The sequence below is a fragment of the Centroberyx gerrardi genome, chromosome 19, assembly GCF_048128805.1.
Source record: "Centroberyx gerrardi isolate f3 chromosome 19, fCenGer3.hap1.cur.20231027, whole genome shotgun sequence".
NCBI classification, from domain to species: domain Eukaryota; kingdom Metazoa; phylum Chordata; class Actinopteri; order Beryciformes; family Berycidae; genus Centroberyx; species Centroberyx gerrardi.
In genome coordinates, this window is record NC_136015.1 from 22,326,602 (window position 1) to 22,396,794 (window position 70,193).

Here is a 70,193-nt window from a genome sequence, read left to right on the forward strand (position 1 = left end):
CCCTCACATTTTATTTTTTTACGGCCATTTGCTCTGAGAAAATCACACATATTAAAAGCAGGTGGCATGTATGACCTACATGTGACACCGAAAATTTACCCTTCTGCATAATGAAACCAAATTTAACCAAGAAGGGTATTGAAAATAGTCTTAAGTTTTTTTTTTCCCATGATGCCCAGCCCTAATCGCCTCACTATTAGTCTGTCTTAGACTGTGTATCTGCACTGCTGATTATGGTACAGCCAAATGTATTGAAATGTTCCTCTGAAGCTAGATTTTATTTATTTTAAGATGAGCACTATATTGTATTATGCATGTACTGAAATCTGTCATAATTTAAGTGTATTTTAATTTTGCAAATTCAGATGTTATCTATCTATCTATTACTAAACTTGGGAGTGATCCAGAAATTACACATATGAAGGAGTTAGCCATAGAAAAGGAAATGTAGTCTTTGTACTTCATGTAACGGATGTGTCTCTAAGTGAAATCATACTGACAAGTGGCACCACTCTATATGGATATATAATGGATATTCAGTATGTAACACTATTTGCTTCACAAGTCGCTGTTGACAACTCTGCTAACTCGTACTAACAACAAACTCAGTAACACCATGTTTAGGTTAGAGTCTGTGGTCGGGTTAGTTTATGTGTCACCTGATGCTGTAGTTTGCGTTGTTAATTGAGGACTTTGCCAAAATGGAAGGTGCCTCTTTGTCGCTTTCTTAATTGATGTTTGTGCACTTCAAGAGATTTGTGTTTTTAACAATTCTACAATTCTGTGTAAAGCATTCTTGTCATTAAATTGCAAAAGTGAAACATCTCTGTCCTTTGCTATTCCTGAAACCTGAATATCGTCATCCTATATGTTCCCTTGTATTCGTACAACTGTCTCACTTTACTCATCTATTCGTTTTTGTTTACATTACATTTCTCTGTGTCTTGCATGGGTTTTGGGTATTATATTTTTGTTTGTTTCACATGTTATCTTTATTTTTTTTTATCAAGGGGGCTCATGTGTTGCTTTTAAATTGTAATTACATTGTCTTTTTATGCAGAGCTCAGAAGAATAGCTGTCCCCATGGTGCCAGCTAATGGAGATCCGGATAAACCTAAACTTAAAGCTTTTTTAAAGGGAGGATGTTTCATTTTTAGAAGTCTATATTCCACAAGGAAATGTCTGAGGTGCTTTTTCTTAACCTCAATCTGTCCAGGGATGTTGCTGTTTTTAGGCAACTCTCTGATTCACAGTTACACATATTCACACCTGGGAGCTGCCCAGCTGTTGGGCTCTGAGCAGCTGCACCAGAGTAGTTGAGGGTTAAGTGCCTTGCCCAAGAGTACCTTGACAGCAGCTGTGGATGCAGAGGAGGGCATCGGTCATTTCCCTAATGTTCCCAGCTGGTCCTGGGATTCGAACCGGCGACCTTCTAGTCACAAGCCCGCTGTCCCACCTCAGGCTACAGCCAAAGTAGAGCTTAAGATAGAGCTGTGTGGATCTACTTCACTGCTGCAAAGTTGTCACAAGAGTGGTGGATCTATTTCTGTGATGGACTGAAGTAATAACCTATTAGCTACTGTGGACAACCCATAGGTTTGTGTGAATGTGAGCTTCTGTGGCCCCCCAAAAATAATGGCTGCATTACATTTGTGCATAAATTGAAATTTGCTTGATAGCATAACAACATTTATTTGAATGATCGATGGTGAATTGGATTACGGTGGATGAAAGCACACTGCAGCAATGATTAATTGAGAAGGGATGCATGGCTGCCATGTAATCCGAGAACCGTAATATGCTAGTGTAGATATCGCGTCCCATTTAAAACCAAAAATGAAATTAAAATTAATAATCTCTCTAATCATTCGCGATATCAACACAGAAACAGAACCCCACACAGACCGGATATTAATAAACCGGAAGGCTACATTTTAGGATCAAGGAGGTTGGACTTGGGCAGCTGCGTCAAGCCAGCTAGAATTAGCCAAGCTAGTAGCGGAAGTTAGGTGATTTTGCCTTCAAAATAAAAGTTGAGTCACTTTAAGAAAAAAAACGGTATTGAGGTGTACAGAACAACACACAAATTAAAATACTCCATTAAATATGAAGTGAAAAATAAATATTACACGAATTATATTATGTTACATGATATTTCCTGATTAAAGAGTGAAAAAATGACAGTTGTGTTTTCGTTTACTATATTTCCCCCCTTTTCCTTAAATAAATTCTTCATTTTGACTTTGGTGGCCTACTTAGGAACCAGTTGGTTACTATAGTAACCCAGTCTTACCTCCCAGAACCAGGACTGGACATGACACAACTGTCTACTCCTCCGAAGAGGTGCGTTCGGTGTCATGGTTTCTATTGTTTCTAATGGACATGCTAACTGTAACCTGCATTTTTTTCTATTGGATTCTATTGACAGATAGAGTTGTATATGAATCCGAGCCACGAGTCTGTCGGTAGCCGAGGAAGAGAAAGATAAATGGCGATGATGATAATTAGCATAAGGGCTAATTAACAGGCTAATTATTTCTGAAAGAAAATTAAAAAAAACTTTGTAACAAAATAAAGCGTTGCAACACATAGGGTTTTGTTTTGAATGTTGTGAGCGGATATGCTGCCGTTTATTGTGGCTGGCTTGACTCTGGTCTAGAGAGCTGGAGGAAAAAAAGGAAAAAAAATCGAAGAAAAAAAGGCATATCTGAGGGGTTTGAGGGGCGGATTTGGACAAAGTTTCTCAACTGTCCCGACCCGAGGAAGCTCCGGGGGGTTGACGGGGAGTCGCATTCACCGGTAATTAACGTAGGAGTTATTACTCGGTTGTTAATTAACTGTTATTTTCAGTGTGTCTGGGAGCACCGCCGTCCCAACCGCCGGAAGTCTGCATGAAGCTGCGTCTCTACAGAGGCAGCGGCGTCGACGTTTTTTTCTCTCTTCGTTTTTTTTATTCGAGACTTTTTTTTTCTCTTTTTTTTATTTTCTCAGCGAGATGAGCAGGGAGAGAGGGACGGAGGCGTAGGGAGCAAGGATGTTTGTGTTTACAAAGCGGAAATCTACTTAACGATATGAATATACAGGCCTCCTTGTATAGCAAGCCAGCGAACAAAAGCTGAAAATAAATGGAGGCAAGTTAGCTAGCTGCCCTTGTCTTGTTGAGTTAACCAGCTAACGCTATGTTTGTTTACAACCGAGAGAGCTCGTCAAGCTTTTGGCAGCTGGTTAGGTGAAAAGTAAACACATATAGGTGGTGTGCTGTGCAGGGGGTTCTCCTGGATCCCAACTACCTCTGACAAATTCGGCCCAATATTTTAAAGATTTCATCAATCACTGCTAGCTCGCTATTAGCAAGCTATGAGCCAGCTTGTGCCCCTCATCAAAAATGGCTATCACTGAATTGAAACATTGACTTTGTGTCACAGTAACAACAACCTCCACATATTTGACGCAGAGCTGTCAGCTTGTCGCCCGTGAGAAATTAATTAGCCATTGTAGCCTGTCTGTCCCATCATTTATTTACAGGTGGTGCAGCTGCAGAGGGGGAGAGAAGGCTCATTAAAAAAAATGTAAAATATGTCATATGCATTGCTAAATATTTTGCATGCACTTGAGTTGTTTCAAAGTTAAGTTTGTTTTTCATAGGCCTATGCTGACACGTTTAGTGACCCTGTGGACTTTTCAATTATGTCAAGTGTTAGTTTCAGCTTCATAGTACTAATGTATAATTACATGCATGCTTTTGTTGGTATGTGAGCAATGTGACTATGCCTGGCATTCACAATCTTCACATGCATTCAGGAAGCAAAGCCTCTATACCTGTTATTGTTGGCCTATAACAGCAACAAAATATGCAGCAAGTAAAATGTAAATGCAGCCAACATAGAACAATGAAACTATGAAACTTCCCTCTTTGTGCTCCAGAAAACATGCTGTCTGTGTCTCAGTGGGAGATGACCAGCAAACACATGATCAGAGGTTTGATGATGAAAACTCAGGAAGTAGTTTTTTGAACAGCGAGTGTTGTCTCCAACAAAACGTGTGCTTTCTTAAGAAGGATGTGCCATTTTCAGCGCACACTTGCATCTGGTTTGGGAGAACACACGTCTGTGTTACATTTCAACACAATAAATGGTAATAACACACAACTTTGGTTTCCATTAACACATTGTTCTGCTGGAAATGAAAACAAATGTTTGTTGTCCAAAGCTAAACACATGGACATGTTGCAAATGAAACAGCCGCTCTAAAATTGTGTAATTTGTTAAAAGCAACACGTACTGTGTAAGATACTAGAAAGTGCATGGGCTATTACAAAACATCATTAAAAGAAGACATAAAGACTGATTATCAGTAGTGTTTTCTCAACTCTTGCCTCTTCTATCCTCTCCTATAGTGTTCTTTGATATCCTTCCCTTCGGGGATTGAACATCTTTGTCTGATTCCTTTCACATCCTCTTCTCTGTAAATCTTGTTATCAAATGTTGAAAAAAAATGTAAGGTGAAGAACCCTTTATTTGTCCTGATCAGGGCAGGAAACTGGCATAGAAAAATAATATTTCCTTTCTACTGGTCAGACTATTTACCAACCAGCCATTTTTACAACACAGTAGGACCTCCAAATGATGGTTGGTTACCTGCCAAAGTGTCTGGTAGAGTAGACAAGATTACCAGCCACAGTTAAAATGTACTAGCATAGGCTGCTGGCTAGTGTTAATACCACACCCTGATCCTGACACAGTTTAACACTTGACCTGTCCAAAGCTATTAGTGCTCATGGAGGAGAGGATGCAAGGAAAGGAAACAAACTGAGATGATTGAAACGCAGCCGCGCATGGTCTCGTTTCAAATGAAAATAATATCATAAAAGAAGAGCAAAGCGAGGAGGAGGAGGAGGAGGGCGAGTGTATTCTAAGTGTGTTGCTTTTTAATTACAGAAATAATGGAAGATTCCCATTTCAACTCATCATACTTTTGGTCTCCCGTCCCCACTGTACAAGGACAGGTAGAGACAACCTCATTGTTGGAATTGACTTGAAATACACACATGGTATGGTGGTATGTGCTATGTCAAGAGATACCCGGAGGTGAATGTCACTTTAGTCGACTCTTAATGGAAAACCTTGAACATTACATGACACCGCAGACTGACTTGACCCCACATGTTGCTTATAACGCCGCCGAATAACGCTGGCTTAGTCGGTGCAGTTGGCTAAACCTCACATAGAAGTTGTTTGAATCTGGGCTCTTGAACGGGCGAGGGTTCCCCGATCAAGTGATCACTCCTGTCCCTCTCCTCTCCCATCTCTTCAACCCCTCTCTCATCCCCCTTTTGTTTTCTTTTTGCATCTCACCATGCCTACGTTCTCTCCCATTGCCTCCTCCCCTATCTTTTCCCTACATTGATCTAACCCATCCTTGACTCCTAACCCATCCCTTTGCTCCCATTACCCTCCCTCCTCTTCCCACTTTCTTCTCCTTTCCTCCCTCACATCTTCTCACCTTTCACCTCCCCATCATCTTCCCTCCTCTTCTCCTTCCTCCTCATCCTGCTCTTTTTATCCCATCCTCGAAACATCTTCCCCATCGTCTTCCCTCCTTATTTCTCCTCTCCACATAAACTTAACCCGTCCTTGACTCCTCCTCTCCGCCTCTGCCCTCCTGCCTTCCTCTCTGACACCTGCTCCTTCTCCATCACCTCCACCACCATCTTTTCTCCTCCTCTATCCTCTCCCAACCTCATCCACTCCACTCTTCATCCTCTTCAACCTCTCTCCCGTCTGCCCTCCCTCCCTCCTTCACCCACCCCCCTCTCTCGTCTTCCTCATGCACCTATGTCTGACGTCTCTCCTTCATCGTCATACCTCCTTTCCTCCCCCAAATGTTCTCCTCTCTCCCTTTTCCCTTACCCCTCCTGACACCCTCCTTTCCTCGCACATCCCACCCTCCATATTCCTGCCCCACCCGCCTTTCCCTCCTTCCTCCATCACTCCTTGACCCTACCTCGCCCAATCCCCCACCTGTCTCATGCAATCCTAACTCTTACCTCCTCCCCCATCCTCACCCCTTTTCATCTTCATTCCCTCATCCTTCCTCCCTTCCTCCTTTTCGCCACCCGCCCCTCTCTCTACTCACCCCCTCCCCCCCCCCCCGTCTAGATCGAGAACGCCATGTTCCTGAACAAGATGAAGGAGCAGCTGGGTCCCGAGAAGGCCAATCCTCCCTCCTTCGCCCACTCCTCCGCCTCCTCCGGCCACTACCCCACGGCTGTGCTCGCCGTCCCCGGCTCTATGGACGCGGGGGGCGGGCTGCGGGTGATCCCCAAACAGGAAGGAGGTAACGTGGGAGGAGGCGGTGGCAGCGGCCCCCCCTTGAATATCGGGGGACACCTCCACCAGCCCCACACCTCCCAGAACATCACCGTGGTGCCCGTTCCCTCCACGGGTATCATGACTGCAGGTGAGTGGGCTACTGTGTGTTTTTGTGTGTGTGTGTGTGTCACAGTGTCCATTTTCCTGCCTAAATCATGACATCCTCCACTCCATTTGTCATTTTTGTATTGTCATATTATCTAGTTTGCCAATATCATTCTGAGACGGGCATCATTTTGTTAATTTTGCCATGCAAATGAGTACAGTTCATGTTTGGACAGTGCATTAGAGTCAGGACGACTGAAAATTCAACTACAGCTGCTACTAATGTTCATCTAAATGGCATCGTTGTCAAGGTGACACATCAGCTTCCTCTGTCTCCCTCTAAGTCTCTGCTTATTTCTGTGAAAGTTCTAAGGCAGCCATCTTAAGTGCGCAATCTGTTCAAGAATATTGATCTGAATCATTGACGAGTCTAGTTTCCTCTCACTCCTGACGGTGGTTTATAAGATCTGTGGGTTATGGATCTTACTTCTTTACCTAGCACTTCCTTATTATACATGAACATTGCAGGAAGTCACAGGAATATTTGCTTCATTTATTGTCTAGGTGCTGTGGCTTTGACCCTTTTCACTGCTTATTATTGGTTAATGTGTAGGAATTTAAGCTTATTCTACTGCTGCGCCCATTGTAAGTCGCTCTGAATAAGAACGTCAGCTTAAAATGCATAGAGAGTAAATGTAAAATGTGTGTGTTGACCAATCAGGCAGTCAGATCACAGTCTCTCTCTCCTTCTTAGCGGGGTTAGTGATCACCACCCCTCAAGGCACGCTGGTCCCCACCGCCTCCACGCAATCATTTGTAGCCGGACACCCCACTGCCACCACCATGATAGTGTCCGCAGTGCACCCCTCAAACACAGGTAAAACCAGCCAGGGTCGGGCGCAGTTCACCGCCGCCTCAGTCAATTCGAAATGTCAATAGAAACTGCAGTTTGTTTGCTAATGATATGAGTTTTCATTCTCAGGTATTGTGCTGATTATTTTTTAACCTTTATTTATCCAGGGAAAGGATTTGGACTAGGACTTTTTCAACAGTGCCTTGCATCACATTCATACAGTTCGACTCATTGCTCAAGGGCACCTTGACACTAATTGAGGCAGGGGAGATTGTTACCAGGTTAATAAGTTGGATATGAATCCCTTGTCTTGCTGAAAGCTTTTAAGTATTTTGAATTCTTAAGAAAATTCACCTCCTGAATTGAATTAAAAGTGAATTGAAGCCAGACACAAGACTTTCGAATGAGAGATTCCTGTTTTCCACCCACCCTCCATTATTTCCTGCATTTTCTTGTGTTGTCCTGGGTCACATCCATGCACACGCCAGCACACACACACACACACCTGTGCCTATTCATATTCTTTTGTAAGATTTGATATCATTCCTGGCCATGGTGGAAGCGCCCTGCACAAAGGTTCATCTAGGAGATCCATAGGCCCATTGCTTCTGATTTTTACTGTTTCTAATGTATGTTACCCCCCACCCCCCCACAACCTATCCTCTACCATCCCTCCCCCTATTATTACAATTCCCTTCCTCAATATACGCAACCCTCCTCTCTTTCCTCCCTCCCTGCCTCCAATTTCCCTCTTGTTGTCCCCCTCATGTTCCAGATAAGAAGGAGGACATCGCTGTCCCTCCTGCGGTCGTCATGCCGATGCCAGGGAAGCGAGGCAGGAAGAGGAAACAGATGATGGGCAGAGTGGCTGGAGTGGGTGGAGTCCTCCCACCAGGAAGTGATGCGTTAATACTGGCACACCTCGCCGCCGGGGGACAGGTAGGGGAGACTTCTCTTTTTATCTTTTATCTACCTACTCCTCTCTGCTCTTCTCTTCTCTTCTGGTGGTATTTCATTAAAAGTATTTACTATAGCTGTTTGATACTGATATTGCACAGACAGCGTAAAATACCATGGCTTGTGCCTCTTCTGCCCTCATTCCTAATATCTTTTCATTGTGTTGCAGCACCACACTGCCGACCCGTATGACCTGTCGAATGATGAGGAAGATCACACCAACAAAGATGGCCCTAAATCCTACAGGTAGAAGAGAGATGTTTAGATGGGAGGAAAAGTTATATTGTTTGTGGCATTTCAAATTTACAGTTAATATTTAGAGCACTTAATCTGCCACTATAAACACTCTGGACAAAAAGATTATACTTGTAGCCCTACTTATAAACACTCAACGTTCTGTAGCTATGTTGTGTTCAAGCAGCGTGGCACACAGTATGTTTGCAGCTGTAGAGGGATGTGTAGTGTGTGACATAAGTGCCATGAAGAAGTTACTCAGTCTCAACTGCAAGGTATTTGAGTGCTAACAGAATATATTAACTAGTGTGACTAGGGGGGTTTATTTTCAACTCTAATGTTGGCTCGTACAGTTCTGGAAGCTCAGACACACTGGTGAGGAGTTTCTCCTCAATCTTTGTACATGTAATCTGATTGGAAGCGCTTCAAGAGGTCAGCAATAAACTCGGTCAAAGTTCAAATAATTTGAACTTTGCCATCGCTCTCTCCATAGGAAAACAGTGGCTCTGCCAATACAAAGCCATTTTGCTGGTGATCACGTGTACAGGCCTTTATTCATCCAGTTATAAATGTCATAAAAGCGCGTGAAGTAATGTAAAATGGAGATAAACAAGTGAACACAATGTGAAAATAAATAAATAAATGAATTCATGCCATCAGTTCTTCAGTCAAGCAGTCAATCTCACCCTCCCTCCCTCAGTTCCAAAATCTCCCTTGATTGCTTTGTGCACCATGAAAGTTTTCCTCTCTCTCCCTCCTGACTTGCCAAGGTGCCGGATGTGCGCGGTGACATTCTTCAGCAAGTCGGACATGCAGATCCACGCCAAGTCCCACACTGAGGCCAAGCCCCACAAGTGCCCCCACTGCTCCAAGTCGTTTGCCAACTCCAGCTACCTGTCCCAGCACATCCGCATCCACAGCGGGGCCAAGCCCTACACCTGCTCCTACTGCCAGAAAACATTCAGGCAGCTCAGTCACCTACAGCAGCACACACGGTACTGGTCTGGGCCGGGTGGGTGTGTGTGGGTGTGTGTGTGTGTGTGTGTGTATGCGTGTGTGTGAGTGGGTGAGCATGCGTCTATGTATATGGAGGTGGGAGGGGGGTTTGGGGCTTTGTTGGATGTTTTTTTGTGAGCGATTTGACAGTGTACAGCTCTTTCTGCACAGTCAAACCATAACCTTTAGAGGTGCCACACTTTTACCAAATATTTATCAAACCATGGTACTAAGATTTTTATTATTATGTTATTCATTCAACACTGATGATCAGGACAGGAAGCCAGCTTTTTCATTTACAAATTCAACGCTCGCTTTGACTATGCTCTGAGAATAGAAAAGAGCCTGGGACGATTTGTGCTGCAGTGCTTGGTAGAGGAGGCCACGGCCAAAATTGAACATCATTACGCAGGTGGTTGGTGTTACTTTCTCACCCTGCTGATGATATTTCACTGTCACAACCTTGGTTGGATGCATGTTGCCTTACCATAGTTGTTGTGTAGCGTTTTACTTCTCATCCACACCCTGCCTCCACCTCTCCTGCCTTCACACGACTCCGTCAAACATCCCCTCTTTGGTTTGAAACCTGCAGCGCAACTCATCATCATCATTTTTCACCCACATATTTGTAAGCACATTTTGGAGACCTCGTACCGTCACTGGAGACATGCATAACGTTCCGTCATGCGAACTGTTGAATCATCCCATTTCCAACAGAATTTCATGTTGAACAGAGAAAATATAATTTGGGGTAGTTTTGATCACATTGGAAAGATAACTGCAGTGGATGTGAGCTGCATGTTTCTACAAGTAACAAAGTTGTTTATCAAATAGTGAAAATATTGCCCTTTGGCAATCAGTCTCCAATTTCCCCCTTATTGAAACACCCTAGTGATCATGTTTCTACAAAGGATGAAGTTGATAATCAGATGTTGAGAATGTCTTTAGCTGTACTGTGTATAGATACAGTATGTATGATGATGTAAGAGATGAAAGCAATACCCCCCCTCCTCTTTTCACACCCTCACCACTGTTAAATGTTTTAATTTGACCTTTTACCTTTAAATTTATCTTTTACATCTTTTCATTCTCCTTCATTGCCATGCACTGGGTTTTCTTTGTTGTTTTCAGGCCATTAATTTTTAACAGAATGATGCGCTCCACTGGCCTGCCACTCCTGAATTTACATTTCAATTTGACTGCAGCAGAGCCAGACACACACACACACACACACACACACATAGCGAATCTGAGAATCACACTCCACTCAAATCAGGGCACACTAGTCGGAGAGAGAGACTGCGAGAGAGAGAGAGCGAGAGAGAGAGAAAAGGGTGACTGTGCTTGCTGTATGTTTTTGTTCTGTGTTTTCACAACTCAGACACAGCACAAAGAGCACACTGTCAAATGTATTGATCTGTGATCAACATGATCGCAGATCCTTTTATTTAAGTAACGTTAACCCATGATTTGGTCTTCGGATCATCGTTAAGTTTGATCGTACTGTAGCCTAAAAATCTCTCTCTCTTTTTCTCCCTCTCTCTCTTTCTCTCTCTCTCTCCACCTCCCCCCCAACCCCCCCCAATCCCTGTATCCCGCGTTAGAAACCACACTGAGGCCAAGCCCCACAAGTGCCCCCACTGCTCCAAGTCGTTTGCCAACTCCAGCTACCTGTCCCAGCACATCCGCATCCACAGCGGGGCCAAGCCCTACACCTGCTCCTACTGCCAGAAAACATTCAGGCAGCTCAGTCACCTACAGCAGCACACACGGTACTGGTCTGGGCCGGGTGCATGTGTGTGAGTGAGTGTGGGTGTGTCTGTATGCGTATGTATCATGTGTGGTTTTTTGCCCGTTTGCGAACTGTGTGTGAATTGTGTGTGTGAGTGTGCGTGTGTGTGTGTGTAACTGACTTGGCCCGAGCTAGGATGGATGAAGGGATGTATTGATGGACGGTTAGATTAGGAAAAAGCCTAGTGGTTATTTGATGCAGATATTCAGTCTGCGTATTCAGTTAGAGCTGCACCACGGGCAAAGCGACAGCTAGTGAGACAAACAGAAGGATGGAGGGATGCATGGGTTGTTAATGGGAAGGAAACAGTCTTTTCTGTTTACACGCCACAGTGGGTGGTTGGTCTCAAAATTCACCAGCCACTCGGCACTCATATTTTTAGAATAAAAAAGGACTTTCAACTGGTGATTGGTTACCATTTGAAAGATTTAACAGCATTTGGCTTGTGGTAATTTCCCACCTTGGATGGCTGGATAGATCAGTAATGGTCTAGTTTATGCAGTACTGTTGAGTTTATTGATGCCACATTCCTCATTCCAGAGGCATCTTCCAAAGCTTCCCACCTCATCGTAAAAAGGCCTATGCAGCCAGGGGTGAAGTGTACCCAGAATCTTTGAGGGGGTACAAATAAACACAAACATTTCCACGATGCAAACCACTAGAGAACATAGACAATAAAACCATTTATGAAAGGGACTTGCAAGTTGACAGCTGCATTTTCAATTACAACTACCTGGTAGAAGAAACTTAAAAACATGTCTGAGCGGGCACATGTGAGTTTGAACTGGCATGGTGCTGCTGTATTTATATGTCGCTCTCTGGATAAGAGAAAACATACTAAGTGCTTTCGGGAACACACAACACTGCCATCTCCATTTTCTGTACACCAAGTCCAACTGATAGTGTGTGTGTCTGTGTGATTTTCTAGGATTCACACTGGTGACCGACCGTACAAGTGTGTCCATCCTGGCTGTGAGAAGGCCTTCACTCAGCTGTCCAACCTACAGGTAACTTCTATCACAGGTTTGATCCTTGCAACTGCCATTGTGTCCATCAACAGCCACATGTCCTATTGACATTTCCTTGAGCAAGACATTGAACCCCCTACCTGCTTGCTCATTGCATATTGGCTTAATGCCTAAAATTTTAATTTAAAATGTATATCTAAGTCCCATTTAAAGGAAGACAGTCTGCGAATGGAGTGGGAAAATTTAGCTTTTTTCATTGCAGTGTTGTAAGATTTTTCAAACAAGTTTAACAGCGCTAGAAGCAGTTGAAATTTTCTCACTGGCCCATTGGTGGACTTTTTTTTTAGTTTGAAAAAAAAAAAAAGATTTTAAGAATGAATATGAAATTAAAGGGCTTGTCAAGATTGTCAAACCTTGAAGCTGTATATTGGGAAATCATCCCATAATGATCAAACTAATACTTTAATCTTTTAAAAGTGAATATAAAAATAAATAACCAAACTTTGAAGTCTCAGCCTTGACAAATGTTCATCTAATGACCTAATCCTTAATTTGAGTCTTAAAAAAACATTCAGCTGCCGGAAACGGTATTTATTGTGTATTTATTGTGTATTTATTGTGTATTTATTGTCATTTCTCTCCCCCTCCTCCCCCCAGTCTCACCGTCGGCAGCACAACAAAGACAAGCCGTACAAGTGCCACAACTGTAACCGTGGTTACACGGACGCTGCCAGCCTGGAGGTTCACCTATCCACACACACCGTCAAACACGCCAAGCTCTACTCCTGTGGCCTCTGTAACCGATCCTATACCTCGGTAGGCCCTCACACCTGTCAGTCAAACCAGTCAGTTACCACTAAAGCCATGCCTGCAGATATACTATTCATAGAATGGACAGACTAAGGCAACATCCCATATTACCATGACAGACAGGGTACATAAAGGAGAGAGTTGACAGCAATTATAAGCCTGGAGAAAGTCCGTAGTTCTGTTTGTAGTTTGAAAATGCATGACTGTAAGTGTCAGGGTCCATGATATATAAACTCATCAATGAATAGAATAGTCTCCATCTGCTTTATGTATATTTGTGATTAGTGTGTTTTGGTTTGAAGACTGTCTTGACAGTAGAACTGAGCGCTGCTGACATTGACCTGTATGTCTGCACCCAGAGATTCATTATTGTATCATGCAGACCTATCTTGCTTCAAGTTGGAAATCTTGCCATTTGCCATTTTTGATCTTGATTTTGACTGTAATTTACCAGAATTTAGGTGGCAGGCTGGCAGCTAATGCTAATTTATCTATATTGTCTTACTTCCCTTTTTATTCCATGAACATTGAATCCCTTTCTCTCCCTACTTTCCTCCATATCTCTTTCTTGTCTCTCTCTGCCCTCCTCCAGGAGACCTACCTGATGAAACACATGAGGAAGCACAACCCCGACCCGCTGACAGTGGCAGCAGCAGTAGCCGCCCAGCAAGCCCAGGGCCTCACCCCAGGAGGCCCAGGAGGAGGGGGCAGAGGCCGGGGCCGGGGCCGAGGGAGAGGAGGCGGCGGCGGAGGAGGTGCAGGCGGAGCGGGCCAGGTCCAGAACCAGCCCAACCCAAACAACCCCAACCAGAACCCCAACGCTGGACCCCCTGGCAGCTACCAGCAGCAGCAGCAGCCCACGGAAGCTGTGGTTCAGTGTCCGTTCGACCTGCACCAGTACAAAACAGTGGCGGCGAATGAGATCCAGTACAAACCAGTCAGCGTGGCGGACCTGTCAGTGGCCCATAAAGACCTCTGTCTCACTGTCTCCACATCAGCCATACAGGTGGAGCACATGAACTCGTAGGCTGCGTCTTCCCGCCCTGTCAGAGGAATCTCAAATTGTGTCTGCACTGCAAAAAGATCCATATCAACAAGTAATTTAATTGTATTCAGTGCCGTAGTTTTACTTTTCTTACAACAAGTGGAAAGGTTGGCTAATAGGGTGGGAAAATTTCACTTATTTCTAATGCAAATCAGCTTGTTTTGAGAAGTTTCTTAAACTCCTGGGAAAGTGGATTTGAATATCTTTTATTTTCCCCTGATGTCAAAGTTGAGTATCTTTTTACCCATTCACCATAGTTTGAAAGACCAGAAAGGCCATTTTACTGGATATAAACTGTTTATATCCCTCAAGGATACTCTTACTGGTGGGAAAAAAAACTTTCAGTAGTGATTTGATGTTGCTGACACAGCGGCTCATCGAGGAACAGGCAGAATATGGCAAATACAGTCCTACATGTACAGCTGAATGAAACATATGCAGTGAGAGTGCACGATGTGAGAGGGATTTATGAACAGTTAGTTGATATGATGAAGGGATGATGAGGAGTGGCTCTGAATGCGTGGAGGGTGACGCTGTAGAAATACCAACAGGAAGTGAAATTTAATCCACCCATTGGCAGGTATTTCCTTTGTTTTAAGAAGCTAAAATTATAAAGCTGAATACAAGGTTAGATGACTTGTTAGCACCCGGACATTTTTGCAGTATGCTCCTTGATTCCTGAGCCCACATTTGCCAAGTATCTCTCAGTGGAAACGCTGGTCTAGGACACTGATGTACATACGTTGTTCATTCGTAAAGATCAGCCTGAAGCCAATTTTCATCACTGTGAGTGGTATTCTCACCATTCTACCGTAGCGTGATCTTGTCTTATTTTTGGCAGGTTGGGTATGCGAGTGAAGAGCTTGTAGTCTGTCAGACGTAATGTTATTAACATGAGAGCCAATCCCAGCTCAGCTTGCTTGGTCCAGGACTGCACACAGCAGTGAATTATGGTCTCCTGCCTGATTTTTAACCATAAGATTATTTAATGCGCAAATTTAATACGCGAAACCCCAAATCTAATGCCGACCAATTAACCAAATCACCTATTTACGCTTTACCAGTATTAGATTTGCATTAGTGTGTGTTGGGTCTGGCCAGTACTGCCACATTCCCCCGGTCCGTAAAGACTTGGTTTCAAAAACAGGAAGACCGGTCCCCTTCCTGAACCCCTGGTCCAGGCTGAGTTTTGGCTTTCAGATTAATGTGAATGAAGCGGTGATAAAAAATCCTGGGCTGGGTTTCCCGAAAGCATCTTGAGTAGTAAAGTAAGTGATGAAATTCTCAACACAATCAATCGTCATGAGGGCAAAAACTAGCAAAATCAGGCCCACGTTGAAAATAACCGGAATTATCCTTTAATCCATTGCGTGTGAATGGAGCAATGATCAATTTAGTGTAGTCTAAAGATGCTTTGTGAAACACACCCTGTGCACTGATCCTAGACCAGCAGTCCTGCTCTGAGAATCTCGATAAATGAGGCCCACTGGTGTCCCATCTCCCTCTTCTCGTCGCCTCCTTTGCATCACCAGAGGAGTTGTTTAAAGAGAGAGCAACACGTTCACATTCATAATTTTTGACCACTTCAATAGTTACTAACCACAACGTACATCATGTTTTCAGCCAGGTTTATTATTTACCAAAGTAACCTCAGTGCACAATTTCTATTTTTCTGTTTTTTTCAATAAGCACTTAATCTTTATAAAATCTACAAGGTTTGGGGGGGTTGGCTCTGTTGCTTTCTCTTTAAATTTCCTCTTTGCCTTGTAACTTGTCTCTGACCTCTTGAGAAAAAGTGTCTTGAGGGAGGTCAAAGAATAAAGCTGCTTGGGAGAGGAAAAAAAAACTCACATTCAAATCACATTAACGTGGACGTTCTCCACCATTTAGTTTTGGGCAAAACGAGAGGAGAGAGAGAGAGAGAGAGGACACAAGGAATCAATGAAGAAAGACTGTAGAGATTCACAATAGCAAAGTGTTGAGACGGGAGGGCGGTGGAGGGCATTGATCGGAAAGTGGGGGGAAAAAACACGGAGGACTAATGTCTAAATACATTTATACTGCCTTGGAGTGGCGCTGTCGAGGTGCAGTGGACAACAGAGGTTGGTTGAAAAAGACCCACTCAGAGCCTGAGAAGACACCAGAGAAAGAAGAGGAGGGGAAAGAAGAAGAAAAGGACCTGGTCGGATTGTGGGATATGGCTAAAGCCTGGGGCAGAATCTCAAAGAAGTGTTTCCTCATTTCCTCAAATCATCCTGTCCTTACTTGCCCCCAAAAAAGTATTCTTGAGGAATTGAGGAACCATTCTGTGACGGAGCCCAAAGTATTGAACGAAAGAGACGGAACGGTTCAAGAATGCACTAAACAGGAGGAGGCCGCAGTAGATCGAGATGGAGAAATGGGAGAGAAAAAGGAGGGGTTGGGGGGTTGGGGGTGGGAGGGGTCATAAAGAAAGCACTTGATGAAGCTTGTACTTCACCGCCTAAGTTTGTCATCATTGTACTTTTTTTTGTTATATATCATATGTATGTATTTTTCTACCAACAGAGGAACGTGTGAACGAACTCAGAGGGAAAGCAAAGTGAGTGCATGAATGTGAAGGGAACGGCGGGAGAAAGAAATCCCCAACAGAGCAGTTTTTTTATTATTGTTGTTATTATTCAAAGAGAGACCATTTTCTATATTCCAACTAGTGAAGCTAACTCAGCGTTGACAGGGTGGGTAAAGAGGAAATAATGATTGTGTGATGAAAATGGCTGACAGGTACTGTTATCAATCTTTTTTTTTCCTAAAAGAACCTTTCATACATACTATTACTATTTTCATTATTATAACTGTATGCAAATGTTATCCACATTATTATCAATCTGAGGCATTATTGTATTGCGGTATGCTGTACATAAACTAGATAGAAAAGACTTTTTCATTCATAAAAGGGAAGTATGTCCTCTGTAAAGCATATGGAAACTAGAGGAAAACAAATTGAGAAGTACCAAATCATTGGCTGGGTTCCAGGTCGCCTTCAGTATTGCCTGACGACTCCATTTCTTAAAATATCAGAGCGTGTAATGCAACATTTCCATCGTGTGTGGGAATGGACACAGGCTTCCTACACAGCTCAGCAAAGTCTGGGAAAATATGAGAAGTTAATTTGATTATTTGCTGGTCTTAAAAAGTTTGGGTCATACCCTAAACGTCTGTAACAGTATGGAAAAATATTTATATACATATGTATATCTATATACACATATAACTACAAATTTCATGCAGTTTTAGACCTCACTGTCATTACACATTTTGTGAAATTTGATGTCAAGAATAATCTTCTGATATAAAGTATTATGGCCAAGTTGACAGTCATATTTTCCAAAATGTTGCACAAAACCAAAAGCTTCAAATCCAGTCAAGGAATGGTCTGGAGAAAAGTATGAAATGTTTTTAGATGGTAAATATGTTGGAATCGTCAATACAGATTTTGCCTCTATTTCCCAAAGGTCTATTGGACAGAAAGAGTTTTTTTTTTGGTGCTGAAAAAAAGTGAACTAAGGCTTGACTTGAACTGAAGCTGGTAAATCCAATTTTTAACCTTTCATGGCCCAGATCTGACGGTTTTCCCATGTGGTGCCTGCATTGGAAAGATGATATTTGGGTTGTAAAATTGAGAAAAAACCTTGTATCTCAGTTCTGTGACCTTCCATTATGAACTCTACTCTCTCCTCATAACACTTAAGCCTTTTACAAATGATCATAAAATGTCTCAATGATTGAATAACATGAAAAGAGGTTGCGATGCAGGTGACCTGGGACGCTGCCGCCATGTTTTTGTGCACAAGCTATCTCTACCCAATCAGAAACTCTCAAGCAGCCAGTGCGATTGGCTGGCTCTCTTAATGTATACTCCTCCTTGTATTTCATTATGTGTCTTTTTATGAAAAATAACACGTTCTCAATATTCTTGTTAATGTTGTTATTACTGATGCTCCTGATAATAATACAGTTATTAACTACCCTCTTATGCTACACTCTTGCATACTGTATGCACAGTTACACTTCTTGCTCATCTGAAGAGGCTGTTTCTTCCCTTAAGGACAATAAAGTTGGGGAACAGTTTAAGATGAAAAACTTCACTGTGTGATTTTTTGTAATTTTTTTTATTGCATTCATTTTCTGCATAGCATACTTTTCAAGGCTGATAATGTTCAACCAGCAGACTGTGTGCGGTGGAGAAAATGAGACGCTAATGCTCAGAATTTGCTCAGTTTAAAAAAATGAAAGATTTCCTCTGACATGTAATTTGATTTGTGCAGCACACAAACATCTTGTTTAGGCGGCTCTGTGGGAAACTTTCCTCTGGGCAAAAACTACAGCCTCGTGATTTGGAAATTGCAAGAGTCAGATATTTTTTTGTTTAATAGACATTTGTGACAGAATGTTTGTAGAGCGGTTACCAAGGAGGTTCTATGGTTACCAGTGGTTAAAAGGGACGTGCCACCATGTTGGAAGACTGTCAACAAAGATCAAATATTCTAACTTTATCAATTCTCCCCTGATAAAACAGACAGTGCCTATTTTGGCAAATCCAATTGTGCTGTAAAAAGGGAAAGAAAGATATTTTTAAAGGATACCAAGCATAGTGAACCACCATGCTGGTTTTCCACACGACATCCCAGACTGACTCTCCCTGCACTGTGGATCATCTGCTGTGACTTTACTCATCCAGACCATGGAAGTAACCTATTATATTATAAAGACAGTTTAGGTTCTGGTCTCTGGGTGTTTTTGTCAAAGTGAAACATCTAAACATCATCAACCATCCCAACTGAACCACAAACGCTGGGAAGTTTGATAATGCAGCGGATGCAGTGATGAAGGTCTTCAGGGTTTGTGTCTGTCGAATATCCAACATCAAACTGTCTTTACCGCGGTAGACTTAAGACCAAAACAAAAAATATTTGTGTCTTGGGGAATGAATGCACAATCTGCAGTGATTTTATAAAGAGATAGTAGCCCACAAGAAATGTAGGTATTGTATTTCAGCTGACGCTCTCATCCACAGCGACGTACAAAACAAAATATGAATGAGCATCGTAAATCCCGCCCCAGCGGCACACTCTGCACGACATACCAAGCACGCATAAACACGGAGGTGGGATTTATGCTGGCTCAACCAATCACAGCAGCGCGTGTGAAGCGCCCACCAAAACAGTTCAATTTCAAATTCAAACGGCCGGAGACGGTGGACGAGAGAGCTAGCGACACAACATCAACCAAGGTAAATCTTTAAATACATTAACTATTTTGTTGATCTTAATGTTAAAACGGAAATTACGAAACTCCTCCAATACGCCAATTTCTCTTCTCGTGTCGCGAAACCCTAGCTAACTATGTTATTTTTCTACAATACAACGTTAACTACCCAGCGCTAACGTTAGATAATATTTGCGAAAAATGATTATCCTTTACTCGGCTAACAGTTAGCCAGCTTGTCCCTAATGGAAACTAACATTTTCCTAACCAAACTGTTTTCTGTCATTGGTCTTATTTCAGGAAAAAGCCCAATGAGTAAAGAGGTGAGTCCTGACCTGCACACAACTTACTGACCACACAAGCAGACACTGACCAGCCGATCATGTTTGATCACGATTACTAACGATCACGTTACTGTCGCTAGAAGCAACATAGTTAGCTAACGTTAGCTAATTCATTCAAGAGCTAGCTAAGTCATATGATGCCACTAAACCACACCAACAGGAGTTTCTTCATTCTATTAATCGGAGACATAGATTGTGGATTTGTTTCAGGTCTGAGATTTTAACAGTACGCATTCATAGATAAAGAACAAGGAAAGTTGACCATATTCCTGATGGGGGTTTGCTTGAAAGAGACTCGTTAATGTTTGAGCTGGATTGTTTTCTATGATATATTCTGTTGTGGTCATACCTGTTTCCCTCAACAGAACACCACATCCCGCTTGCCAGTCATGACGAGCAAGAGGGTCCTGACCAGCAGCAGCAGCTCGGAGAGCAATCATGACTTCCAACCTGCTCAGGTTTGTAATAAAAATAATTTATACCTTTTTCCCTTTAGCTCTTTTTTTCAATTTACTTGCCCTTCTCTGTCATGCATGGTCATTGTAGGGACAGAAATATTTGCTAGATCTATTGCAAGGGTGCTGTCACTCTGAGCCTTGCACTCTACTATTGGTTTCTTGAAATGCTGGTGATCTGGCAACTGAAGTTTTATTCTACTGTGTTGCACCAAGCTCCACTGGATACAAACATCAGCTAATTGCCTAAAATGTAAATGCATTTAACACTGTAATGTTATGTACGGTTAGGTAGCTCAGCAGGGACAGAGGACAAGCCTGTGCTCTGCTGACTGCTTTAAATTGGGTATCTAGTGCATTAATTCTGGCACAATTTAGTGAGCATCCAGTTCTATCATTTTGCTGACTGATTTGTCAGTAAAAAAATCTGAGTTCTTTTTGTTACAGTTTATTGCTCTTTCTGAGGATTATTATTTTTTAGACGTTTTATTAGGTTGTACAGAGCGGAGAGTGACAGTTATGATGGGGTAAAGATGGTATAACAAGCGACAAAGTTCAGTCAGATTGAAATGTCGAATAATGTTAAGTATGTGGCAAGCCAATAAGGAGTGCAAGGGTCAAAGCCACAGAGCCCAGGCAACAGATGTGACAAATATTCTTTCTGTCCCTAAAATCATCATGTGCTGTAGAGGTGTGCCAGGTAAAGAAATGAGTGTCAAGGAGAGTTTAGTGTTACAACCCAATGACTCAAGCCATTGTTGCCATGGTTTAAGCTGGTGTTCTTGTTGTTTCTGCAGAAGAAGATGCGCAAGGACCCAGAGCCGGTCAAGCCAAAGGCAGCAGCAACCGTTATCGGCAGCAAGAGGCCTCCTGTTGCAACCACTAGGGCGCCTGTTTGTAAGTTACCAACTCAAATTTGAATTTCAGAATCACTTTATTTGCCCACGGTCAGAAAATGTACAGGCAGTTTTCTTGCCGGCATTTATGCAGAGATATCGACAACATGCACAGTAAATACTGATTGCACAGGGCAGGGACAGAACTTCACACATGGTGCAAGGGGATGGTTTCTCCAGCTGTTTATCTCTGCCCTTTAACTTACCCACACAAAGTATTTCTGGATGCACCGAGAAAGGGTATGAAAGAAATTGAGGCGATGCTTGGGTGTGGGCAAGTCTTGCTATGTGTAATCAAACAAGTTTTCAGCTCTTCTGATTTCCAGTGCAGTCAATGTTTTTACCTGAAAGTTCCTCTGTTGATTGGATACATAACAAAATCTTCCTCTCACAGCTAAGCCGGTCCGAGTTGCGGGAGCTGCCACTGTTGCTGTCGGTCCTTCCAGAGGTGAGATAATAATAATAATAATAATAATAATAATAATAAACTTTATTTGTATAGCACCTTTCATACAAGAAATGCAGCTCAAAGTGCTTTACAACAGAGAAATTACATGCACCGAGTGCTTCACATAAAACTTGATAATGATAGTGAGAATAAGATAAAGAGGAGAATAGAATACATAAAATGCATCTTCACATGAAAATAGACATAGAATGAGCATAACATAAGATGGAAAATAAAACCCACTGAATAACAATAGTAAAAATATGAGGAATGCATAACATAAGTACATCAAGTAAAATACAAATTTTAAAAGAAGTGCAGCAGTGCATAAGTGCGAAGCAAAGTGAGGAGAAGAAAAAAAAAATGAGATGAACTGACCATCACAGTTTAACGGCTGACAATATATTATTATATTAATATCGGTACTCAGTGTTCTAAATTAACCTTTTAGCTCACCTTCCAGGGGTTGGTAAACTAAAATAATTTACCCGCCAAGAATAAATTTAAAGACAGAAAAATCATATGCATTTTTCATGGAAATATGCTGTGCTGCCTATTACCAGTGCCATTTCGTGCATCAGGTATTATGTGTTAATGAAAACTAGCTCACTCACTTATTCATAGATCAAGTTGTTATACTTGATCAAATGCAGCAGAATTCAAATTATAAGAAAGCCTTTGAAGTATAGTTTCAAAGTTTTAGAACAGGCAAAGACCAAAGACTTTATTTAACTGAGACATTCAAATGTTATTGTCTCAAAAAGTTACCGGCCAGTGTGGCAGGTGACCCTGATCTATTTATCTGCCAAAAACAAATTTTATCTGCATTTGGCGCTTGGCAGGTGGTAATTTTGGACCCTGGCTGTACTTAAGAGTAGTGTTGATTTATAATTTGCCAGATACCTCTTAATCTTGATGTTTATATGTCCCTCAGGTGTCCTGAAACAGCCTATTGCTTCGACTGCACCAAAGGGAGGCGCTGTGAAATCTACTACTGGCTCAAAAGGAGGTGAGAAATCTGTTTCCACTCTGGTTCCTATCTTCACCAGATTAACCCCAATTGAATTACATGTATAGCCTCTTGTCCGTGGTCACGCTCAAGGCTGTGTTATGAGGTGAACCAGCTTACGCAACCAGCCCCTCTGACAAATAACAATCCATCGTTTGGAGGTTTTATCAATTCAATAATTCAAAATTAATAAATTTTGGCATTTACCAGCCACTGTGGCCTGAGGACAAAAAGTTAAGTTTCCTTTTTCATATGTCTGTGTATGGGATTAATCATAAGTAAACAAAAAAAGCAAAATAAAGAGACTGGGAGCGCCTTGGATGCAAAAGGTGAACGTTTATTCCAGCAACATGTTTCAAGTTTAGCACTGTTCCTCAGGCAGCATTGCCTGGCATGTATTATATAAGCATATCCATTATTTGTATTTTGCTGTTTCGTGCGCTTTTATTGATTTGCGATTCATCTAAGGTGTTTCCAATCTCTTTATGTTGTTAATTTTGGGCTGTTTTTGGAAGCCCATTCCCCACTGTTTTGTCTAAATTACGTACACAATCCTGGCAAAAGTTGCAAAGGGTTGTGCTCAGTGACATGCTGAAAGGCAGATTGCAGGAAGGTCTGAACTGCTGTAAATCAAACTATGACATCTAATGTCAAATGGATAATGGTGATGTCATCCACAGGTGGAGGCGGGGCTTCCCGGCGGCCTGCCTGGGACCTGAAGGGCAAGGTCAGCGACATGGAGGGCAAGATTCATAACTACCAGACTAAGTTCAAATCAGTCAACCAGGAGAATGAGGTGTTGAGGGGCTCAATGGCCCAAAGCGCGATGAAAAAGGCCGAGATGGAGAGGGAGCTTGTGAGGCAGAGGGACCAGATCAGGTACCATGGCTGAACGATATCACAGTTTGATCATTTTGATAGATACTGCAGTTATGATGTGACTTGCAATATCGTTTTAAAATTGAAATATGCCTAATCTTTGGCACAACCTGCTTGAGGAAATAGAATTGTCAAACTGTGTATCTCACTTTTTGTAAATTTGCATTTAATTGATAACATGTTGCTTTCATTATGCTGTGCTGGTGTTAATTTGTTTGCTGGGAGTACATACTGTATGTGCTATCCTTTTGTGGCTTTAGTGAGTACGAGGAGGAGCTGCAGGCTCTGTCAGGAGTCAGGGATGAATTGGAGAAGGTGACCAGTGAGAAGAACGTCCTCCAGAGGGATCTGTCCGACCTACAAGACAAGTACAAGGTCATGGAGACCCTCCGAGACAGCCAGGAGATAGAGCTCCAAACTTTCAAGGTATAAAGTCAGCAGTCAGACAGCAGCTAAATAATGATAAATTTGGGCCATGGCTGGTATCTTGTCATGTAACATGCCATGTGGTGGACACTTACACTACCAACACCTAACCCTAACAGTGTTAGTGCCATACTCTACCCGTTGAGGTATATAGGACCATTATTATCTATTCTAGCAGACAGTTGGGCAGGTAACAACGAGTCTCTTTTCTATTGGAAACCCCCCCCAGTTTCTATTCTGTTGGATGTGCTATAAAGAGAGGGTCCTGTTGCAACACGCATAAATATTTGCATGGTGTGGAAAAGTATTGAGTTAGTTTGATAATGTCCAGGTGTTAAAAGAGTAAATACACATGATGTGTAGTTGTAGACCCATTTTCATTGCACATTGTGTTCTGTTTTTGCGAAGAATAATTATCAGCTAATAAGTGATATGGCCATGTTAATAGTCCTATTGCCCAGATGCTTATTGTGTTGTGAACATTGACAAAATTAATCAAATCCAGTCAAGAAATTAACTATAAGTAGAAAGTAGAAATTAAATATTTTAGAGCGCTGGATTTGGTAAAAGCCAACTGTTTCATCTCTTTTTTTTCTTTCCCTTATCCTCTCCACTCCAGATGAAGCTATCAGTGCAGGAGTCGACTCTGGCCCGCCTGCAGACCACCCTCAGAGACCTAGAGGAGGAGGTCCGGTCTCTCAAGGAAACCGTGGCCCACCAGAAAGACGAGCTTCATGCTGGCGAGATGGAGCGCCGACGGCTCCACAATACCATCCAGGAGCTCAAGGCAAGTTGCCATGTCTAGTTTTGAGTTTCATGACCTTAAGGCCCCCGAAATTAACCCATCTGCTTTATTTAAATTGTATGATTTTATCTGTATAGTCCACATTCATTTTTGAAGAGGTGCTGCCCTTTTTTCTGACGACCAAATCCTCCTCTCCATGTTTTTTTTGCCACAACCAAAGATATGTTGCATTTCTCTCCTCTCTGACTAATGAGGTCTGTGTCCATCACCCTGTTGTTCCCCCTATAGGGCAACATCAGGGTCTTTTGTAGAGTGCGCCCCCTGGTGGGTGGAGGCCTCAGCCAACACATCCAGCTCCCTGCCAGTGATAACAAGACGCTGACCCTGGCCAAGACCGAGGAGGTGAGAACCTTGCCAGCATCCCAGACCTCCCCAAGGCTTGTTTATAGAACAGGAAACAGTTTTTTTCCCTGCAGGCTGCAGTTAATACAGACACGGCTAACACATTACTTCCCGGCCTCATTCACTATATTGGGAGCCACGTGAATTTTTAGAAAAGAACCTCCTAAAATGATGGATTACCTGTCAAAGTGGCCACAGCAAAAGAAATTACGACCATTTGGTCAGCAACTGGTGTTGATTTCCCTTCCTGCTCCTTTGCATTAGCAAGGGATGTGAATTTTGTTTGGAAAAAAAAATATTTTGATACTCTTAGTCCCCTCAAATGCTTGTTTTTATTTGGCTTCACATTTGTGCATTAAGGAGATTGGCATGGTGGCCTGGCAGTTAGAGAGACCATAATAAACCTGGAAGGTCAGAGATTTGATTCCCATAAGAGCCAGTGTGTCTTTCGCTGTCAAGTGTCCTTGAGTGAGACACAGATCCTCTTCACCTGAACTATCAAGTAATCATATTAATGGCTGAAAGAAGTGACTTTTTGTTTCTTTCAAAGAATTGCCTAAGCATATCATGAACTAAAAAACTAAATCCATCCTCTCTCTTTCTGCCTCTCAGTCTCACATTGGCCGAACTGGAGACACACAGAAGAATTACAACTTCAGTTTTGACCGGGTGTTCGGCCCCCGTGCTTCCCAGCAGGAGGTACACACACACACACACTTTGTCTTTAAAACTGTCCTCTCAATAGGTGTGGAGTAGTCGGTGTTTACTTGGCTCAGGGCTGGGTTCACATCACTTTCTGTCATTCCAGCAAGGGGATTTTCTTCAAAATTCAAATATGGAAAAATTGATGGTATGGTAAAGTTGTCTTATCCATGATTCTGAAGACATCATTAATTCTACCAAGGAGCAAGAACTTCAGTGCTTGGACTCTATTTTCTCTTTACTACTTATTTCTGTCTTGCACAGAAACAATTGAAAATTAATTGACCTGTAACTCTGCTGTTGATGTATACTTACTTGCTGACAAGAACCTCCTGCCTGCACATTCATTGTAAGTTGCTCTGGATAAGAGCAAATTGTAAAAGGGTGCGGTTGCAGAGATATCTCAGAATGATATGTGGAAAGAGCCATTCCAGTTGTCACTTTGAGTATTTTACCAGCCAATTATGTTTTTGTTTTTGTAATAGAACAAGACAGCTGAACGATGTTACCTGCCACAGTGGGCGGCAGCGTAGGCAAACTGTCAACATGTGACTGGTGGTGATTTTGCTGCTTTGTTTTCAGGTTTTCGAGGAGATCTCCCTGCTGGTGCAGTCTGCACTGGACGGCTACAACGTCTGCTGCTTCGCTTATGGCCAGACGGGAAGCGGCAAAACGTTCACTATGGAGGGGGACGATATGGAAGAGGTCCGGGGGGTCATTCCCAGAGCCGTGCAGCAGATCTTCAGGGCCGCTGAGAAACTGGGAGAGCAGGGCTGGCAGGTTGGTTGGTAATATGCTCAGTGTGGGTACTATAGGGAAGTAGGTAGACAGAGGTGGTATACCAGGGTGTTTGCAGATACTGGGAAAGTCTTTAATTGCTTTACATTATCTAAATTCAAGGCCTTCATACCAGTTAATTAAATAGTTTTAAGTCTTAAATTCAGGTTTAGAGATCTTAATTTTTTTTTACATTTGTTTGGTTGATTTCACACTGAAAAAAAACAGATAACCAGTCTTGTAGACCTCCTAAGTCCTATAGTTTTCATTTTCAGTTATTTCTGTTGCAAAATTAATCTTATTGGCACTCTTAACTGGCGTTAAAAAGGTCTTTTAAAAGTCTAACCCAGTTAACTTGATGACACCAGGTACCTGTTGCCGGCTTTGTTGAGTTGTTCACCAAAACTAAATGTACAAGAATTTGACTTGACACTCACGCAGAGACATATGGATAACTAATAAAGTAACACAGAACATACTGACACACATAGTTAATATGTCACACTACAAATGTACATTAATCCCCTATGCATTCAGGCAACATGGCATACAGTATGTTTGTATCTGTAGAGGAGGTAAGGGTAAAGAAAAGGGGGGTAAAAACAAACATTTCTATTACTTCCTGACCGTGTCTCTATTTTATCTCAGTTCACCTTCACAGCAAGCTTTGTGGAGATCTATAATGAGACCCTGCGGGACCTCCTGTACACCGGCAAGGCCAACAAAAGGCCGGAGCATGAGATCCGCAAGTTGGCCAACAACGAGGTGACGGTCACCAACCTCACCTACCAGAAGGTCTCCTGTGAGGATCAGGTACTGCAGATACCTCAGTGGTTTATTTAAGGTTGCACAGTTAATTGTGTATCAACGTATATTATGTTTTAGGTTCCGCAATTAATGATTGGACAATTCGGCCATATAGAAACATTAAATGTCATTTTATTTGACTTAGAGCTGCATCTGTAGTTGAAAGTGGTCCAGATGTTGATGTGGTATTAGCAAAATAGTGCAATGAAAGAATTGTGTTCTCCAAGTCATCAAGATTAATGATCGTGATCACAGTATCTAGGAAAAATCATCTGGATTACCTTTTTAGCCATAATTGTGCAGTCTATTCATGCTGTATGTTCACAATGCAGCAGCCACATCTATATGCTGCTATCTGCACCTGATTTGAGCTGCTGTGGAGTAGTAGGTGATTGGGTGAAGCTGCCCAATAATTCAGCTGCAGCCCAAAGTCTGCACTGACAGATGAGGAAACGGTGCAATTTTGGTCTACAGTGGCTGACATTTCTCTGCTAGTAGAAAATAAGTGAACTATTTTCTTGAGTCGCTTGCGGTGTGTACATATAGAGATAACTTTTACCATAGAATGAGCCTACAATTATTGTGTGTTTGTCTTTGTTTTCTGTTTTAAAAAAAATTGTAAATCCATATTAAAGATTTTACTCTTTGACAGTAGAGTTGGGGTATTTCACTTTTAAATCAATTCAAAATGTAAATATAATTGCCATTCTTCTGCCAATAATAGGGCATCCATTCTCGACAGTTTCTGAATAGGTTCCATCTGCTTTCCATTTGAAGCCGATGCATCAAAAGGTCAGGCCGAAACTGGTCATTTCAGCCACTCTCATTAAACTCCCTCTCCTGTTTCTCCTCCTCTCTCTGCCAGGTTCTCGGCTTGATCGCCTTGGCCAATCAGAATCGCTCCACGGCTCAGACCAACCTCAACGACCGCTCCTCTCGCTCCCACTCAGTCTTCCAGCTGGACATAGAGGGAGCGAACACCGGCAGGGACGTCAATTGCAAGTGTGAGTATGATCCCATGTGCTCAGTGGGTATACAGCAACTTCATTCCCATGGTACAGTAAGACCATTGGAGAAAAGTTCCAAATGAAATGTATATGCAAGTATCAGGAATTCACTGGCTTCACTTGTGTATTTAGAAGGAATGCCTTCAATTTAGGTGCAGAATATTTCACTAGCTGTAATTTTTGGATTTGAGTGGAACAATTTTGCAGTTAAATAGTTTGGAGGAAAAATTTTCTGTCGTCCATGACTGCTGCAATTTCTTCATATGTGATATGTTCTCTCTTTATGTTTTCAAGTTTATTTTTTTATGCACATAACTCATTTCTAATGAACGTTTTTGTTTTGCCCCTTTTGTCCCTCGTTATTTTCTGCTTTTGTGTGCACAGCCACTCTGTGCCTGGTGGACCTGGCCGGCAGTGAGCGAATGCTGAAGAGTCAGTCACAGGGCGAGCGTTTCAAAGAGATGACGGCCATCAACGGCTCCCTCTCCAACCTGGGCATCGTCATCACCGCCCTGGCCAACAAGGTCTGTCAGCAGGAGCCTAGATGAAAACTACTAAACTGACTCCAGGGTGTCTGCAGGTTCTGGAAGAGTATTTCAAATGTCTCAGATTTGATTATCTAAATTTGAGGCCTTACAAGTCCTTGAGTACTTGGCCTTTATATTTTGGTGCATTTAGTGCACGGTTTTTCTGGTGAGAAAGTCACCAAGACCCCTAGTCTCATTCAGTTGCAGGGTTTTTTCATCTTCCCCCATTCATTTCAGTGGTGAAATCGGTCTCCTATTTCATTCTCACTGGTATTAAAAAGGTCTCAACTTGCAGACATCCTGTACTCTGGGCTGGGTTTCTCCATACAGTGTTTCCTCCTATATTCATTCTCCACCACAGCAAATACACAACCAGCACTTACAGGGAAAATGGGGAAATTAAAATAATACTATAGCCATATTTTTTTCTAAAACAGTGTTTTCTTAATATTAGGAATTAACGCTATTAAGATGAAGCATCCAAAGAAATATATATTTAGCACTGCTCCCAAAAGTGAAATTGCCCACAAGCACCACTTCTGTATACAAATCAAAGAATGAACACTGCAATAGTATCCGTAGCACCAGATACCCGATTGGCTCAGTTTTGCGGTGCATAGTCTCTCTTCATGGCTTCAATATGGGATCTGCTTACACCCTGGGTTTGGGCTTGCAAAAGGCTACACTTCTCAGGTCAGTTCATGTTTGGACAGAAATGATTTGGGTTTTGGCGAGATGTAAATGGTTCTTGTGTTTGTGTTGCAGGAGAGCTACATTCCATACAGGAACTCCAAGCTCACCTACCTTCTGCAGAGCTGCTTGGGAGGCAACAGCAAAACGTGAGTTCAGCAGCAGCAAGTAACGTACTGGTGGCCAATTCCATACACCCGTGGCCAAATCCAACAGACACTCTCTTTGATATTGTAGTATATTTAATTTTTAGTTTCTTGAATATGTATAATTCCCTACCCAAGTTGAGTTACTTCCAATTGTTTAAGTGTGTAAGAACAAAATCTGTGCCTTACTTAAATTAACTCATTTATGTGGGAGGAGACTGCTAATATTGTGTTGTTGTTTATTTTTGTGTTGTCTTTCTCGCCCCAGCCTGATGTTTGTGAACATCGCCCCAGAGCCAGACAGCTTTGGGGAAACCCTCAACTCCTTGAGATTCGCCAGCAAGGTCAGTAGCCTCCTAGATCATTTATTTGTCCTTTCTTGCTTACTTGGATACTTGGAATGAGGGTTTTTTTTTTGTTTGTTTGTTTTTTTTACATTGGAGGAGAAGTCACCCGACCAATTTGTTGTTTTATGATTTATTTTTCTCATTCCTATGGATAACTGGCCAAACGTAGATAATGTGACGTCACATCGAGATAATACCTTTTAATTGAAATTACAAGTTCACACCTGCTCTCTGGGGGTTGTCGCAAGGTTTTCTGGGAAATGTAGGAAATCACTCACTGAAGTAGGAGTAGATTAGGCAGGTTTAGGGAAAGGGGGTATAGCAGAAAAGTAAATTACAACACTTCATCCCAAAATAATGCTGGAATGCATTGAACATCACAGATTGATGATATATAACAGTGTTAAGAGGATCCAAGGGTGGATTTTCCCTGTAATGCCAAGTGTGTGTTGGTGCTTTGCCATCTAATGGTTTGTGTTTATTCTGTTGCAGGTGAACGACTGTGTGATTGGGACTGCTACTGCCAACAGGAAGTAGAATTAAAATCAAGTCCTTTTTTAAAATGTTTTTCTTACTATTACAGCTATGAAATTGTGAGAGTAATGGTTTCATGTGCCATTGACCTGGACTAGCATTATGGTGTTTGTCGCAGTCTGATGCAAGTACTGAGAACCAAAAACTGTGTGAGTCAGTGTGAAAACCTCCTGTATTGTTTAAGGGCCTTGCTTTGTGATCACTAAGACAGGCTTCTAAAAATACTGATCCTTCCCTTTAAATCAAGTGGATTTGTACATATGCACATTTCTATCATCTTTTTTTGTTGTTATTTGTATGTTGCAAAAAGGTTCTTCATTAGTGGGGTAATTCTGTAATCTGCATTCATGTCTCGTATTTTATTAAAGGTCCCATATTCACTTTTCATGATTTTGTTTTCAAATATCCTATGGCTCATGATACGTTTATGTTCATGATGTTTGCAAATAAATGTAGTTTAGTTAAAATTGATGATCTGAATGATTCTTGTTTTTCTTGGCGAGAAGCGGTCATTGCTTGAGTGTTTTGCACTCCGTGTCGGCACTGGCCCAACATACTGTAATAAGTGTAGACCGTGGCTTCTTATATTTCTTCTACCTTCTTCTATTTATTCCAAACAAACTGCTGTTGTTGCTTCCATAAAGATAAAAAAGCATCACTTCCTGTGCAGCAGAGGATTTTTCCCGGGAAAGAGGGACTTTATCATTTGTTTAGAACAGCTTTCATGGACTGTACAGGTTGAATCACTCTTGTGTGGTATCAACCAACAGACTTTTATTTATATTAAAGTTGTGGCTTATTGCATTAAAGTTTAATTGAATTTGTTAAATTGAATTTAGCAAAGCAGAACAGTCACAATACTGGACCCTGATTGGTCAACAACACCAGCTCTAATCCAAAGAGTTGGAGGCTGTCCAGTTCAAATGCTGAGAACCGGCCTGATTGGAGGGATTTCAGTGATTCTTTAGTGAGGAGACGGTATGAAATTGCCTGTAAAAAAAAACGGTGATTTTTTAAAATGCAATAACTTTAATTACTCCAACAAAATTATTTTTTAAGAATGTCTTAAACATCTTTGATCATATATGTATATAAATAGAGGAAATATCCTATAATATGGGACCTTTAAAACATTTTTTAAATGTTTTGCTATATTCATACATGATCATATTTGAATAAATACCATTATTGTATATCCAGTCATTTATAAAAAATAAGATTGATATCACTGAAAACCTTGTTTACTCCTGTCTGACTTTGATAATAACAGCCTTCTAATTGGCTAAAAAATAAAATTAAAAAAAGTTTACACATAGCACATATTCTCATAGATTTCTGAGTTAATAGAATATTTTAAGGTTGCAAAGAAAAAAAAATTAAAGGGATATTTCCAAGTCTTCAGCTAATCATTATAGGGAGGTAAAAAATAGGCTTTGTGGTTATTGTTGGTTATTTGTTGTTATTAACACACACACACACACACACACACACAGTCCCTTGCCCACAGACGACACTTCACCTGGGTCTGTGACAAACAGCTGATTTCAATCATTAACACACCTTCAACCAGAGAGGAGGAACTAGTAAATCACCCGCTGTTGTGTTTGACTGGAACAAAACCCCGCAGATTGCTTTTGATGGCACATGTTTGGAAACTACTGCTTTAAATCCAGTCAAAACGATCCTCTGTCAGAGATGTTGATTTTCTACCGTCATGTTGCTGTAAATAAAACTGTATCCTCCTGAGTCAGCTTAAATGGGTTAAACTTTACTGTCCAAGGGAAACTTGGCATGAAGTAAAAACACATGGCAATAAAAAAAAAAAAACAACCACAGCAAAAAAAAAAAAACATGACATAAAAGCACATAAATTGCCCCAGCATAAAATATAGATGATCCCCGTGGGCAAACAGGGACGTTGCAGCAGCAGAGAGAAAAATATAGGACAGGACAGGAGAAATACAGCAGTTACAAGGAAACATACTGAGAATAGCACAACAGGTAAATAAGCAAAGATATACACCAACCCAACACCATCAAGTTGCCTAAAAAGAGTCAAACTAACTTCAAATTGCTGGTTTTCCCATTATTCCCTGCGACTTTTGCCTTGTCCTGATCATTTCCCTGCTGTTTTACATCTTATTTAAAACCAAGGTAGAAGATAATCCAGTTTACACCAGCCTGTTGTACCACAGGAACTTCCCCTCTCACCTCCAGCTCCAGACACACGTGTGATTTTTTTTTTTTTTTTTTTTTTTTTTTGTCGGCCGAAGTCTGGCTCGTCTGTCTGGATCCCGTTAAAGGCGACGCGTCGCTGTCTGTCTGCAGAGCAAGATGGGAAGCAACGTTTCCAAAAATGCTCCTCAAACTTCAGGGCCGGGGTAGACTGGCAGGACAAACTGCCTTCAGCTGGAAGACTGACTCTGCTTTTGAGGGGTGCAGCGTCAATTAAAACGGTGAGTTTCATCTCGACAGCTGCTCATTTTGGGTGTCCAGCCATTTGAGCTAGCTAGCAAGCTAACGTCATATCTGTAACGGTATGATTAGACAAGCTCCGTCGGTTCGCAATGCAAGGACTTCTCTGTCTGCTGACTGGAAGCAGTAGACTCCCCTGGTCAACGCATTTCCAAAGCAAGGTGAACATGTTTTAAACTGAAAGCACCATAGATAAATTAGTTAGCTTGTGTAGCTTGTCAACTAAAGTGCTTACACTCCAGCTGTCGACTTTAAAATGCAGTAATAACATAGCAACAACATGGTGCTCCCAGTCTGTATTGCATGCATGTGTACGTTTTCTGTTAATGTTATCTTCCCCATAGACAAGGGTCTACATTTTCTTTTCCTTTATTATATATCAGAAATACAATAAATTCAAATTTGTCATGCTGACAGTAGAGCACAAACATGTTGATAACTCGCATGGTGCAGGACATACAATAGACACTAAACTACATATAAAACTACAAATGCAGATGCAGCATTTTATCACTGGGCATTCAAATAGAGTGCAGCTGTAACTTAGTTATAGTCCAGCAGTGCATATCATAAAATAGTACCCAAAAGGATGAAATGTACGAAACAACTAAATTCTCAGTACTGTGAAGCATGGATATAATTCCTGCAGCTAAAGTATACAAAGACTTGTGTAGAGGTAATGAGCGGTGCAAGATTGTGCAACATTAGGTAGGATGGACTAGGCAGCAACTGTACTCAGTTCAATAGACTGAGCAAACAGCACTAGATAATAATGAACAGGGTGGACTCAACAGTACCAGGAGTTAGATTGTGTGGGTGTTCGGGTTTATTAGAGTCCTAGGTAAAGCTGGTTGAGGAGATGAAGAAGGTGTTGAGGTGGCGAGCGGTCCTGGTCTTAATGTCCTCGTACTGTCTTCCAGAGGAAAGTTAAAGGTTTCAGATGTGCTTGTACTCAAGATAGTATCCAACTAAATCACAATAATCATCTTAGTTTCTTTTCACTGCATCTCTAAGTTTCTCTTTGAGATTAAATCATGGCCAGCCACAAAATGTTGGTAAATTCCAGATGTGGTAAGCTTTTCTACTCTTATCAGCCATCAGGTAATCAGCCATCATCTGGAGGTTGTTTTCTATTCTACAAATTATATTTTGACAGGTGGAAGAGTCATGCTTACTGGTAGATTTTGGAAACCACCAGCCCCTCTGTGTCCAGTAGATGAAAAAAATATTTTTCTGCTCTGATTATAATAGTCTCCATATTCACACCATCTCCTTGCCCCAGTCCTCTTTTCTATTTTTTGAAAATTTGGGGTTCTCTGATATGGTTTCTCCAGTTACCTGATAAGATGTAAAGGGAAAGGAAGTAGGGGATTGTTGCTGGTTCAAATCTCCGGACTGGATAGGTGGGGAAAGTGAGGGAGTCTCTCTCTCTCTCTCTCTCTCTCTCTCTCTCTCAGTGGGCAAGAGTAGAGGATTCAGGTTGTACTGGGAAGCTCTCAGAAGTGAAGAAGTGAGATCGTAAGTTGGCCCAAACAGCCTCAAGATGTCACTGTTACTCTTTATGTGCATTTTGAGTCCAAACGCAGACAATGATAAACCTTGGAGGAAATCTTGACAGCATACTGTGCAGCAATAAGCAGCTGGTCAGAAATGGGTTCTGCTATCACACTTACACAAATATAGGTGAAGAAAATGCACTAAAAAGCTCAATTTGATTCTGAAAATCAACTTAGCATTTGGCCTTCTGTCCAAGTGCTATGGACAAAATCCAACTTGTTAGGTTTTATCCAGTGGAAGAAACGCGTAGGTGTTTGTTTTTATCTTCTTTGCCCTCAGAAATAAAAGACTTGAGAGGACTGGATCTGCATCTACTCCAGAAGTATATTTTCCATTTTTTAGTTTGTTAGTAGATTTCCCTTAGCCCAGTATTGTCCCATGTGCGCTTGCACTGCACTTGTGCAGAGAGGCCAATACTGTACTTTGGAAAGTAATACTGCTAATTAAAATTTGCCAGATAAAATCAGATAAAGTGGAACTTTCTGTAATATCATAGTATTTTGAGGGGTATATTCCAGGCGATTAAAGTCAGGGAATTTGGTAAATTCTCTGGGGAAGTCGGGGAATATCAGGGAATTTTACAAGTGGGTCATTTTACAGGAATATACCAGAATGTAGTTTCCAACTTGTTCACACATTAATTGCATTAGATGGAGGTTTTCAGCACAACTGTGGTGGAAACCAGACTGTCCACCCAAACCAGGAAGGAATAATATTTTCAGCTAATGAAAGCACTCCATCTTAATTACGGAAAGTTATGGAAAAGTCATGTAATTTTACATCAGAGCCACGGTGGGAGCCATGAAAGTTTTTTTATACTACTCTGATACTCTGCTGCCCAGATGCAGTCCCTGCCCATGGATGCGGGCTGCAGCAGCTCGGCTCCCGGCGACCCGTCCGGCTCGGTGGTGCAGGTGTGTTTCCCCGGCGCTCAGGCCTCCGTGCTGGACAGCCTGAACAGGCAGCGAGAGGACGGCAGGCTCTGTGATCTCTCCATCCAGGTGCAGGGACAAGTGTTCAAGGCCCACCGCTGCGTCCTGGCCGCCTCCTCGCCCTACTTCCATGACCAGGTGTGTGTGTGTGTGTGTGTGTGTGTGTGTTATGCTCCGTTCACACTGCAGCTGAAAGTGTCACAAATCTGATGTTTTTCCCTCACATGTGACACAGATGTGACATTTTCTAATAGGTGTGAAAAGCAAAAAGCTGAATGGAGTTGCATTTTTTAAATTCTGATCTGGACCACATGGATATGGGCTACAAAATTGGATCCAGAGGCATGCAAACTACCTGCAACTTGTATTTGAACGCTCATACTTGCCAGCGTTGCGATGACAGTGAGTAAATCTTACATCATTCACCGGAGACAACGGAGTCATAATTTTGGTGCACACGGCAGTTTGGCTGAGCCAGCATTGGCATGGAGGAGAGTGACACACAACAATGGACAGAAAGCCAAATAGCCGAATTGATTAGTATTTGCGGAAATGCCTCAGTTCAATCAAAACTCGAAGGCACACATCATAACCAAAATGTGTTGGAAACAAGCGGGAGAAGCGTAGCTACAAAAACAGACGTGATGTCTTTTGTTGTTGCTCACGCACGTCTTTTTGACATCGCTGTCAGTTCATATTAGTGTCAGATATTGGTTACATCCTAGAATAGATATGAACAGCCATCCAAAGAAATCAGATATGAACAGTAATTCAGAACTGAGCATGAAGGCCTGCAGTGTGAACGCAGCCTTAAAAAGAGAAACAGGACAAATGTCTTTCCATCCTTTCCTTCCCTCTCTTCCTTCTCTTGCTTTTACTTGAACCATAGTCTGTATTTCCTTTTAATTTATGTTTTAATTATTTTGTGCTTTTGGCCTTAAGCATTTCATGCTTTTTAATTCCATGTTGTTCATACTTTTATGTATTGCTCACACTTTTATTTATCCTGTAAATCTCTTTGTTTTGATAAGTGTTCTATACTTATTATTTTTACTCTCCTCTTTTTCCATCATGAGGTCTATTTCTCAGGGTAAGAAGCTGCCTTTTTAGTCTACAGGCCACAGTGGCTGGTAAATCCCCAAATTTACAAGCTACTATTTTACCAGCCAGCGAGATATTTAGAATAGAGCCTTATTAGATAGCTGCAGTGTCCGAAATCACCTTTGCGGCTCACCTGCCAGGGGCTGGTTAACTGAAAATTACTTACCAAGAATAATTTTACCCGACAAAATATTTAATATACATTTTTCATAGAAATATGAAAAATGTTTTAAATGCGACTCCCTGTATAGAATCAGTTGCTTTGTAATTCATCATGTTTGTATAAAAGACTGTATGTAGCCAAGGCATCCAAATGTTATGTCTTATTGTTACGTTATTGGTTTATCCTAGGTACTACTGAAGAACATGTCCACGGTCTCCATCCCGGCGGTGATGGACCCGCTGGCGTTTGAGAGCGTGCTGAGCTGTGCCTACACCGGCCAGCTCCGCATGCTGCGCGATGACATCGTCAACTACCTCACCGTGGGCAGCGTCCTGCAGATGTGGCACATCGTGGACAAATGCACCGAGCTGCTGAAGGAGGGCCGGGCCGCGGCGGGGGGAGGGAGCGCAGGCGGAGTCCAGGACGGCGGTGGTGTCAGCGGGGGCAGGGGATCAGCCAACCCTGGGTGTAGCAGCAGCAACGGTGACGGTGGTGCAGGTGGTGGTGCTGGTTCTTTAGGTGCTGGAGGTGGAGGCGGTGGTAGTAGTATTGGTCAAGCCCAGGTCGTAGGGTCCCACGACCCCCAACGAGCCTCCCAGCCCCCCAGCCGCCCGTCACTGAGCGAGAGCCAGTCTCCCAGCAGCACCAACTACTTCAGCCCCAGGGACGGCAGCGGTTTTGGGGGAGGCGGGGCGGCTGTGGCCGGGGCTTCGGCCGACGGAGGAGGCGCTAACAACACCCCCAGCTACTGCACCCCGTCCGGAGGAGAGGAGGCCTTCCTCATTGAAGAAGAGGAGGAGGAAGTGGAGGAGGAAGAGGAAGAGGTGTTGTACCACCAAAGGAAGAGGGGAAGAGGAGGAGGAGGCGGCGGCAGCGGGAGGAGAAAGAAGATGAGCTCAGTGTCAGAGCAGGAAGTCGGGGTCAGCGACAGCTTTGGCGTGTCTTCCTATCAGGTGAGTTTGCTGGGTCAGGGTCCACTGATGTTAGAGACACACACACACACACACACACACACACACACACACACCACTAATGCCAGGTGGAAACCATTTTATATTCCATTTAATTATATTTATATGATATATGATATTAATCATATTTAGTATGATTAATATGCTTTATCTTTAATATCCAGTATGTTGTATTTATGTCTCTGCTGCTTCAGTGACCTAATTTTCCCTCAGGGATCAATGAAGTCCATCTCATTACGATATCATCGCCTTTTACATTTTGTGAAAACCTCAACTTAAAAATGCATGGTGGCACCGATTTGATACGCCTCACTGATGTGTGAAAAATCTCAATTTACAGGATGGGGAGGACTCGGCCCTGCCACTGCAAAAGCGCCCCACCTACAGCCAGCCCAGCATCATGCCCCGCAAGCAGTGGGTGGTGGTGAAAACCGAACGCACCGAGGACGACGACCTCATCGTGGTGTCTGGGGAGGAGGGAGGAGAAGAGGAAGAGGAGGAGGAGGAGAGGGAGATGGAGATGGCGAGAGAGAGGGAGAGAACCGACTTCAACATCTCCAACGTTAGGAGCTTGTCTGGGGAGCTGGGAGGCAGAGCTGAGACGGACATGGACACACAGGTCAGCTGAAACTCTCATAACATATTCAGCTTCTTTCTTTAGATTGGTATTGCTTTTTATCAGTTTTCATTTTTGACACAAAGAATTGTTCTTGTGAATTGACCATTTGGATCAGAAACTAGCACTCTGTTCTTCACCTTTGCTGTATATTTATATTCTTATGTAGTAAAACCTGAAATAGACCTAACTGGATCTGGGTGATGTGCAAAGAAAATTTGTTTATAAAAGTGTGCAATCCGGGTGTCCTGGTGGCTCAGGCGGTGCATCCTGTGTTTGAATCCAGCCCAGGACCTTCATCACATGTCATCCCCCTCTCTCCAAAGTATACCTTGATGCAGTAAACCCCACCCAACTGGTACTCCAAGAGCAGGTTAAAATAATACAGTTGTTTGCATTTGACCCAGGTCTAGACCTAACCCCCCCCCCCCTTCCCTCTCTGTCCCCAGGTGGACTACTGCCAGTCTTCTGAAGACTACCTCAAGTTTGAAAGCAGTTTAATGGACCAGACTTTAGCCCAGCACCTTCACGACAGCGCTGCAGGCCAGGGCCAGAGCGCCAACCGGGCCGTTTCCGCGCTGCTGGGCCAGGTTCAGTCCGCAGCCTCGGCCCGGGCCCAGCTCTTCCCCTTGGACATGCAGGGGAACCAGATCCTCCTCTACAGCCAAGCCTCCGGACTCTCCCTGGATTCTGCCCCGCCGCCCCTGGGGATGACAGGTGGCATGGTCGGAGGAGCCTCGTTTAAAGGACCCAACCTGGAGCACGGCGCGGTCCACTTGTCGGTGCAGGGGGGCCTGGGTGTCGACGGAATGGACAGCGGGGGGATCGGCGGCGGCGGCGGCAGCGGTGGTGGCGGCGGCGCCGGGGGTTCGGGGAAAGTGTTCATGTGCCACTGCGGCAAGACGTTCACCCACAAGAGCATGAGGGACCGCCACATCAACATGCATCTGGACCTGAGGCCCTTCCACTGCCCCGTCTGCGCCAAGAAGTTCAAGATGAAGCATCACCTCACGGAGCACATGAAGACGCACACGGGCCTCAAGCCGTACGACTGCCTCGGCTGCGGCAAGAAGTTCATGTGGCGCGACAGCTTCATGAGGCACCGCTCGCACTGCGAGAGGCGCAGCGGACTTGGAGAGGGCGCCGATGGAGGGAGTGGCGTCGAGGGAGGGAGAAGAGGAGGAGGAGGAGGAGAAGATGGGTCAGATCTGATCTCGTCTCCTCACCTCCTCCTCTCACCGGGTGAGGGAGGTCAGGGCGGGGTTCTAGGAGGAGGAGGGGGGAGAGGGGGGATGTCTGTTTTGTCTCCACATCATTCCAGTGCGGTTCTGTCACCGCAGCATCCCAGCGTTTCAGCCACTGGCAGTAGCAGCAGTAATGGCAGCAGTAGTAACAGTGGTAGCTCTGGGCTGAGCAACACCATGGCTGCTGCAGGGGCGCTCCTGGGGGTCGTCTCTCAGAACCCAGGTCAAGGGTCAGGGATGTTTGGCGGTCTGGGGATGGGTCGGAGTGTGTGTGATGAAGATGTGTGTGAAGTCAGTGCCAATGACAATAGCGTGACTTAAACCAAAACGAGGCCTTGTGTCCACCAGGCACCTCTTTCTTTAGCCAGCAGCGCTAAAAATATAGATGCCGGCGGGACGTTCTGCTCCTGGCCCCTGCTGTTGTTATGCGACTATTGAAAATCTGTGTTTTGCTAAAAGTTGAAATAGTTTTAACTGCCAATGCTCAGCACTCTGAGCAGGAAAACCATTTTAAGCTCACAGCGCTGTTGGAAAGCATGTCCTTCCCATGGTAAACAGTGGGAACAGAAGCCAGTGGTGTAAAGAGAGGTTCCCGGTGGACACGCTGCCTAAAGAAGCTGTAGGTGTTTACAGAAAAATGCGAGTTTGGGATTCCAATTGACTGTAGTGGTGTGGTATTTCAAAAGAAGACTTGTGCCAGTGCTGATTGCTATCTTAAGTTACCTGTAACTCCAGTACTGCAAAGACTTTGGAGAACTTGCCTCCGAAAAGTGGCCTAATTGAAAGGGACCTTTGTCTCAGTGAGTAAGCTATTATTTTGAATATCCAAGATATGACTGTTTTGTTTTTTGTTTGTTTGTTTTGTGGAAGAATGCTGTGCGTGTCGAGAGGAAACCAAAAATCAAAAGACAGTGCTTCACCAACAGTTACCTTCTGTGGCAACATTATATCAGTAGAGTAGAAAAGTGGCTGTTCTAAAGTGCTGTGATTTTCTGCAGTATTGTACAGTAATGTATCACTGTTATCCGACAACAAAAAAGACACATATCTGCAAAAACACGTTTTTTCAGGAATGAAGAAAAGAAAGCTTATTTTCTCAGTGACGCCCATGTATGTTTGAAACTACAACAACAAGGTTTCAAGGCCTCATGAAACTCACTGAACACATAAATGACCGTGTAAACCTTCAATTCAACACTAAAACTGCAGATTTGTGTTTTTTTTTTCCCCCCTCAAGACAGCAGTGATACGTGTTTTCCTGCCTCAGTGTTCCATGTAACCAACTAACTCTCAGCACTGCCATGTTGTTTTAGATGATACTATGGTGCTGCTTTGCCTGAAGCCCATCCTGGATTACAATAAAGGCACAATCATTTATCCACATCACGAGGGAAGCCCGGCGGGATCCTAGGCGTGTGTACAGGGTGGGATATTTACCAGCCAGGTAAATTTCTGACTGCGGCTGCTTATTTGTTTTTTTCTCCACCAATCTGAAACTCCAACTTGGCCATCGTTCAGAAGTCCTTTTCTATTCTAAACTTCACGTTTGGCTGGTGAATTGGTAAAAGTAGCAGGTGAATTTTGGAATCCACCCGGTTCCAGCCCTGCGTATACACTACCTGTAACTGATAAGCTCACAAATTCCTTATTGGATCTTAAATTTAAAAAAAAAGTGGAAGCGGTTTTCCACTCACGGTTTAGGCCACACTACGAGCCCACATGGCCTACACATTTTTGCTGCTGTTACCTGCTTTCACTTTCCTCCTGTGCCATTCACAGAGTTCTTGTGCTTTTGAGAAGTATATCATTACTGTAAATATATAGAAGAATTGTATTACGATATGCCGTTTACTCACCAGACCCGGATCGAATAGTAACTTTTAATACCGTTAACGTTTGCTTCGGTGTGGTCTGCAGTGAGTGCATTGAGGAAAAGAGTTAATCAGTCACAGAAGAAGTGTTTGGAAGCGTTTTGAACGGTATTTGGAGCCAGGTCTGAATACTGTTCTGGACCGGGTTTCCCAAAGTAATCTTAAACCAAGTTCATCGTCACTCAATTAACTTACAATTGAACAAAGATGAACTTCGTGCCGAGGTGATTTGGGGAAACCTAGCCATGGTAGATGTGGTCTTATCTATGCTATACAGTGTATAGTGTGTTTACAAGCGTACGTCTTCTGAATGGTAGACAAAGTAGGTTTTGATCCAGTTTTGGACCCAAAGGAAAAGAATGCCTCCTTCTCCAGTATCCATTATGCACACAAAGAAGTGAGCTATTTGTTTTGTTCCTTTTAAGGTTACAACACTTTGTGACCTTGTTATGAAAAGTGCTACATTATTCCTTTTCTTCTTTCTTTATTATTGTTTTAAGTTGTGTGTGCAGGACTATTCTTTTTCTTTGGATTCCAATAATTTTACAATCAATGTGGGCTATACTTCCCACAATGATTTTAAAAGCTATACAGTCATACAGGGCCTGATTTCCCAGAAATGTGTTAATATTAAAAACATTTTTGTGTCTTGATTGAACTAAAGCAGTGTTTCCCCCCTATATCTTTATGCAGCAGCGGCGGCTGCAGGTGATCTTGGTTTTGGTTCCACACCTGTTCCTGTTTTGACCCTGGTTGTATATAGTCTGGAGTTAAAACTACTCTTAATAGGTAGTTTGTTGTGATTAAAGTTCTAGTTTGAAACATGAGCTAGCCTAAATATTAGTTTAGCCAAAATACAAGGTGTCTGAAAAGTCAGCATATTGATTTTACTTTCTGGGACAACCTGAAGGAAAACGTTTATTCGGTGAAAATCCAAAACCAGCACCATCTGCGGCAGTGAATTACTGACTGCACAGCTGTCGGATTATTATTATTTTTTTTTTGCAAACGTGTCTGGAAGCTGGCGGTGGTCATGCTGAGCACGTCCTGTGAAGCAGGAGTGATGTCCCTATGACTACAGACTCTTCAAACATCCTGTATATTGGATTCTGTTTATATATTTTCTCATTTTCCTTAACAGTGGTAGCTGTGTTCTCGCCACTGCTGAATGAATATTTTGGGGGAAAGACTGAACTAAAGATAAACTTAGTGCCAAGTTACTCATGGGAGCTCAGGACAGGGGCAGCGTTTGCCCAAAGCATCTTTAGCTCATTGCAAGTTCATCTTTGCTCCGTTCACTCACAACAGAACGAAGATGAATCTGAATGAGCCTCACGGTGCTTATGGGAAATGGAGGTCAGTTTGTTCACTTTGTAACCTCATACAGATGTAACCTCATGGGTTCTCTTATACAGTTTTCCACTGTACAAGTACTGTGCTGTACTCAAGTACCATGGACCTGCTATGGTTATAATACAGTATTAGTACAATGCTGTATCCATACTGGACCTGCTATAGTTATAATACAGTGTTAGTACTATGCTGTATCCATATTAGCCCTGCTATAGTTATAATACAGTGTTAGTACTATGCTGTAGCCATTCTGGGCCTTTCTATGGTTATGGCATAATATCAGTACTGTGCTACACCCATAGGTACCATGCTGTACCCATACTAGGATGTTGGTACATATCCGTACCATGTTGTACCTGCACTGGGCCTACTACAGTGCAGGTATGGCTCAGTATCAATACTGTGCGGTACTTGCACTGGACCTACTGTGGTCCTGGTGCAGCATCGGCAACCTCTGTTTTTCTATTGGAATACTGAGTAGGTTTGGTCTTGTTTGAGTGGGAGAGGAACGTGTGTGTGTGTGTCACCCTGCCAGGCAGCGCTTTTGAAAGCGGGCCATTGCCAAATATGTTTGGGTGCCTTACCTGCACACTTCTACCATACCTTAACCGAATCAAACTGTGCACAAAACATAATGGGGAAACAGATACAGTACAGCACAGATCACTTATATGGTGGAAAAAAACAACATTATACATGACCTCTTAATCCGTCTGCATGCCTTGAGAGATGTTTTACATTTCCAGTTGTGAATCTAAAGTAGAGCGAGGAGTTAGAGGAGCGTTTTACCTTCTGTGAAGGCTGAGTTTGGATATTTTTTTACGCCGGTTCAAAGCTCGTCCTCGGGCTAAGAGAAAGGACTGTTGGCTTTTGTATGTTTGCCAGTGATCTGTGAAGTGTGACATCCAGTGTTTCCCTTGTGTCATTGTGCAGCAGTGATGCCTGGAGGTTAACTTTAGTTTTGGTTCCACATTTGTTCCTTTTTTCGGTCCCGGTTACGGCTCCAGTTCCTGCAGCAGAGTTAATGTTTTTTTTATTTAATCCCAGTGAAAGCATTATTTCTAAGCATTGGGACCACACTTCTTATTATAGAGTAAATTGTACTGAACTTGGCCGTCACACCGCCGCTGAGTGAATACAGAGGAAACACTAGACGTCTGTAAGTAGAGAATGATGTGAGAAATGCGTCTTCTGGTGATCTAATGCTTTTCTTTGGTGTAAAGTCAAACGCATTTGAAGTGTGCCAACACTTATGAAGCATTTAAACATGCATATTAGCATATAGATAAATTTGACTGGGAGTGAATGTACAACATGAACAAAAAGAGCACATTTATTTGTATGTTTACATTTGACTGCCACACATTCAGAGAAACAGAGGTCCTTTGCATTCAATGAAGGCTCGGTCAGAAACTTCTTTATTTTGGTAGGTTCATCTAGGTAGGAAGTCTAAATTTTCAAGTTTTAGCGTGTCTTATTAGGGTAGAACGGGTAGGAACAGTCCTTGTTAAGGCACCTGGTTTTGGCTGATATTGAAGGAATTATTCTGTAGATGGGAAAGACGTCCCATAAGTCCTTGCAACGCCAGCATTTGCTAATTTGACTCCTGCAAAAAACTAAAAGAGCGTACAAAGCAAGCAGCTGATAATGCCATACATCCAGAGTAGACCCAACTTCATGGCACAGATGATACTGGACTAAATCACAGGACAGCTTCTTTTTTTTTTTTTTTTTTTTTACATCTCACATATGACAAGATTCCTAGACATTTTCCATTTCAAAATTTCCAGACTTTTTTTCCCCCTGATTTTTTCCAGACTTTAGTTTTCTTCACTGGATTTGTAGATTTTAGTCAGAGTATTCCCAACAATATTGCAGCATGTGCAACAACGAATGACATTCGGTCGACTAAACTGCATACAGTGTGTCACCATGTGCACGTTTTACATTTGTAGCGACGCTGTAATCATTTAATGTGTCAGTTCAGGCTTCAATCTGTTGGTATACGAGAAGGTCTGTTCTATCCAAGTAGAATCTATATTCGAAATTCAGTCAAAATAATTGATCAAATTACTTAATCAGCATTTTAAGTTGATTGAACTGGTTGACTGGTCAGTTGACACCGACTTTGTCTCACCACTTATTTGACAGGACTGTTGTGTGCGACTGACGGAGAATATTGGCTTAAAAAGACTGTTCAGGAACTAATTCCAGGCTGCTTTATTTTTTTTATATATCATTCCAGAGTGAATATATACGTATTCTGCATGCATCATATCTTATTTCAGTGAGTGATAAAAGAATGGGGATATTCCTTTATCAAGAGAAGGGAAAAGACGGAAGAATCAGCTTAGAGAGCTCAAAGTTGCTGCTGAAAACTAGACTAAGGTATTTTTTTAAGTGAGTTTTATTTTAGGTTACACTACGTTACACAGCTTCCTTCTGTGTTTTCTGATTGACCAGTTGATTGTTGAATGGTGAATACAGATAACAACGGTTGTCAACAGACATTTTTCATTAATCCTGAGTGGTACTAATGTAATAACAAACTATGGTACAGTACATCAATATTCACCTCTGCCCTGTATCAAAATAATGGATTAATAAATGATTTGGTGCAACTGACTGTACTGTCTCTGTCTATAATCTCTGTTCAGGCCTTACAAAACACAATATAAACCTTGCATTGTATTTTCCTACCTGCCAAGACCAAAAACTCAAAAGGCAGATTCTGTACACTGCCGAAAAATACCTGGACAAAAATCTAGCCAAAGTAATCACATTTATTTACAAAAAAAGTTCTGGTGACAAACACAGTGGTGCAAGTCCAAAGGTAAAACTAGGATGCCGTCAGGGGCGACAGCAAGGGTATATCCCCGAAATTCCCCAATCCTCGAAGGCCCCATTAAGTCAAATGTAATAAAAAGCCATTCAATTCATTCCCCAATAATAACGCTCAATAATACATTTAACTAATTAAATATAGCCGCTAGTGGCAATGGCTGGGTTCATGCCAGTACAGCACCCAGAGCTGAAACGTGGAAGTTTGCATTAAGATTACTGTCAGTTTTGTCATATTTGGCTGTTGAGCCTTCAGGCCCCAAGCTGTCAAGTTCTGATACTGAACAATGTAATAGCAAGTGTCAATATCCAACTTCGTATTGGCTTTACTGAGTCTAGCTGTACACTCAAAGTGCTGCTGTTGGGCAAAATCTGGTCGGATCTGTATGGAAATTGGTGTGCATGTTCCACATAAAGGTTGGAACAGGATTACCAAGTTTCATAGCGATTGATGAAATTCTGTTTGAGTTATAAGCCAAAATGTCATAGGCCACGCCCACTTTCACTTTCACTAATGATGACCACACTTCAGATTTTGACTAGGATAATAGAGCATGTGTAGCGAATTGAATTTCATCTATTGGATTAGGAGATAGTTTTCTGGCCTTTGTGGCGCCCCCTATTGGTCAATATTTGAATGGCTTTGCACACACGTTCATTCATTATATGTGAACATGTTGTCCAAGTTTCATGATGATTGGACCATCTATCACAAAGTTCTAACAATTTAGCTTATAGGCCACGCCTCCTTCACAACTTTAAGAGTTAATATCTTCAAAACTACAGTAGATATCAACAATCTATGAACACAATTTAAAGAGCGTAGGACCATAGATGCTACTGACCGATTTTGGTGGTAATCGGTCAAACGGTGTAGGAGGAGATGTTAAAAATGTGTTTTTCAAATAATTCAAAATATTTAAAAAAATTCCAGGCGGACCTTGAGGGTCCTTATGGCAAATTTGTAGAGTACGGTCAGGTGGACATGTGTACCAAGTTTCATGTAAATCGGACAAACGGTGTGGGAGATACAGCACTTTAAACTTCTTATTTTTGACCTTTAATTATAGCGCCACCCATCAGGCCGATTATAATCATAAACATATCAAAATCAATACAGTTCTTCCTCTAGAGGTCATCAATGTCCATACCAAATTTGAAAAGATTCTTATAAAAACTGTTCAAGTTCACACGAAGGATCGGCGGTGGACGCGGTGAATCCATAATATCCCCGAAACTAATTTCGGAGATATAATGAATAAAAGAAAAAAGGGATAGAAAAGCAAATGCCATCATCAGTGATCTCGCTTATTATCTATAAGATTCTTCTTAGATGTTTCTCTTTGTATTTTGGGCATTTGAAGCTAAATTACTGGTATGTGATGGTATGAATGAGAATTGTTAATTGATCCGATTTCTTTAAAAGGTTAAAGGTTTCAAATAGGGTTCGACCGATATGGGTTTCTGAAGGCCGATAGCTGATATTTTGTGCTGATATTCAATATCTTTCCCCCAGAATGTTATACTTGTCAGGGTGGAAAAGCCTCTGAAACAACTTTTAGACCGTTATGGGACACTAAACCTCTCCAGTGAAACATTTTGAACTAAATGAAGAGAAATAAAATGTAATTGTAGGTAATACAGACTGTTTTTCTGTAGTTGTGGTCAGGGAGGAACCTCCATCATATAGGCAGTGGATGACACAACTGGCCAATATCCGATATTTAATAAACTGGATTTAAAAGACTGGCTGTTTTGATCCTCCTGATTCTAAGTCTAAAGTCTAAGTCTTATACACATTACTTAATTCGTTTGAAATATTAATTTTAAGCGGGTGAGACTGAGGGCACTGACTGATCTTCACCTCTGGATAGTGAGTTCAGATCAGAAGAGCAGGACATCTGGGTGCTACGACTTGGAACGCTCACATCCAAAAGCATTATTTGTGCATTTAAAATTAGCCCGTAAACAACATTACTCGCTTTTTGCAAGTAGTATTGTGTCGGTGTGACTCTAAGGAATAATTTGGATTTTTATTACCTTGGACTGCCGACACCAGTGGAGTCCCTGCCATGTTTAGAGCCTGTGTTCACACACTTACACAACTCATGACGCCAAGTGGGAGAAATCAAACCCCACACAAAAATTCCCACATTACCACTAGGAGGCTGATGTGAATATGTTTTTCCCCAGTCGGCAGCTCGTATTTACGGTAAATCCAATATGATGTGAAGGCAGCACCAGTCTAAGTGACCCTCCTGTTGCCGATTCTCTCTGATGCGTGTCGCTCTCCACAGAGCACTGATGATGGCATGAGCTGAAATATTTGCTCCTCTTGCACTTTATCTTTGCATTTGCACCTTCAGGCTTGTCCCATTAAGTAAACAGGAGTTTTGTTTTTTAAAGATTATTTTTGCCTGTATTTGAACGTTGACAGTGGAGATGACATGTGACAAAGGTCCCAGGCCAGATTCAAACCCAGGACACTGCAGTTAGATGGTACACACCTGTTGATGGATTGTTTTGGCTAGATTTTTGACAAGCTATTCTTTTGGCAGTGTGTGAAATAAGCTTTTGACTTTTTGTACCAGGTGAATGTTTATTCCCTGCACTCACACCAAGTCCTCAGAGCACAACTGCACTCTTCTATAGTTTTATACTGCCAAGTGTGCCGTATCCATCACCACACAGGAGCAACCTGAACCAAACTAAGCACTTAACCGCTCTTAGCTCACTGTACACTGTCTGGTCTCAGAGGCTAGGCAGGGCCAGGCCTGGTCAGTACTGGATGGGACCACCTGCTGGGTCTAAGCGCCTCGATATTCAGAGAAACTTGCAGCTGTACGACAGCGATATTAACACTACTTATTTTGCGATTAGGTTGCAGTTGCAATATCGCCAAGAAGCTAAAACTACAAATGAAGGCCACCACTGTGAGGCTTGAAACTCACACAACACTAGTGGGAATTGTGAGAATATTTAACATTGGACCTCCAATAGTTCATATTATAACATTAGTATTTGTAGGCTTGAGGGACGCTGTCTGATGGTTCTCATTCACACTACATCATTAAAGGGTAACTTAGGTATTTTTCAACCTGGACCCTATTTTCCCATCTTTTTGTGTCTAAGTGACTAAAGGGGACAACAATTTTTGAAATTGGTCCAGTATTGAGCGAGATCGCTTCAGCCGGCAGCCGCGAAACGGGCTGCAATGTAATCCGACGGGGCAAATCACACCGTCAATGTACGTCCACTAAAAGTGCTTGTTTTTGCCACTGAACCACTGCTGAACCACTTCTGAGAAATGAGAAATGAAAACGAGAAATGAAACGTTTTTCTTTACCTTTCGCTTGACTTGATTTCCTGCAACAACTCAACTCTCGCGAGACTTGGTTACACACAAACCGGATCAAGCGAAAGGTAAAGAAAAACGTTTCATTTCTCTGTAGGGTCCTTTCCATAATGTTGTCAGACACTTATAATAACAATCTGAGCCTGTCAGTGGCAAAAACAAGCACTTTTAGTGGACGTACATTGACGGTGCGATTTGCCCCGTCGGATTACATTGCAGCCCGTTTCGCGACTGCCGGCTGAAGCGATCTCGCTCAATACTGGACCAATTTCAAAAATTGTTGTCCCCTTTAGTCACTTAGACACAAAAAGATGGGAAAATAGGGTCCAGGTTGAAAAATACTGAAGTTACCCTTTAACTGTCTGAATTATAAAAGTGAATAAAGACATCCAGCTGCAGCCTTATATAATATAGACATTGTTTTGCTCATACTGTAAAATACAAGTCAGCAACACAGAGGCTGCATCATATATCAAAGATGATCATTTATTTTATCAAAAATAATAATTAAAAAAAATCATCACAGTGAATGATGAACCATTCCTCTGCATAATTGAGGCCCATTAGATCGTAGTTGAGATAACTACAATCCAGGTCATCATTAAGATCGGTTTAAAAAAAGACCATTTTGCATAATTTTCATGTTGACTGATGGGAAATTCACAACAAAGCAATAGAGATTCAGGAGGGAAAACTGAATTGGGGATTCTTTAGCCAAGGATCTGAATTTGACAAATTTCACCTCGCCCCGCGGCCCAGACAAAGGCCCACAACTCAGTCTAAATAAATACCTGGGTCTCGATAAATTCATCCATCAAATCTTACAACCATTGTTTATAAAATTAGAGCATTTTTGAGGATGGGCCTTGCTATATTTTAAAGGGTGGATTTACAAGGTTTAGTCATTACTTTTAGGTATTTTCTCCTAAAAATGGTTTTACCATTTGGGAATGAACCTCTCCAACTAGAGACTGTCATTAATGCTCGAACCCGGTGGAATCCAGCTGGGTCACGGTTAGGCTCAAAAATACTGGGGAAAAACATGAGGCATTTATCGTAACTGAATTATTAGCAACTGTGGGCTTTACATGGATTTGGTCCAACAGAGAGCTACAGTGGATTTGGACAAATATTATCTGGGTTCTGAATAGGCTGGGCTCAAATGTTTAGGTCCGAGTCAATCTCCACCGACTGAGTAACAAGAAGTAGTTATCTGGACCAGGCAGAGGCACGGGTCGAACTCATCAGGGTCACGGTGTGACCAACTTAGTCCTATGTCTCTGAAGTGTTAAAGGGAATACATTGTTTTTTCCAATTTTAGACATTTTTACCTTCAAACGTGTCAAAATCATGAGGAAAGAGTTTCTGCTTTTGTCCCTTAGCTACTCAAACAATAGCATATTAGCTTGGTCAGCATTCCTCATTCAAACCAAAAGCTATCTGTAAGCTATTGAGCCACATAAGACTGAAAGGGGAAAGTGAACAATGTCAGTTTGCAGTAATTTAGTTTAAATCTAAAAATATAAATGTTTTTTTAAAGTGTCAACGTATCCCTTTAACACCGCTGTAGTCGGCATCCCCCCCCCACCACCACCACCAGCAGCAGCAGTAGAGTATAAACCACCACACAACTCACTCACTCACTCAATGCATCATCATAAATAGCAAAAAGAGCATGTAAAACAATATCATCTCAAAATGCTTTTTATACAGAGCTTTGATCTCCTATTCTCTCTGGAAAGAAATGCAATCTAAATATAAAAATGTAAACAAACTGGCAGAGAGCTACCGCAGCCACTGCCAGTCAAGAGTCTGTGAAAACGAACCCATCATACCCCCCCCCCTTCCCTTCCCCTTCCCTTTCCCCCTCCGGGACACACGTCGTCCATTGTTCACATTTTCAGGCACTGGTTTGGTTGCGTGGCAGAGGCGGGGGGGGGAAGGGCTTCTTGTGTTCACCTAAACCGCGCAAACACAGTTCAAGAAGTCAACGGGCAATATTCCCAAGGGAAGAGAGGTTCTTTTTAACTCCGTATTCAGAGCTCGAACACATTTCAATGCACACATACCTACTGGGACAAGCACCAACAGTGTTGCATTGATAGGCAGGGAATACAGCGACGCAAGTGGGTGACTGGCAACATCACCCAAAAGGTCAGCTGAGGCCGACTTTTCTGCACCGACACACAAGGAAACAGGACAACCGAGGTCAACATCAGCCAACGTTTCTCTGGTCATAGAAAATAAAAATACTTCCAGGACACCAGAAGCTTGCTTTCCTGACAATATTGCCATTATTCTACTTAAGTCCGTTTTGAAAATATACATCTTGCCTTTGTTTGGTAACACGTAATGCAGTGACATGAGGTACTAATTTATTGTTTTCCTGGTCTTCCGTAGCTATGTATGGCTGCTGTATTTTTTGTAATATATCAATTGTTTTCAATCCTTCTTGATATTGTGGGATTGCATTTATATCAGCACTTTTCAACTTTGTTTAGAAAAAGGCTTTACAAACAGATTCTGTTTCTTCCTCTTTTTATAAGCCAACGGACAAGGACGTTCTCGGTGACGAGGCGCTTCTGAGAAATCAGTCCCAGAAGTTGAGATGTCCGCAGCTGAGGTGTGGAAGAATCTCGCAGTAGTGTAAAAGGTCAGGGGTGAAAGGTCATTCTGAGTCTGACAGGACGATGATCTCATCCGGGTCGCACTGGGTGGCCACGTTTACCTGGAAACACAAACAGTGACACAGTCAGGATAGGAGATGTGCAATCACTGAATGAAGTCTGCCTCTCAGTCTTACACACACACACACACACACACACACACACACACACACACACACACACACACACACACACACACACACACACACACACACACACACACACACTATTAGTACTGTGTAATATAGGGCTGGGCAATATGGAAGAAAATAAATATCACGATTATCAGAAGGAATTTTCTCGATATGAATTAGAGCTGCCCCCTAATAGTCGACCAAACCGTTAGTCGATGAGAAGAGTCTTAAATCGACCAAGTTTTCATTGGTCAGTTAGTCGCAGGAAAAAAACAAAACAAAAAAACAACCTCAAACTCCATTCGGGAGCTGCGCCTTGTCGTTAAAAAGTTATTAGACCAGGGTTGCCAACTTTGGGTACCTGGCTGGAGTGAGATTTTGATGCCATCAAACTACAAAGCAAGGAATCTCTGTCTGTCTGTATGTATGTATGTCTGTATGTATGTATGTACTAGTGCAGTGCCCGTTCAAAACGTGCCTGTCCGGAACGGGCCGATTGCTGCTTGCAGCTTTCTTGAGAACCGCTCGTGCCCGTACCGCTTGAGCCCCGCTGCTGCACAGAGCACTGTCCGCTTGTTTATTCAAAGTTTAGTAATATAGAACGTGTCGTGTCCAAATTGCACCAAATCTGACACTGCACATCCTTGGGTCCCCAGCAATTCACCCGCCAAGTGTGAAGTAGATCGGACGAATGGTTATGCAAGAGATATTTCACCGGTGTTTCTGACAGAAGTTGCGACTTGGGTGTGTTTTTTCAAAAAATATATATTTAAATAATTAAATTATTATCACAAACGTGCGACGACTAGTCGACTAATGGCTTGAACTAACGACTACTAGTCGACTAGGAAAATCTTTGGTCGGGGGCAGCCCTAATATCAATATACATCACGATATCTACTTAGTTATGGAAAATCACATGTTAAATAATCTAACTGATGTTCATTGTATTATTGGACTGAATAGTACTGAACCTCTGTAATCTTCAACTGACATTCTCAAATACTTCAGAAATAATTTTGCAAGGGACTTTTGTGATTAAAAATGATCACAATTCACAATATCAAAAACCTCAAACAATAACACTGATAGACGATAAATGATATATTTCTGAGCCCTTGAGTGACAGATAAGACCTGAGTCAGGGGCAACCTGAGCAACAAATATATGAACAACCTGAACAATAAGACGAGATGCATTTTCCGTTGTATTTACATTATTCTAGCTGTGTGGGGCCACAGCAACTAAATGAATGTAAAGGAGACACTGAGTTGGAGATAATTTTCTGTCTAAACCAATTGTACATGAACTGAACAGTTTGAAAATCAAGGCTTGCAAACCCAAAGTCTATTTTGTTAATCCAGAAATGGGATTGTAACCCGACTTTTGCAAGGTACAATCCTCATGTTACAAGTATGAATCGCAGTTTATGCCTTAAATTCTCATTTTCCATCTCGGTGCCCCCACCTTGTTTTTCTTGGGAGGCGGCGTCGACTGGGAGCTGGTGACCAGGTCCTGGGTGGGAGTGTCTGCTCTGGTGGACTCAGCCTGCTGGGGAGGACTGCAGCTCAAGACACCCATGTCCAGAGGGATATCTACCTCACTGGAGGGAGAGAGAGAGAGGGAAGGAAGGATGAAGAGAGAGGCATGGGGTGATGAAAAGAAGAAGAGGAGAGACAGAGGAGGTTTCAGGAAGGGAGGACAAGAGAGGAGTGAAAGAAGAGAGGACAAGGGAGGGATATAGAGAGGGATGAAAGGAGAAAGAGGGAGAGGAATTAGGGAGGAAGGAAGAAGGGGGGGTGGGTGGAAGCAGAGAGGTAAGCGAGAAGGACAATACAAATCTGTCTGACAAAAACAACTTTGTAAACTTAAAAAAGCAAAATTATCGGGAATTTAGAAGAACAGCTTAATTTTCAGATTGTAAACCACACATACAATTTTTTTATTTTTTTTTAAAGATTATTTTTCTGGGATTTTGCCTTTATTATAGGAGAGAAAGAGGGGAATGACATGCGACAGGACGCCGCACATTTTAAAACACGTATGAGTTTTGAATGAGAAAGGTTTAACAAGCTCTAGGGAATTGCAATGTGCTCTACCTAGAAAAGACAGTAAAACATTCAAGTACAACCATGAAAATCACTAAAACTGTAGTTAATATTATAGTCCACAACAGCAGCGACATGTTCTTGTTTTCTGTATTTTATGTCCTGTTAGTTTTCCTCCTATACTGTCGTCTCATATCTATTTTATTGATTCATTCTGTTGTATTTTCACGTTAAAAGGTCTCTCTGTGCACTCTCAGTGGGCTCACCCCTGGCCTTGCATAAATAAAGTTTTGAATTGAATTGAATTAGCAGCATCTTTCACCAGCTGCCTTACCTGTCATGGATGATGGTGTGGTTGATGTTGTGGGAGTTCGCCGACGTGATATCCTCCCTCTTCCTCTTCCTGCTCCTCGTAGTTCTGGGGCTGGGCGGCGGCGACTTGCCATTGGTGGTCTGCGTGTCACATTTTTCTGCGTCCTCAATGGTTAGGATCACTACCGGTGACGGGGGCAAAGAAACCTGATTGGCTGCCGCTGGGGAGAGGTCCTTGGTGTCCTGAGAGAGCTTGCTGGTGCTCACCAGCACGGCTGGCACGTGATTGGAGGAATCCACAGCCTCCTCGTTTCCCGCAACGTCGCCACTGGGCGACTGATTTTCGTTATCGGGCTGCGTGGGCTCCGATTGGCTGGGGCTGTCTCTAGGGGAGGGGTTGTCAGACATCGGGGAGATTCCGGGCTTGTCGTCGTTGGAAACGGCACTGAGTCCACTTGTGACCGGCTCTTTTTCCTCTTCGTCTTCATCCCTCTTAATGCTTCCTTCTTCCTCTCCACTGCCGCTGCCTGACAACTCCGTCCCCTGCTCCTCCTTGTTGCTGCTGTCGTTCGCTTGCTCTGCCTCATTGCTGTCCTCTTCCTCTTCCTCGTCCTCATCATCTATAGAAAGGGAAAATTCTTAAATCATGTAATAAAATATTTCTGCTTGTCTCTCTGTCCTCCTCTCTGTCATTGTCGCTTTCTCTTAGCACTCAATACACACACACACACACACACACACACAGTAATATGAAGCAAAACATGATATGACACTAAATAATCTTCCCACTTTTTCAGCGCTAGCTGTGCAGAGCAATTTGATGTCTGCCATCTCCATATGATCCTAGTTAGCCCAATCCAAATTCATTTTGGAAGAGTCTGAAAAGCACAATCTGCAGACTGTGAAAATTTAATTTCCAGTCACTGCCATCATCACCAGTGTGTCCTCTACAACCTGCCCTAAAACACTGATAACAGTGATAACAAGGTGTTTCCTATACAGGCAACATACTGGCTTTCATTTCTTACAGGTCTGGCAGGAAACCCAACAATGGAGTAACTGTCAAAAATTCATCCTAACCCGGTCCACCCTGCTGGGTGCTGGCCTGGATCTCTTCCTCTATGTCTGGATCCGATGATTCGTCATCTTCATCATCCTCCTCCTCTTCTTCTTCCTCCTCCTCCTCCTCTACCACCCCATTCACCTCTTTTGTTCCTTCTCCCTCCTTCTCTGATTTGTGGCCCTTGTGAAAAGGGGATGAGTGAGAGAAGAAAAGAGAGACAGGAAGGAGAAAATAAAAAGAAACAGTCAGTAACAGCATTTTACCACATTTTTTGACAACACAATCAAATAAATTAAATAAAAGCAACGTAATTTCATGCGACTGTAGTGCTTTGCAATATTTTCAGTTATGGTTCCACATCTTCCCCGCTTAACAAATGCAGAGGAAATATTTCTAAAGCAGAAGACGCCTGTGACGCTCCTCCTCCTCCAGCTGCCCTACCTCTTTCTCCTGCCTGTCTTTCTCCAGTCGTTTGGTCCTCTCCTGCTCCTCCGTGTCGTCTTGTTTGACAGCATACTTGGTGATGACCTGCTCCAGGCTGGACAGTGCCATCTCCCTGTTGGTACGCAGCTTACGGAGAAGTGAGGCGTCCGACAGAGCCGGGTCCGAGGCTTTGGGGGGTTGGGGGGCGGTGGAAGAAGGAGGGGAAAGTGACAGGGAGAAAGGGAGGGAGGAAAGAGAAGGAATGACTGAGTCAAAAATGAGCAACTGCTGGTTATCAAATGTCAAAATCTGTCTCCTGATATCCATAAAACCTTGCATTTTGGGGTAATTGCCTGTAGTTGGCAGGTAACAAGCCATCGTTTGGAGGTCCCATTCTGTTCTGAAAACCTAGCTGGCTGGTAAAACAGTGAAAGCCGCTGGTGAATTTGGGGGATCGGCCTGCCAAGCGGTAGTTTCCAGACCTGCCCACACCCTCACCTGGCTTGTAGAGGTCGGTGAGGTGCGAGCCGAAGTTGTACACCAGGTCAAGGTGCCGTCTCTCCTGCAGTTGGCTCCCCGTCTCTCTGAAGGCCTCCTGGGCGATCTGGTTCAGCTGCTTCCTGCTCAGGCAAAGGTTGTAGCGTTCGTTGGCTCGCAGGACCTGCTGGAGGATGTCTGGGTAATCCGGAGGGTTTCTCTGGGCCTCGGGACTGTTGATGTAACGCTCGATCTGACAGGAGGGAGGGACACAGGGAATCAGGAGGACATCAAAATGATCTCAATAAAACTAATACCAATACAAACAGCTCTACTACTGCTTCTCCCACTATGCTAGTTGATTGGTATAACCATACTCTAACCAGGATCCGTCTCCCACCCACAGACTTATGGCTGTCTTTGTTTTTACCGCTGTCCTCTTCTTTTCTCATGTAACTTTGGTTCTGTATCTTTTGTTTGTCTTGATTGTGAAGCACTTTGTAAACATTGTTTCAGAAAAGTGCCATACAAAAAAGCCATTACTATTACTACAGCTACTACTACCACCACCACTATCAATCATAATAACAACAATAATAATAATAATGATAATAATAATAATAATAATAATAATAATAAACACTGATAATATTTCTACAGGCTTACGCGAGCTAAATTTGTTCAGTCTTACAAAACCCTTCTTAAAATCTATTTTGTTAAATACTTTTTGTAATAACTCTTATTCTTAGTTTCTCTTTGTTCTTATTTATTATTGACTAATTACTCAAACTGGTGGAAAGTGCTGCTGTTTTTAGCTTCAGTACAGAAATACAAACTGTGCGGGTGCGACAAAGAAACCCCTAAGGACTTTGTCTGGACCCAGAGCAGCCAGATCACCTTCTTGTTGATCTCTGGATAGCGCGTCCTGTTGTAGACGATCCTCTGTTCAATCACTCTGCCTGTTAATGTGCTGCAGTCCTTCAGATCACACAGCTTGTCGTAGATCTTCATCATCTGGAGGAGGGAGGAGGGAGGAGAGAGGAGTGAGAGAGAGAGTGGGGAGGAAGGGCAACATGCACTCATCCATCCATCCATCCGTTTATCTATTTGCAGCCAGATTTGCAATTCCAGGATGTTCCCCTTTCCTGAAAGATGTCGCCCCACTGCTGACTTTGTTTATGTCATGATTCTCTGGATTGAGGGCATTTTCTCTGACTGAGCTGCTGACTGTATGTGACAGCTAAGCATGAGTAATTTTAAATGTTTAAGCTAAACTCTTCAAGAATCTAGTGAATATAACTAAAAACTTTAAAGCCAAATAAAATCTGGCTTGGGGCCAATGTCTTTCTTCAAAACAGAAAAGTACCGCTGAGATTCAAAAATAAAATCTCTCTCAGAAGGGCAACCTGGTTAAGAAAGCAGCAGTACGTAGTTACTGACAAAACAAAACCACTTAATATCAAAACAGCAACACATTTTCAGTATATGCCAGTAAATTACTTCAAGAGAGAGGAGGAGCTCAAAGAGTCAGCAAGAGAACAAGCAAGAGAGAAAAGGAGTGAAAACTTGACTGGTTGATAAAAAGTTCATGAACAACTATCCATGACATCGCTAAAACGTTTTGGGTATGTATCAGAACAGCTTTTTGCTTTTTCTTATGTCCTTTTTTTCTGAGGTATTGGAAAATTATTCTTGACACTGATTTTTAGGTATGAAAAGGCATTGAAAATCTTCAAAATGTTGGATTCTTACAATGCCATCTGAAATTTCTTCTATTTTATGCCCATTTTTGTTGGGGAAATCAATTATATGTACTCTGATTCCGTTTAGAAAAGCAAATGGCAGGGATAAACATTTCACAGAAAAAAAAAGGAATTCATCACATAATCAAATGTGCTTTAATTTACCCATGACAGTATTTAAAAAAACATATATAGGTTTACAACTACTACGAGAAAAAGCCAAAGACGCCCAGCCCGATTCACGACCATAGGAGCCCCCACCCTAATCAAACTCCAGCCTGACCTTGCGTTTGAGCCTGTGCTCCTGGATGTACCCGGAGTCCTCGGCTTCCAGGTCCTCCAGACTCATCTCCTTCTCCTGCAGACGGCGGATCTCATCGTTGTAAACCTTCAGCAGGTTCTCCAGGTATGCTATCTGAGAGACAGGAACAGACAGGAAGAGGCATGTCACTCTGCTTTATATCACCTTCATTTATGCACTGCAAAGAAAATTTGTATTCCAGACACACCGCCTTGGTGAAATTTATTTCATTACATTCCACAAGGATAAGAGTAGAGCAACCCACACACCTTTGGTTGAAAAAAGCCTCCATGAATCTTTCCATAAGCTGAGATTCAGGCAAAAAGCACTGATGATAGTCTCCAAGGACTGAAACATCTGCTGGGTTTTTTTCTATTATTTTTTTTTATTTATAGCACTCATGTCTGAATAAAAGAGAATTTTCAGTTAAAATATGGTCTGGTTCATGGAAGCTTCTTTGCCCAAGGGGATTGGTATGTAGGTTACTTTACTCCTGATCCTTACAAGATGTTCTCAACAAATGTACCCAGAGCAACCTTTTGCATCTCAACTACTACCATAAGCACAGTATCAAAGTCTCTTTGCTACTATTTTCATTACATTCCCCCTATAAATATTGAATTTTGTCTCAGTGAGAGGAGAATTTACTTTTTTTTTTTATACAGACCAAGTATGTTTTGAGTTAATAACTCATGCACCATTTTGCTCAGAGTCTGCAATTTCAAAAGTTGGTCTCTTACATGCTGAAGGCTGTGTTCTTCACAGCAAAATTAAAACGTCACTTCTCTGCATATGTTTTTGTCAATGGCCTCTATGAATTGTTAACTTCTATTTGTTACAAGGCAGCTTTTCAAATGTAGGTAATCCTATTCTGTATCAGAGTTACAGTGTGCCGATGCCTTCAGGTCTCAGGTACTACACACCAATAACAGGCATAACATTAATCCAGGAGTGGGTTTAGCCAATAATATCAATGCACAGATATATCAGTCACGCCACAGACTACCTGTTCAGTACCAACCTGTTTCCTAGATGCCCTCCGTGTCTTTTTCTCCTTCTCTTCCTGCTCTGCCTCATTTTTCTCCTCCTTGTCATCCTGCAGCCCAGAGGTGGAGGGTTGCTCATCTTCCGCCACAGTCTGCTCCTCCTTTTTCACCCCATCTTCCTCCTCATCCGCCTTTACTTTGGTCTTGTCCTTCCGTTTTAGCGATACAGAGGTAGACGGGGAAGAAACTGAGGCTGAGGTAGAAGGCCCGGGCTCGACCTTGGTGATGGGTTGCCTCCTCTTGGCGGCATGCTGCTTGAGTACGGTGCACAGCTCGTTGATGTAGACAAAGGTTTTGGAGCGGTTGGCCTGTGCGCGAGTCAAGCACCGGCCCAAGGTGTTCCTGAACTCCACAGAGGAGAGGAAGTCGGGGGAGGCCTTGCTGTGCTTGGTTTGGAGGAAGGTCAAGACCTCGGGGCAGTCCTGGGTGAGAGCCGAGCAGTGCTCCACAAACTGGTGAGAAGGAGGGAATAAGACCGGGAGGGAGGGAAGGAAAGTGGAAGGGAGGGAGGAGAGAGAGAGAGAAGAAAGGAGAAAGACAAGGAGGGACAGAACGAGAAGAAGGATGTTGGAAAGAGGGAGGAAGAGAGAACAGATCGTTAGAACAAAAAGATAGATACAGTAAATGGATAAAGGATTAGCATGAGGAAAGAGATGGAGGGATGGTTAAGAGGGAGACCAGTCAAAATACTTTTAGCGCAACAGGGTTCATCTCAGGTGAAGACAGAGCAAAACAGGCCAATCAGTTGGTTAGTCCTTCAGGGGTCCAGCAGCATCTCTTTACTAGGGCTGGGTAAAAATGCTATACTATTACATTGCGATTAAACTTTAAATCAACCACAGCCATATGCCAATATATTTTGGCTGTAGCTGGTACTTGTGTCTAATGTACCAGTCATTTTAGCAGGTAAACAACCATCATTTGGAAGTCCTATTTGATTTAAAAGATCTAGTTGGCTTGTAAAATAGTGAAATAGGCTGGTGATTACTGGAACTTACCAGCCACTGTGGCCATTACAGAAAAAAAATATTTTTGTGCCCTGTGTGCCAGCTCACCTCAGTGAACAACCTCTGATTCTCTGCCTGTAGAACATGGCTGTCCTTCTTTGCTGAGGCAAAAGGCGACTGGGTGATGTGGGTGGGGGCAGGCTGCTGGGCTCTGAGTGGCGAGATGTGGTTGGCCGGACGGCGAGGGGAAGAAGTGGTGGCGGAGCACGAAGGTTGGGGACTCTCCTCTTCATCATCATCAAGGATTATGATGCTCTCCGCCATCGAGGCGGGGGCAACTGCCATCCAAAGCGCTGGTCCGTTCTGCTTTCCAACAGTGGAGAAAGAGAGAGAAAAATGTTCATCAGACAGCAACAGGATTTCACAGCTATGGTTCAGCTATCCAGTGCTAACTGGATAGCTGAACCCCTTAAGGTCAGGTGATAAGAGCTTCAGTGGACTAGTGAGAACATGATGACATAAACATACAGAAACATAGCCACTGTGGTAGTGGATTTGCTCAGCTCTGTCTAGTCATCAGGCTCCAGACTCCAATGCACTTTCCTTTGCTGGGCATGCAAAGGAGCCATTTCTAGCGGTGTGTTTTGCCGACAGATGTAAACACTCCAACGAAACAGGACGCTGGGATGACAGCAGGTCGCCGTCATTAAAGCTACCCGGCATGTCCATATTTGCAACATGATCTGTAGTTTGACACGTGAGATGAGCAGGCAGACAACACAACCGCTCTAAACGAGTCATGCTTTGTCAGACACTTGAAAGCGCGAGTTTAAACAGCCGAGTAGTCGAGACAAGAAGACAGATAACGTTGTACAGTATGATGGAGAACAGACAAACACTGAGGAAGGCAAGTTTGCGTTGCCACACACATAACATACTCACACATACGAACCTCTTATTTTGAACTGTTCGACTTGGAAACAAAAGAGGATAATCCACCAGACTGTGCACCATTGACGTTAAAATTCGGCGTTAGCTAACCTTAGCACTAGCTAGTTAGCAGTGTGACTTTGCTAATCAAATAATGCGCTGACAAAATAACGAACCAGAAATAAAACCGGCATACTGTCGTATTGTGTTGTTGGACTTAGTTATATACATAGATCGGAGATTATCTTGTTCATTTCTTCTGTAAACTAACGGACTTTCTGTTTACCAAAACAATGCTCGTCAATTTAACTACGCTGTCGAGCCAGCAAATTCACCCGCTCAGGTCTTACCAGCGTCAAAGCCTCCGATTGGTTGACAGCAGTACGTTGTTCAGTAACGCCTTTGGCCATTGGCTAGTAATGTTACGTCTGACACCGAAGCTCCGAAGAGCGATTCAAACTCGGAGGTACTTTCAAGTGAACCACAGTTTCGGAGCTTGCTTTGTTACGGAAAATGTCACGTGAATGATGACGTTCGAAGCAGCGACTGCTTCGTTCCCGCAGTGAATCACATGACTGCTTCGATTTGCCGAGTACCGGGTTTGTCAGATTTGAAACGTATTGGCGGCTTTCCCTTTAAAGGGTAACTTCAGTATTTTTCAACCTGGACCCTATTTTCCCATCTTTTTGTGTCTAAGTGACTAAAGGGGACAACATTTTTTGAAATTGGTCCAGTATTGAGCGAGATCACTTCAGCCGGCAGCCGCGAAACGAGCTGCAATGTAATCCGACAGGGCAAATCGCACCGTCAATGTACGTCCACTAAAAGTGCTTGTTTTTGCCACTGACAGGCTCAGATTGTTATTATAAGTGTCTGACAACATTATGGAAAGGACCCTACAGAGAAATGAAACCTTTCGCTTGATCCGGTCTGTGTGTAACCAAGTCTCGCGAGAGTTGAGTTGTTGCAGGAAGTTACACACAGACCGGATCAAGCAAAAGGTAAAGAAAAACGTTTCATTTCTCTGTAGGGTCCTTTCCATAATGTTGTAAGACACTTATAATAACAATCTGAGCCTGTCAGTGGCAAAAACAAGCACTTTTAGTGGACGTACATTGACGGTGCGATTTGCCCCGTCGGATTACATTGCAGCCCGTTTCGCGGCTGCCGGCGATGCGATCTCACTCAATACTGGACCAATTTCAAAAATTGTTGTCCCCTTTAGTCACTTAGACACAAAAAGATGGGAAAATAGGGTCCAGGTTGAAAAATACCTAAGTTACCCTTTAATATATCCATGGCGCATCCCTGGGTATGGACCAAGGAGGTTCCAATATGGATAAGGACATAAGGAATTGGCTATATAGGTCCTGTGAAGACAATATGGACCAATTCGTAAACATGGACTAGTCTCATATGAAGCTTCGAGTGCTGAACCCATTTTCGACCCAGTGTGTCGGAACCATAATGCTTCAGAAAGCTTCATTCTGCCATCTTAAAACCAGCCTTTATATGGCTATAAATGTATGAAAGTTTGGGGGAAATAAAACATATTTGTGTTTTCATTTACTACAATTCCATACTCAATTGGATAGTTTTTTGTTTTCACCTAAGTAATTTGTATTGTATTACTCTCAACCCTTATAGTATGTTTGACTTTAAGGCTTTTATTTTGAAAAATACAGACAGGATGTCGTGTCTTTTTTTTAACTGCGGGCTTGACACTAGTTGCAGGACGCTCCACTTCCCTAACCTGTGATAAAGCTACTTTGCAACAGGTTTCAGGTGCTTTAAACAATATGGCCTACCAGTGTGTTTCAGAACAGAGTCGTTTCCAAGCAGGACAGTGCACGACAACAAATATGTTTAAAAGAAAACTTTAATTGTGCAATGTAAATCATCCAGTGATGAATTCTAATACAGCTCGTTCGCAGTGGAAATGTGTGCTCTCTTCGTACCATTTCCTTCAAATTCTTCTGTCACACATATTCAATGTTGCATTAGCCCACCCATTAAGAACAAAGGCCCACAAGCATTAAACATTGTCCACCACTGGGTAATGCCTGGAGTTAGAAAATTATTTCTCACATTGTCTTTACGATACACAAAAGACAATGTCCCCCCGCACACATACGCAAGAAACCCAGGATATACATACATTTAATTTCCTCTAATTACCTATTTACAACTCAATTTCAGCAAATCTTTCCCAGCAAGGACAATAACATTCAGGCCGAAAAATAGAATTCCTGTGAGTTTGGACAGTTCAGTCTACACTTTACTGTCCAAGATCACTATAATAAGATATGTTAATTCTCTTTTAAGGTGGATATTTCACACACACACACACATACAAGGGCTCAACTACACTCTTACAAACTGTCTTCCTTAACAGTTTAGTTATTTGGCTTGTAAGCATAAGGGTAAATCCCGTTTTTTATGTTGATATATTCAGAGTTCCTACACATTTCTAATTTCCACACCTTTTTAGGCATTTTTTGGCCAATGTTCATTATGATATATGCTGACAGTAGCAGGGCAAGCAGAAGACTGTTCTTCAATACAACAAATATCACAATAGGTGTTTCTGGAGTACAAAACAGAACAGCAACACTTTCCCAGACTTTTCTGAACAATTCACAAACTTGTCAAACTTGTTTTTCACAATTTTACAAACCTGTATTGGAACACTCTTCCTGGTACTCTACAGCACAATATTAGAACAACAGAATTGCTGGTTGTGTCTATTGCTAAGTATTATACTATTTAAACAGGATAGTGAAATTCAACCAGAGCTCAACCAGACTTCAACCTAGGTCATCAGGGGAAAAGGTGACTTCAAAAATTAGACAAATTCAGCACTGCACTAGCAGTTAAAAAAAAAAAGTAAAAAATCACTGTCTAGACACACAGGCAGTCAGTCACTGCTGAAATCCCATCTTTGCCCAAGAGCTTATGGTCTTTCCATAAATTATAAAACCGGACATCATAAAGGAAAGGTTTGACGGTTCAGTAGCTTGCTCCCACAGTACTCGGCTTCCTTCATCTTCACTTCTCCTTCTGTAATTGGAAAAAAAGTTGACAGTTATTATTCAGAAGAGAAACAAGAGACACAAAGAGGCAACTTCTAGGTTATAAAACTGAATGTGAAAAAAAGTGACCAGCTGGAAGATTTAAATAAAAACATTCAGAATAAAGTATAAAGAAGTATACGTATAAAAAGAAGAAGCATAGAAGTAGAAGTATTAAAAAAGAAAAGTAAAATTACCTTCTCTTGTTTGCCAGCCTCATCTGAGCCTGGTTAAAATTGAATAAAAGACAAAAAGTTAGATGCATGCACTAAAGGGAAATATCTTATCTACATCCTTTATATTGTATATGCAATGTTCACAGCACACAGTTTCATCCCATATCATTATACAGTATTATTATTCTTATTATGATTATTATTATTATTATCAAATGCTGAGATAAGATCCAGCTGTCACGCAACCATGAAAATGATTAAGCAGGTGGAGAAAATGGATATATGAATGGATGAATGAATTATTATTATTGTCATTATAGACGGTAGTTTTCTGGTTGTTGTGTTTGACTGGATCGTTTTCTACCTGAGCTGATGAAGGTCCAGGAGACGAGCTTGATAAGACCGTACAGCACCAGCGCCACTCCAACCATCGCCATGGAGTCCTCGATGGAGGGAGCGCTGAACCCTGAGAGGTGTGCAAGAAAAAGACGAAAGAGAGAACTCAAGTCTTATTTGATCTTGATTCATTTGCCAACACTTGCATCTTTGTTGTGAAGTTTGATGAAATATTTGCGGTACAGAATCATAGCAGAAGCAAACGGCTCTCAATTTAGTTTCAGGCGGTAAGTGTAATGTGTCTGTGTGTAGAAACGCCCAATACTCAGACTGCTGCCTCCTCTCTATAGTTCATACATCCCACTGAGCTGTCCCAAAAGCATGCTGAGATTCACTTGACGCAATTGCAAGTTGATAAAACCAAGGTGATCTTGCCGTTCAAAGGGTCCCATAGCACAACATGATCATAATCTACAGTACTGTGCAAAAGTCTTAGGCACATGTAAAAAAAAATCCGTAAAGCCTAGATGTTTTCAACCATAATGAAATGAAAAGTTTCTAAATATAAAAAAAAAATACTATAAAGAGCAGTCTACTGACACTAATGCAGAAAACAAAAAAATAAACATCTAAGACAAATCTAGGGTGCCTAAGACTTTTGTACTGTATCTGCGGAGGCTTGATAGGGTTGTTGATCAATACCAATGACTCAATGATTACTTAGCCGGGTGCTGAGATTTCTGGCTTTCAAAACTCACTTTACAGCCCATACTCTCGCTCACTAGCCAAAAAACTAAATGACAAAGCAGTAACATTAATGCAGTATTTTGCACCATGATATGTTGCCTTTTCACTAGACATTTATCAGTTCTATCGAAGCTGTTGCAATTCCTACTGGTTGCCAAAAGAGTTCGATAAAGGTCATAGATTGCTTAATAATGCCCCTTTAAACCAGCAGTCTCATTGCAATGCGTTACCGATGACGTTGAGGGTGACGCCGGCCCGTCGCGTGCCCCCAGGATGGACGGCCACGCAGGTGACCTCCCCTCCTCTGCCCAGGTCCAGTTTGGCCGTGTCCAGCTCCAGCGTGGTGGTCTGGCTGAAGGTGCCGTCCCAGGCCTGCCTGTGGCCCGTCACGCTGCCTGATCCCAGGGGCCTGGACTTCCCGTCGGCCCCCGTGAACTCCCAGCTCAGCTCCAGGGAGAGGGGGGCGAAGCCGGACGCCTCGCACTGGACCTTCACTACCTGGCCGGGGACAGCGAGGGGCAGAGGGGAGGGGAAGATGGAGAGGGATGGAGGTTCTGGGAAGAGGGAGAGCAGAGTGGAGGAGAAGAGAAAAGAGGAAAGACAAGAAGAGAGAAGGTTAATAATGTCAGTAATGTCACTGAGACAATTTAGTTTATTCCTGAGCTAACTATGCTCTTGACAATATGACAATACATGAACACTAACATGGACAGGGATTGATTATTGGCAAACTTAAGCACAATTCTTCTTTCAAGGACTATCTCTAGACTTGCAATAACCCTCCAGAGAGAGAGAGAAGGTTCTCCATCAGTCTGACATCAGTCTGAATTGTAGTCTGCTATTTTAATTTGAAAAGTGCCTGGATCATTATGGAAAAATGTTCTACTTTGAATCTACTGCTACTCTAAAAATGTCCTGTCTTGATTCAGCCTATACCAAGTTCATGAAAACTTTTGCATCGTCTGTTCTAAACAACCGGCGACTGGTAGCTCTTTCCTGGGAAAAATCCTCTGCTGCACAGGAACAGCGGTTTGTTCGGAAAAGACAGAAGAAGAAGAACTGGGTAGTTAGCATGAGCAGCGATAGCCACCATGGCTGAACAGACACAGAAAAGAGAAACTCAAACTGCATCAACAGAAAATCCAAGCTCCGCCCACACTGTTTGATTGACAGGTGATCTGTGGGAAGTGCAGTGCAGAAACACCACCGCTTGGCACCGGAGAGGTCAAGCACAAGGGCAGGGGTGGACTTAGTGATTTGGGGGCCCTAGGCAAAGGCAAGCAAGGGGCCCCCTGAATCCCAACTCTCTCCCATTTTAATCCATCCTTTCTAATGTATATATTACCTTCAAGCTAGGGCTGAGAAAAGTATGCATGCAAGGGCACTTTTCTTTTGTTTTGTTACTTCTTTCTCAGATACTGATGTAGTGGCAAGCAAAATGAGCTTAAAGTCAAGTGGCAAAATCACACTAGATAGCCCACTATAGCCTGAGTGATTGGGGGGGGGATTTCAAGATTGAAATCATTTATTGTAAGAGAGGGGTGTACATTTCTTTTATATTGATTAAAAATAAGTTTACATTCTATTCTTGTCTTCTGTGGGGCCCTCTGGCTGCCGGGGCCCTCTGGCTGCCGGGGCCCAAGGCAGTCGACTACCTTTGCCTAATGGTAAGACCGCCCCTGCACAAGGGTTCAGCGCATCGCTTTTCCCTCACCTACAATCTCCAGGTCGACCGCCACCTGGGCCAGAAGGTACGGCAGGTACACCGTGCAGATGTACGTCCCCGAGTGGCGCACTTTGGCTTCCCGCAGGATCAGGGAGGCGTTTCCTCTCTCGTGCAAACCCTGAAAGTCCAGCGCCGCCCCTTCCTCCTGCGTCTCAGCGAAGCGGTCCGTCTTGCCGTCGTAGGCCAGAACCAACCGCCCGTCACCTCTGAACTGGTAGCGCCACTCCACGGCGAAACCCGACCCGGAGAGAGGCGAGGAGGAGTCGGTCCAGAAGCCGCAGTCCAGCAGCGTCGGTTCCCCGAGTCTGGACTGCACCGAGACCGTTGTACTGGACACACTGAGGACCACTGAGGAGATGCAGAGACAGAGACAGTGAGAGTCAAACTACCACATCTAACTGAAATTAATCACGTGCTACATAATGCCTCTCCACTGGAAATTGGGCATGTAAACTAAAAAGATTTATCTGGCCAAGAAAAAAAATGTACTGGCCAAAATAATTAATCTAACATTTTCATTGAAATATGTCACCCTGCCTGTTTTCAAAGCTATTTTAGGTTCAGAATCAGGTACTACTAAGAGCAGATTTACATTTAATACTCCCTCACTCTCTTATACAATGGATGAAAATAACATTAAGTTTCATTAAACTATAGTTAACCATCCAAAGTTTAGATGCTACCACTTTGTTTAGAGGAGTGTAACAGGCAGCCAATCAGGAGCCTGTTTGATACAGAGCCATTGTTTTATTTATTTCAATGGTTCATGGTCAGAGAGAGAGTGTACGGTGGCCAGGAGGGACAAAGTTTGAGAAGTGGCAAATGGAATAGTCTGCAAAAAGCTTTAAGAATCGGTCTCTCGTTCAGCAGCAGAACTGGTTACCGTCGGGCTCTTTGGTTGCCGTGGCAGCGCGCATGATACTGGAAAGCACCAGCTGTCCGTCGAGCCCCTGCAGGGCGGCCGAGAACCAATCGGCCTGCAGGTATATGGGGCTGAGGGCGGAGTCGGTGAGCGCGGCAGCCCACTGGAGGGTGGAGGGCTGAGGCAGGAAGGGGTTGAGCTCGCACTGCGGCTTCTGGACGGATCCCCTGGGCGGGTCGAGAGAGGCGTGGCAGAGGGTGGCGGCCGGGTCTGGGGAGAGAGAGAGAGGGGGGGGGGGTCAGAAAGGTAAATATGTAGGAATATGTGCAGAAAGTTCATGCATCATCACTGACTTTGCTTACATGGAAATGAAAACGTGTTCAAGTCGGTCATTTTAAAACTAACCGGTGATATAGTAGACTCTGTCAGGATTGATGTCCGAGGGAGGCTGCTGTCGACGCTCTGCGCTCCCGCTGTCTGCCGCGGTCCTGATGTGGAGCAGGGACTTTTCCTGGCTCGTGGCTGCGGTCAGGCCTCCTCCTCGACTCGTCTTCTCCTGGACGAACCAGCACTCCAAGACCGGACAGCTGCTGCCATAGACTTTAGGACAGAGAGAGAGAGAGAGAGAGAGAGAGAGAGAGAGAGAGAGAGAGAGAGTAGCCCACTGAGATGTAAGAGCAAATTAAGATCCTTAATGAAAAATGAACACAATATTCCTATATGTACTTACAGTGCATCTGTGGTATTCAATAGTGAGTGTATACTGCTTTCTCAAATTACACTTTATGGTATTTTTTAATCTTCTATGGTATCACTACAATATGTCTATAGTGAATCACAGTTTTGCTGTGATGTTCGTGTGGTATCTGTCTAAAATTCATGATAGGATTATTATAGTTACAGACATAAAGAGTTTGGTAGACTTGGATCATTTGGGTAGAGTTTGTCATCGAGATCCAGTCATTAATTCATGGGATTCAGGGATTTATAGACTATTGCAAAAACAAACAGAGAATTTCAACACAGGGGCTTATAATGCAAAACAAATAAATGTATTCATTAAATGTATAATTTTACAAAAAAGTAGTACAACAAAACAGTAGGACAAAGGCCCCATATGAAAAATAGGGAAAGAAATCCTGTAATGAATTTTAGAAGGATGATATATAAATATTAACAAATTGTACCACAGAAAATCCTTAAGTAATATCGTAGCAGATACAAAAAATACAATGAAGTAACAATAAAGTCACTATAAACTCAGTATTGGATACTGCAGACACACTATAAGGCCCTATAAGAATATTATTGGAATATTATAGTGATTTACAGGAAACCTCGACAGGCATGAGAAAAAAAAATATTGATTCTCTTGGGGGATCAAATGTCTGTGCCAGCTATTTCAAAATTTCAAAATAACAACTTAAAAAGACTAGGGGGAAAAAGCTTTACAACGGTTCTGCCATTTTTGATCTCCTTAGCTATTACAATGTATTGATTCATCTTTTTTTTTTTTTGTCCTGTTTTCATCACAATATATTGACCTAGAACAGAAGTGCCCGCTAACTGTTGTATTGAACAAGTTATTGCTGTTGGTGCACTTACTTGGTAAATGGTAAAAAAAAATAAAAAAAATAAAATGGTTAAACTTGGAAAAACGATCACTGGCAAAACATTTTTTTCACCTTTTCCTGAGTCATTATATTGAAGATAAAGATGGGATAAAATTAGGAGGCTGTGAGGTTTTGGGTTCACGCCTGTTCCCTGCCCACCTTCAGTTTATGGAGCAGTAGTGCACTCCTGCCCTCTGGTGGCTGAAAATAATATCACATTCAACAGAGACTACACGTGAACCCAGATGATCCCAAAACATTAAACACTTCTGCAGGAAAACTAATTTCAGAACGTAGAAAAGGATGCTGCCGATTTTTTCACCTTTTCGTGAACCATTTGACTGACATAAACACGGCGGAGAAATGATTAAAAAAAGACAGCCACAGACCACAGAGTCCACAAGTAAATTAGAAATACATGACGAGTACTGTTCGCCTAGTAATGACCTTCCACCAAAAACACCGGAAATCAAGTGTAACAGTTAAACATTTTATTGGAATGACTAAATTACAAACTACGACTGTCGAGGGTCTGTCAGAAGCCTCGATACGTGCCGTTTTCTCTTCCACTGGAGATAACGTCACGCCAAACTCCGTTAAAAAATACGGCAGTTTAATGTGACCTACCTTACATC

The 70,193-nt window shown here is 42.6% G+C and overlaps 5 protein-coding genes across 6 annotated transcripts in view; 3 read left to right on the top strand and 2 right to left on the bottom strand.

Annotated features, from left to right (window-relative positions):
* The first annotated feature begins 2,668 nt into the window (after positions 1–2,668).
* znf384a (zinc finger protein 384 a) lies at positions 2,669–18,179 on the top strand. 2 transcript variants are annotated; one of them, XM_071911116.2, is made up of 13 exons: positions 2,669–2,799; positions 3,925–4,134; positions 4,938–5,005; positions 6,159–6,459; positions 7,171–7,293; positions 8,045–8,208; positions 8,396–8,472; positions 9,231–9,455; positions 11,061–11,228; positions 12,177–12,255; positions 12,874–13,032; positions 13,619–14,239; positions 14,534–18,179. In XM_071911116.2, the coding sequence occupies exons 2-12, from the start codon at positions 4,059–4,061 to the stop codon at positions 14,051–14,053; spliced, it is 1,875 nt and encodes a 624-aa protein (XP_071767217.2). In that variant the 5' UTR covers positions 2,669–2,799; positions 3,925–4,058; the 3' UTR covers positions 14,054–14,239; positions 14,534–18,179. The 2 variants fall into 2 exon arrangements, with proteins under 2 accessions (XP_071767217.2, XP_078146550.1); XM_078290424.1 differs by lacking the exon at positions 3,925–4,134.
* Positions 18,180–20,028: 1,849 nt separating this feature from the next.
* On the top strand, positions 20,029–30,480 carry kifc1 (kinesin family member C1). The gene is made up of 16 exons (XM_071911121.2): positions 20,029–20,120; positions 20,915–21,014; positions 21,408–21,461; positions 22,396–22,470; positions 23,151–23,349; positions 23,610–23,775; positions 24,395–24,562; positions 24,809–24,922; positions 25,535–25,621; positions 26,207–26,404; positions 27,050–27,214; positions 28,074–28,212; positions 28,600–28,739; positions 29,508–29,581; positions 29,847–29,922; positions 30,418–30,480. Exons 1-16 carry the CDS (start codon positions 20,052–20,054, stop codon positions 30,460–30,462), a joined length of 1,869 nt encoding a protein of 622 aa, XP_071767222.1. The 5' UTR covers positions 20,029–20,051; the 3' UTR covers positions 30,463–30,480.
* Positions 30,481–32,796: 2,316 nt separating this feature from the next.
* zbtb22b (zinc finger and BTB domain containing 22b) lies at positions 32,797–39,839 on the top strand. The gene is made up of 6 exons (XM_071911113.2): positions 32,797–32,915; positions 35,334–35,561; positions 36,876–37,113; positions 37,207–37,640; positions 37,999–38,277; positions 38,724–39,839. Exons 2-6 carry the CDS (start codon positions 35,334–35,336, stop codon positions 39,837–39,839), a joined length of 2,295 nt encoding a protein of 764 aa, XP_071767214.2. The 5' UTR covers positions 32,797–32,915.
* A 9,567-nt stretch (positions 39,840–49,406) lies between these two features.
* On the bottom strand, positions 49,407–61,392 carry daxx (death-domain associated protein). The gene is made up of 12 exons (XM_078290484.1): positions 61,378–61,392; positions 61,050–61,070; positions 60,206–60,460; positions 59,126–59,602; positions 58,087–58,218; positions 56,959–57,075; positions 56,083–56,314; positions 55,603–55,772; positions 55,179–55,341; positions 54,121–54,718; positions 53,206–53,341; positions 49,407–51,666 (listed from the first exon to the last, which is right to left on the bottom strand). Exons 3-12 carry the CDS (start codon positions 60,440–60,442, stop codon positions 51,607–51,609), a joined length of 2,322 nt encoding a protein of 773 aa, XP_078146610.1. The 5' UTR covers positions 60,443–60,460; positions 61,050–61,070; positions 61,378–61,392; the 3' UTR covers positions 49,407–51,606.
* A 1,496-nt stretch (positions 61,393–62,888) lies between these two features.
* tapbp.1 (TAP binding protein (tapasin), tandem duplicate 1) overlaps positions 62,889–70,193 on the bottom strand; it is a 7,940-nt gene continuing 635 nt past the window's right edge. Inside the window, exons 2-8 of the mRNA XM_071911114.2 lie at positions 68,351–68,545; positions 67,967–68,215; positions 67,072–67,431; positions 65,588–65,911; positions 64,639–64,740; positions 64,296–64,324; positions 62,889–64,087 (exon numbers count right to left, since the gene is read on the bottom strand). Coding sequence (XP_071767215.2) covers positions 64,076–64,087; positions 64,296–64,324; positions 64,639–64,740; positions 65,588–65,911; positions 67,072–67,431; positions 67,967–68,215; positions 68,351–68,545 — 1,271 coding nt within the window. The 3' untranslated portion in view covers positions 62,889–64,075. The remainder of the gene's footprint in view (positions 64,088–64,295; positions 64,325–64,638; positions 64,741–65,587; positions 65,912–67,071; positions 67,432–67,966; positions 68,216–68,350; positions 68,546–70,193) is intronic.

Bases quoted from the DNA above. Each gene is read 5' to 3' on its own strand.
- znf384a (XM_071911116.2), top strand. From the start codon at position 4,059: ATGTGCCATTTTCAGCGCACACTTGCATCTGGTTTGGGAGAACACACG. The intron at 4,135-4,937 runs GTAATAACACAC...TTTTAATTACAG, and splicing joins ACATTTCAACACAATAAATG to AAATAATGGAAGATTCCCAT. The intron at 5,006-6,158 runs GTAGAGACAACC...CCCCCCGTCTAG, and splicing joins TCCCCACTGTACAAGGACAG to ATCGAGAACGCCATGTTCCT.
- kifc1 (XM_071911121.2), top strand. From the start codon at position 20,052: ATGACGAGCAAGAGGGTCCTGACCAGCAGCAGCAGCTCGGAGAGCAAT. The intron at 24,563-24,808 runs GCAAGTTGCCAT...TTCCCCCTATAG, and splicing joins ATACCATCCAGGAGCTCAAG to GGCAACATCAGGGTCTTTTG. The intron at 27,215-28,073 runs GTACTGCAGATA...TCTCTCTGCCAG, and splicing joins AGGTCTCCTGTGAGGATCAG to GTTCTCGGCTTGATCGCCTT.
- zbtb22b (XM_071911113.2), top strand. From the start codon at position 35,334: ATGCAGTCCCTGCCCATGGATGCGGGCTGCAGCAGCTCGGCTCCCGGC. The intron at 37,114-37,206 runs GCGGTGGTGTCA...CTGGTTCTTTAG, and splicing joins CGCAGGCGGAGTCCAGGACG to GTGCTGGAGGTGGAGGCGGT. The intron at 37,641-37,998 runs GTGAGTTTGCTG...CTCAATTTACAG, and splicing joins TTGGCGTGTCTTCCTATCAG to GATGGGGAGGACTCGGCCCT.
- daxx (XM_078290484.1), bottom strand. From the start codon at position 60,442: ATGGCAGTTGCCCCCGCCTCGATGGCGGAGAGCATCATAATCCTTGAT. The intron at 56,315-56,958 runs GTGATCTGGCTG...CCCTCCTGTCAG, and splicing joins ATCCAGAGATCAACAAGAAG to ATCGAGCGTTACATCAACAG. The intron at 54,719-55,178 runs GTTAGGATGAAT...CCCTTTCTATAG, and splicing joins CACCCAGCAGGGTGGACCGG to ATGATGAGGACGAGGAAGAG.